Source organism: Miscanthus floridulus, chromosome 3 (genome assembly GCF_019320115.1).
Source record: "Miscanthus floridulus cultivar M001 chromosome 3, ASM1932011v1, whole genome shotgun sequence".
NCBI classification, from domain to species: Eukaryota; Viridiplantae; Streptophyta; class Magnoliopsida; order Poales; family Poaceae; genus Miscanthus; species Miscanthus floridulus.
Genome location: NC_089582.1, coordinates 112,471,402 through 112,540,702, shown reverse-complemented (window position 1 = coordinate 112,540,702; position 69,301 = coordinate 112,471,402). Strand labels below are relative to the sequence as shown.

The 69,301-nt window shown below is 45.6% G+C and overlaps 6 protein-coding genes and 1 long non-coding RNA gene across 14 annotated transcripts; 4 read left to right on the top strand and 3 right to left on the bottom strand.

Moving 5' to 3' along the window:
• The first annotated feature begins 25,293 nt into the window (after positions 1-25,293).
• Positions 25,294-27,526, top strand: LOC136542103 (protein Iojap, chloroplastic-like). The gene is made up of 5 exons (XM_066534391.1): positions 25,294-25,624; positions 25,700-25,832; positions 26,122-26,260; positions 26,355-26,443; positions 26,990-27,526. The coding sequence occupies exons 1-5, from the start codon at positions 25,412-25,414 to the stop codon at positions 27,100-27,102; spliced, it is 687 nt and encodes a 228-aa protein (XP_066390488.1). The 5' UTR covers positions 25,294-25,411; the 3' UTR covers positions 27,103-27,526.
• Positions 27,527-27,753: 227 nt separating this feature from the next.
• LOC136542102 (uncharacterized) lies at positions 27,754-28,773 on the top strand. The gene has a single exon (XM_066534390.1). It carries the CDS (start codon positions 27,873-27,875, stop codon positions 28,770-28,772), a length of 900 nt encoding a protein of 299 aa, XP_066390487.1. The 5' UTR covers positions 27,754-27,872; the 3' UTR covers position 28,773.
• Positions 28,774-29,064: 291 nt separating this feature from the next.
• Positions 29,065-31,926, top strand: LOC136542100 (tetraketide alpha-pyrone reductase 1-like). Of its 4 annotated transcripts, none has more exons than XM_066534389.1 (8): positions 29,065-29,188; positions 29,605-29,697; positions 29,814-30,009; positions 30,125-30,297; positions 30,502-30,690; positions 30,802-30,964; positions 31,084-31,276; positions 31,356-31,926. In XM_066534389.1, the coding sequence occupies exons 3-8, from the start codon at positions 29,889-29,891 to the stop codon at positions 31,504-31,506; spliced, it is 990 nt and encodes a 329-aa protein (XP_066390486.1). In that variant the 5' UTR covers positions 29,065-29,188; positions 29,605-29,697; positions 29,814-29,888; the 3' UTR covers positions 31,507-31,926. The 4 variants fall into 4 exon arrangements, with proteins under 4 accessions (XP_066390486.1, XP_066390483.1, XP_066390484.1 ...); XM_066534386.1 differs by having other exon boundaries at positions 29,605-29,718; XM_066534387.1 differs by lacking the exon at positions 29,065-29,188 and having other exon boundaries at positions 29,558-29,697.
• A 372-nt stretch (positions 31,927-32,298) lies between these two features.
• Positions 32,299-37,103, bottom strand: LOC136546516 (uncharacterized). Its single transcript, XM_066538494.1, has 12 exons — positions 36,487-37,103; positions 36,166-36,311; positions 35,458-35,518; positions 35,253-35,366; positions 34,614-34,745; positions 34,426-34,527; positions 33,955-34,337; positions 33,472-33,571; positions 33,306-33,365; positions 33,125-33,211; positions 32,886-33,014; positions 32,299-32,800 (listed from the first exon to the last, which is right to left on the bottom strand). The coding sequence occupies exons 2-12, from the start codon at positions 36,273-36,275 to the stop codon at positions 32,498-32,500; spliced, it is 1,581 nt and encodes a 526-aa protein (XP_066394591.1). The 5' UTR covers positions 36,276-36,311; positions 36,487-37,103; the 3' UTR covers positions 32,299-32,497.
• A 5,095-nt stretch (positions 37,104-42,198) lies between these two features.
• LOC136546515 (uncharacterized) lies at positions 42,199-45,971 on the top strand. 5 transcript variants are annotated; one of them, XR_010781380.1, is made up of 4 exons: positions 42,199-42,754; positions 43,227-43,676; positions 43,765-43,835; positions 44,181-45,971. It is a non-coding gene; the product is annotated as an uncharacterized lncRNA (long non-coding RNA). The 5 variants fall into 5 exon arrangements; XR_010781379.1 differs by having other exon boundaries at positions 43,757-43,835; XR_010781377.1 differs by having other exon boundaries at positions 43,765-45,971.
• A 3,886-nt stretch (positions 45,972-49,857) lies between these two features.
• Positions 49,858-51,034, bottom strand: LOC136546514 (uncharacterized). Its single transcript, XM_066538493.1, has one exon. It carries the CDS (start codon positions 51,013-51,015, stop codon positions 50,134-50,136), a length of 882 nt encoding a protein of 293 aa, XP_066394590.1. The 5' UTR covers positions 51,016-51,034; the 3' UTR covers positions 49,858-50,133.
• Positions 51,035-54,426: 3,392 nt separating this feature from the next.
• LOC136546513 (uncharacterized) lies at positions 54,427-55,482 on the bottom strand. The gene has a single exon (XM_066538492.1). The coding sequence runs from the start codon at positions 55,400-55,402 to the stop codon at positions 54,716-54,718; it is 687 nt and encodes a 228-aa protein (XP_066394589.1). The 5' UTR covers positions 55,403-55,482; the 3' UTR covers positions 54,427-54,715.
• Between the last annotated feature and the right edge of the window lie 13,819 nt (positions 55,483-69,301).

The following is a 69,301-nucleotide window of genomic DNA, read 5'->3' as shown; positions in this document are numbered from 1 at the left end:
TAGTAAATTCCTAACATTATTAGGTGTTCACTATAATTTTTGTAGCTCCATAATAATTAGCTTGCTAAGGTAACTAAATGAGCCATAGTTCAAAAATATATGTTTAAGTAATAAAATGTTGAAACACCTTGGGATTTTAAAACTAGAATATTTTCTAGGAAACAACGTCTTATTCGACAACGTGGATATGTAGGCTAGTATGTTAGTCATTAAAGCTAGCTCATTAGCTTGCGGAGCGTAATTGTATTTAGAGTTGTAGTTGCCATTGATTATTTACATCTCTACGTTGCATCCACGTATATCATAATAGGAACAACGATGGATCATAGAGTCGACTGAGGTAGCAGAAAAGATGGTGCCTTGATGATCATGTCACCATAATGGAATGCTAAGTTTTGGTTATATCTTACCTAGGCAAGCCCTGGTGCATAACCCCTATTATTCTACACTTTATCTTATGCTTGTGCATTAAGTTTTGAGTTGAATGAAAACCACTTGCATATATATCATTATCCTATGAGTCCTACTAGTATGTCAGGATCATGTAGATTGATATGCTATAGGACCCAGTAGAAGTCAAGTGATTACCTATCACTCACGAGAGATAGGAAAGATATTATTGTTGTTATTATATTACTATCACATGGAATATATATGAATAATAATTGGGGACTGGGTGGAATGGTACTTTGAATCTAGACTTGGTTAGGCATTTGAGCGAGGCTCGGATTGCACTTGTTCCGCCTATGTTGGTTGAGGACCGTCTGTTGCTGTGGATGGTAGTCAGGTCACAGACTTATTATCCTGAGCACATACTTGCTTATGGGAGCGGGAAGGCTCGTTGCTCTTTTGTCATGGGTTCCAGCTCTTTCCGAACCGACTGATTGGAGGCGGGGATGGTGGAGGTCTAAGCACCACACTGAGTCTAGGACTCAGAAGTGGGGGCTTGGAGTCCAAGTTTGGATGGGGACCTGGACCCCTTGACAGGAGAGTGGTGGGTTAGTCTTGCTTGTGCCTAGGGTACAAGTGGGGCATGTGTTTCGGGGTACCCAGCTAGGATTCCTCGGTTCATGAATCACCATGTGATACGGAACGACTTGGCTATGGTCTAGCACCATAGTAAGAACTAGAACTCGAAAGGTGATAAAATGATTCTGATTGCTTACCACCTGCTTGAAAGTAGCATATGTGCTTACATAGAATGGTTAATTAATGAACTAATAATGACTGCTAATAAAATTGAATATAAGGACGCACGTTTAGTAATGCTTCCGCAGATGCAATAACCCACAAGCCAAATAAGCCTTGCATATCCTTAGAGTCTTTTATTTTCCTCCTGTTGGGTAAGTCTTGCTGAGTACAATCAAGTACTCAGGGTTTTATTCCCCTGTTGCAGGTGATCGGAGGATACTTAGAGATGACACTTGTGTGGGGAAACCTCCCGGTGGGCTCAGCGGGGATTCCTTTCATGCTACGACTGTAGTGTTTATTTATAACCCTCACGAAAGGTTTTTATAAGAAAAAGATGTAAAAATTGTTAGCATTAAATGTCTGCTATGTTAATACTCCACCATGTCATTAAATTAATCCTGCTTCCTGTCGATGTTTTACCACCGATAGCCTACCACGGGGGTACCCGGGGCAGTATGTTCGGGCTTCGGCGTATGCCGAACTCGATGGTTAACGCAAGACACAGTCGATTTATCCTAGTTCAGGCCCTCGATCGTAGATCGAGTAATAACCTTATGTCCAGTCGGCGTTAGCCTTTGCGTTGGATTGATTGTCAAGTGTTGTGTTGTACAATGGTCCTCTCGTCTCAGGAGTCCTGCCCTCCTTTATATAGTCAGGAGGCCAGAGTCCTAGTCCGTTTACAATGAGATTTCCTAGTAGGATTACTTAATAGCTATACTACTAAGATTACATGGGGAGAATCCTAGTTGGACTAGATATTCTCTCTCCCTTGCGGGGTATCCTGTGGGTCCCGCATCGACAAGCCCCCGAGCACTTCATGGTTGAGCTCCGAAAGTCTCGCTTTGCTTCTTCAAGTCTTGTTGAGTAGGAACAAAATGTCATCCGAGTACTTTCTGGAGTGAAACCTTGTAGCGCTTCTTAGGATCTTCGAGTGGTGAGTGCTTTTTGAAGAAAAAGTACATCCACCTGGTTGTAGCCCCCGAGCCTCTCGCTATTTGGAACAAGGAGCTGGAGGATCTTGTCTTGAAGTTGCTTTGATTGTTCGTTGAAGTTTTATGAAAAAGAACTCGAATATGGCTCATTCCGGGTCCTTTTTGTCGTAGTGTCTTGAAGTGATCTGCGTTGAGGAAGTCTTTTGGTGACGTGCGCTTTTTCGAAGAAAAAGTGCACTCACTGAGTGTAGCCCCCAAGCCTCTTGCTATTTGGAACAAAAAGTTGGAGGGTCTTGATTCTTGTCTTCAAAAAATTCTGTGGCTATGTATCCTGCTTTCTCCGAGTTCTTCTCTTTTAGAAAAGAAGTCGGATGAAGAGTCTTGATGTGTTGTCATCGTTGTAGTCTTGAGCTTCTTGTATTCTTGGTCCTTTGTCTTTGGTTCCGAGCCTCCAGGGGGTAGTTGAAATGAAAGGCCGAGCTCCCTAGCTTAGTGTTGATTAAGCTATGATGTTGGCCGAGGCCCCGAGCGTATATCCGTGTTGTTTTGTTTGGGAAGAACTCGGATGCGAGGTCTTGGCGTATTCTTTGATAGTCTGCTGTTGTCAGATGTAGTTGTATGGTGATGGTTGAGTGTAAATGCCTTTTGTTCACGGGTTGTACTGTGCTGGTATATTCTTCCGAATATGCCCGTCTTCGAGTACTGCCTCTTTTCGCCTGAGTCGTCTATTATTGTGTCCTGTCTTTTCACTATGTCCTTTGTTAGGCTTATTTCGTTGGTACTCCTAGTCCATGTGCGCCGATCCTTTGGTCTATAAATACTGTCCTGGAGTGCTTGTTTTCATTTATTGGATACTCTGTTGAAGCCTTGGTGGTCATGAACATGGTAGTTTGTGAAGTAGAGCAGCCCCCGGGCATGTTTTGTAGTTTCTGTGTGTCTTGTCGTAGCTGGAGGAAGTCTTGTGATAGGGATTAGAGGTAGGCTAATCCCACGACAGCATTGTGCCAGGATGTACGTGGTGGTAGTTGGAGGAAGTCTTGTGATGTGGGCTTCGTTCCTTCATCCGGCAGTTCTGGGTTGATCCTCGTCGCCTGTCTTGAGACCGTCTGGTGCAGATCAACACCATATCCAGCATCACATTGGTCTTGGGTAGACAGATGCCCGCCGGCCTTCTCTGCTCCATGTTGCCCTGCCGTGCTGCCGATTTCCGCCTTGGATGCACTGCGTTCGTCCTTTGAAGAAAATAGTGTAGCTAATGGCGGTCTGTCCTTCCGTGTAGCAATTTGGGACACGTAGTTGTTCTAGAGCCTAGTCATGTCCGTGTTCCTCTTTGCTACTTTGCTTTTCGTGGTGCCGAGTTCGTTGGGTCTTGTAAGATTTGTAATCTTCTATTTTTGAAGTCACTTGTAATGTAACGAATCTTGTCTTCTGAGTTGTCTTTGACTTTTCTATTGTGATCCCTATCGTTCATGAGACTACCGAGTTCTTTCTTACATAACCGTGTTCTTTTGTTCCTCGTGAGGTAGCCCTTTTTTTCTTCTTGGTTCAACGAGTTGTTCTTGTGGCTATCTGATAACCCTGTTGTGGTGCTGCGCGGATAAGTCTGAAATCTGCCCGTTGGTTTGTACCGTTGTGTGGATTCGTGCCCTCCGTCATTTTAGCTGCGTCGGTAAATGGACCGTTGCGTTCCCACGCTGTGCTTTAACGGGCCTTATGGGCCGTTTGTATCACTGAGAAATCTATTTAAAGACCTTTTATCTTCCTTTCCCTTGTCGCCCAGCTCTTGCCTTTAAACCCTAGTTCTCAGAAACCCGCCGCCGTCATTGTCGTCATCGCCCGAGCACCATTATTCTAGCTTCATCCTCCTTAGCGCCTTTGTTGCTTCTGCCAGTTCATGGGAAAGAAGAAGACCGCAAGCAAGTCTCAGGCGACCTTCGTGGACGAGGAGTCATCCCTGTCTTTGATTGAAAACCAGGAGTTCGTGGCCATGAGGGCAGCTCAGAAGGTTTGGCCGGCTCCAACAACCAGCGAAGACCAGCTGTGCGAGCTCGTTAGTGATGGCTTGATCCAAAGCAAAGTCATCGCTGAATGGAGAGTTCCGGGCGAGCATCGGGTTCCGGCCCCAGGTCCTGGTGAGATTGTCCTTTTTGTTTCTTTTGTCCACGCTGGACTTTGTCTTCCTGCTTCCGTCTTCCTTCATCAGTTTCTTAGGTATTTCGGGGTTAGTCTGAACCATCTAACCCCCAATGCCGTTCTCCATCTTTCTGTTTTTGTTCACCTTTGTGAAGCCTTCCTTGGGATCCCTCATTCTCTATCTCTTTTTCGCTTTTTCTTTCACCTGAAACCTCAACCCCGCCGCGAGGAAACCAGTGCCCTCGGCGGTTGCGGGATTCAGTTTCGCCAGGGTCTCAAAATCAAGTTTTTTGATTATGACCTGGTCGATTTTGTCAAAGATTGGCGTGCCGAGTGGTTTTACGCTGCCAATTTGATCCCTTCTCTTGTCGTTCACTCCGGATCCGGTCCTGTGGTGAATGACCGATGGGACAAGAAGCTTGAGTCACCTACTGAGATTCAAGCGATCCAGTCACTCCTTGATAGGATTAGCATGCTGAAACAGCAGGGTTTGACCGGCTTTGGTATTGTTTCAAGTTTCCTTCGTCGCCGGGTTCAGCCCTTGAAAGAGCGGGAACATCTCGGCTTTGAGTATTCTAGGGCCGAGGATCCTTCACGCATGGTCCCAGCTCTTGAGCTGACCGGTGAGGAGGTACTCGAGCGCCTTCAGAAGATGCTGAAAGGAGTGAGCGTCATTCCTCCTGCCATCTCTGAGTTCTCGGCCATCAACCCACCCCCAGCTGTGAGTTGTCTATCTTTTTTTGTTTGAGTTCTTTATGTACTCTTGCTGCGTCCGTTCTTGCTTAGCTTTTCCTTGTCTCGGTGTTTTGTCTTTTTTCGCAGGAGCTTGGGTGGAACTTTGTTGATCCGATCCCCCTTGATGTTCTCCCTGCTGTGGCGGAGACTAGGGATCGTCTAGCTGGTACTTCTGCAATTAGTAAGTCTCAAACTTTTACAGCCCTTCCTGGGGTTTCTTTCAGATTTGTTGATGTATATGAAGAGTATGTTCCTCGTCTAGTCCCTCGCGGTCCTCGCAGTGTCCCGAAGAGGGGGCGAATAGATGGGTCTTCATCTGGCTTGCCTGTTTCCAAGAAGCCTCGCAAACCAAGTACTCCCTCAGGTACTCCAGTTGTTGCTAGCATGCTCTTAGGTGAGCACATTTAGTACTCTTTGTTCTTTTATTTTCATGTTTCTCTCTTGAATCGAGTACTTTTCATCTCTTTTTCAGCAGGTGCTCTGGTTTCGTTGGCTGAGGAAGAAGAGGATGATGAAGTCCCCCTCATCATGCGGCAGTGAGTTGTTTTTCATATTCTTGTCGCATTGAATTTTTCCTCTTTGTTTTTAATTTTAGTGTTGAACTTTTTTGAAGTAATCGGAGGTCGGGTGTGAGTTCTTCCGAGGCTCTCGCGCCGACTTCTTCCGAAGCTCCGGGGTCGAGTTCTTTGGTTGCCTCTGCCCCAAGCTGTACTGCTCCTCCGGTGCGGAGTTCTTCCACGGCTCCAGCTCCGGCTTCTTCCGCGGCTCCGTTGTCGGCTGTCCCGCTCCCGTCGCCGGGTGGCGGGGACGTCTTCGCCGTCGTGGTTCCCCCTGCGAGGCCTTCTCTTGGCTTCGCAAAGAAAAAAGTAGTCGGGTGAGTAGATTCTTGCTTTATCTTTTTGGCTTTTATCTTCCTTCCTCTGGTTCTTATTGGTGCTTCCTTTTATCACTTTTCAGTGTTTCGTCTTCTCTAATTTCTTCATCGACTTCTTCTCTGCCTCCCGCTGTGCCAACGAGTTTTGAGCCTCGAGACTCACAACATTCTATTGATGAAGTCGCGGCGGGGGCTTCAGAGCTACCTGGCGGAGTCGCGGACTTGGTCGCTCCGGAGGTAACTGTGGCCGTCGCGCCGGGTCCTTCTGGGGGTTTGGCTCCGGCTTCCCTGGAGGTTGCTCTGGTCGCTCCTCCTTCGCCCCAGCCGGCTTCTCTTTCCCCTTCTTTTGCCTCTGGTGGCCCCTCCCTGTCCGATGACGTGGTGCAACAGTTCGATGCCACTCATCGGTTATCGGAGCTGACCGCAGCCTGGGGGAGCTTGTCGACCCTCGCGACTTCTTTTGGTGAAAAGCTCTAGGTAAGTTTTACTGCCACTTCTCTTTTGCATGCTTGTTTTTCTTCTATCCTTACGCCTTGTTTCTCTTTGCCTCTTTCTGCTCAGTCTTTTTCTCGTGATCATTCTGGCTTCTTTTTCTCATCTAAAAATGAGAGGAAGTTGTCTTCGGAGGTGGACGCTCTGAAAGCCGATCTTGACCTCCTCCGGGCTAAGTTGGAGATGGAGCGTCAAATGCACCAAAAGGAGGAGAAAGCCCTTCGCGCTCGGGTTGTGGAGACGGAGAAACAGAGAGATGCTGCGGTGGAGTCTACGAAGAATGAAAGCAAAGGTGCCGCGGGTTCTGCCTGTTTCTTCTTGTATTTTGACTTCTTTTTCTGCTGACTTGTTCTTGGGTGTACTGTCTAGCTCTCCCAGTTGAGAAGCAGAAGCTCTCGGAGAGTATTGATGAAATGAGGGCCCTTGTCCGTTCTAGTCATAATAGAGCTGAGGAGGTAATTACTCATGCTGAGGAAGAACTCGCCCTTGCTAAGCTAATTAGGCGCGGAGCTGACAGAGATCTTGTGCAGGCCCAAAAAACTATTGAAAACTTGTCCAGGAAGCTGGCGACGGCCACTGAGAATTGGAATGCTTTGTGGAAATCTTTTTGTTTAGTGGCCGATGTCCTCCGGACCTCGGCGGATGACGGGCAATCTTGGGCGCAGTTCATTCCCCGGATTCCGACTCGTTTCCAAGAGTTCGCGAAGAGGTGTGCCCAAGTATGTACCAAAAATGTGCTGGCCCAGGTCCGGGTCCTTGCTCCAGAGGCGCCTCTCTCCAAGATAGCAGAAGAAGCTGAAAGCCAAGAATATCTTGACGCCGTTGAAAAGATGGAGCCTGAGGTCGAAGATCTAGCCAGTAGGGTTATAGATGGTCTAAATATTGACATTTCCCTTTCTGATGACAACGCCTGACTCGATTGAGCATCCCCTTGTAATATTACACTCCTTTTTAAATGAAGATTCTTTATTTTTGTTGATGTATTCTTCGCTTGGGTGCGGTTGAAGTTATTTGGCTTGCTGAGTACTTTGTCTTGTTCCCGTCTCTGCTCCGTAAAACAATTCTGTGCGTTATTCTGACGAGGCCCCTTGATTTGTCAGGTGCTTTCCTTTTCTTCCTCCCTTGTGATTCGTCGAGTGCTTTGTCCGTGCTATGACTTGTTAGATGTAGATCTTTGTGTTAACAACCTTTCGCCTGCGCTATGTAAAACGACTCGGTATAGAATGTTGCCTCGACAAACTTCGGTGTCCGAGTGCTTTCTTGAGTGGCGCTTGTGCTTTTGTGAGGAAAAAGTATTCCTATCTGGATGTAGCCCTCGAGCCTCTTGCTTTTCGGAACGAAGTGCTGGAGGATCTTTTGAAGTTAAATTTCGGTCGACTCAGCCAATTTGCTTTTTGTTAGCTTTTAGCTACCCTCATCAGCAAGTTATAGCGTTTTTTCAGCTATTTTGCTCTTGGCCGGGATGCTTAGGCAAGTTTTCAGCCATTTTGCTTTTTTGTTTCGGGTGTTAGCTTTTTAGCTACCCTCATCGGCGGGCTCAAGCGTTTTTTTAGCTATTTTGCTCTCGGCCAGGATGCTCAGGCATGTTTTCAGCCATTTTGCTTTTTTGTTTCGGGTGTTAGCTTTTAGCTACCCTCATCGGCGGGCTCAAGCGTTTTTTCAGCTATTTTGCTCTCGGCCGGGATGCTCAGGCATGTTTTCAGCCATTTTGCTTTTTTGTTTCGGGTGTTAGCTTTTAGCTACCCTCATCGGCGGGCTCAAGCATCTTTTCAGCTATTTTGCTCTCAGCCGGGATGCTCAGGCATGTTTTCAGCCATTTTGCTTTTTGTTTTGGGTGTTAGCTTTTAGCTACCCTCATCGGCGGGCTCAAGCATCTTTTCAGCTATTTTGCTCTCGGCCGGGATGCTCAGGCATGTTTTCAGCCATTTTGCTTTTTGTTTCGGGTGTTAGCTTTTAGCTACCCTCATCGGCGGGCTCAAGCGTCTTTTCAGCTATTTTGCTCTCGGCCGGAATGCTCAGGCATGTTTTTAGCCATTTTGCTTTTTGTTTCGGGTGTTAGCTTTTAGCTACCCTCATCGGCGGGCTCAAGCGTCTTTTCAGCTATTTTACTCTCGGCCGGAATGCTCAGGCATGTTTTCAGCCATTTTGCTTTTTCGTGAAAACAACTCGTTGGAGTTCATGACAAGACATGCTGTGGATGAATATCATCTTTATTGATCATGAGTATAAACTAATACATATGTTGTTGAAGAGTATTGTCTTTCGTTGATTGTAGGTCCCTTGTGGCTTGCATATCTGTTTTTTCTTGAGTTGTTTTTACGCGTAGAATCTTCTTAGCTGGCTGATGTGCCATGTATTGCTGACTTCTTTTTCATCTTCGGTCATCAACTTGTATGTGCCTGGTCCGGTGACTTTTGTGACAATGAACGGGCCTTCCCATGGACTGAGTAGCTTATGTCGTCCATCAGTCTTTTGTATCCTTCTTAGTACTAAGTCTCCAACTTGTAGTGATCGCGGTTGGGTACTCTTGTTGTAGTGCCGTCTTAAGCCTTGTAGGTATCTGGCTGATTGGAGGGTAGCGTTTATTCTGACTTCTTCTGAGCTGTCGAGTTCTAATCTTCTTATGTGTTCTGCTTCTCCTTCATCATATTGTTCTATTTTTGGGGAAGTCCAGATCAAGTCGGTGGGTAGTACGGCCTCTGACCCATAAACTAGGAAGAAGGGTGAGTGGCCTGTTGCTCTGCTTATTTGAGTTCATAGCCCCCATACTACTTTCGGTAATTCTTCAATCCATTGGGACCCATAGTCCACTAGTTCTTCGTATAACCTTGGTTTTAATCCGGCTAGTATGAGTCCGTTAGCCCTTTCTACTTGTCCGTTGGCTTCTGGATGTGCAACAGACGCATAGTCTATACTGAAACCACAGTCTTGTGCCCAGCTCTTGAATTCCGTAGCTGTGAAGGGGGAGCCTAGATCTGTGATGATTCGATTGGGCATGCCGAAGCGGTGCATAATGTCTTGGATGAACTCGACTGCTTTGGTTGCGCTGTACTTCGCGAGTGGTTTGTATTCAATCCACTTGGTGAATTTGTCGATTGCTACGAAGATGTACTCGAAGCCGCCTTTTGCTTTTTTCAGGGGTCCTACTTGATCTAGCCCCCAGTAGGAAAAAGGCCAAGCGGGTGGGATGTAGATAAGATTGTGAGCTGGTATATGGGCTTGTCTTGCAAACATTTGGCAACCTTTGCATTTTCTGACAAGCTCTTCGGCGTCTTTCAAAGCGGTTGGCCAGTAGAATCCGGTGCGAAATGCTTTGCCAACCAGTGTCCTTGAGGTGGCATGATTTCCACAGCAACCTGAGTGTATTTCATTTAGGATTTCTTTGCCTTCTTCAAATGAGACACATTTTAGTAATACTCCTGATGATGCTGCTCTTCTATAGAGTTTATTCCCTACTAAAACGTAGTTTTTGCTTCTGCGAACAACTTGTGTGGCCTCTGCTTTATCTGTTGGCAGTTTATTTTCTTTGATATAGTCAATGAAATCTTGGGTCCATGAAGTGTTGATTATCAAGATCTGAATGCCTTTAGCCTGAATTTCATGTGTTGTTTCACCGGGTTGTTTGATAGAGGGAACTGATAGCTCTTCTATGAATACGCCGAGTGGAACCTTTGCTCTGTCTGATCCGAGCTTGGCAAGGACATCTGCTGCAATGTTAGAATCGCGTAGGACGTGTAAAATTTCTAATCCTTGGAAGTGTTTTTCAAGTTTCCGTATTTCAGCACAATAAGCACCCATGTTTTCTTTGGTGCAGTCCCAATCTTTGTTGACTTGGTTGATGACCACTGCTGAATCGCCGTATACGAGTAATCTTTTTATTCCGAGGGTAATCGCGACTCATAGCCCGTGGATGAGGGCTTCGTATTCTGCTTCATTATTTGTAGCTTGCCATAATATCTGAAGGACGTACTTGAGTTGTTTTCCTTCTGGAGAAATGAGGAGAACGCCTGCACTGGCCCCGCCTAGTTTGAGTGATCCGTCAAAGTACATTTTCCAGTGGTCGAGGATTGTATCTGATAAGGGCTGTTGAATCTCTGTCCATTCGGCCACGAAATCGGCGAGGGCTTGAGATTTGATTGCTTTCCGTGGGGTGAAATTGATATCAAGAGCTCCAATTTCAACTGCCCATTTGGATATGCGCCCTGTGGCGTCTTTATTGTGTAGGATGTCTCCGAGTGGAAAATCTATCACTACGGTAATCTTGTGGCTTTCGAAATAGTGGCGAAGCTTCCATGAGGTAATGAGTAGAGCGTAGAGTAGTTTTTGTACGTGTGGGTACCGGATTTTGGATTCTGACAGTACTTCGCTGATGTAGTATACTGGACATTGCACTTTATACACGTGCCCTTGTTCTTCTCTTTCTATGACTATTGCTGTACTGATTATGGTGGGAGTTGCCGCGATATATAGCATCATATCTTCATCTTTCTTTGGAGGTGTCAGGATAGGCGATGAAGTGAGGTATTCTTTAAGTTTTTTGAAAGCTTCGTCGGCTTCTATTGTCCACTTGAACTTGTCTGTCTTCTTTAGTAGTTTAAAGAAAGGTAACCCCTTTTCGCCGAGTCTTGATATGAAACGGTTGAGGGCCGCCATGCATCCTGTTAGTTTCTGCACATCTTTGACACTTCTAGGTGGGCCCATTTCTGTTATAGCTCGAATTTGCCTGGTGCTGGCTTCGATCCCGCGCTGACTAACCAAAAATCCGAGTAGTTGTCCTGAGGGAACTCCAAATACACATTTATTTGGGTTCAATTTCCATCTCCATTTCTTCAAGTTTTCGAAGGTTTGCTTTAAATCTTCAATTAGAGTGTCTGGGTTCTTTGTTTTCACCACCACATCGTCCACGTATGCTTCCACATTTTCACCTATTTGATTCCCAAGGCAAGTCTGGATAGCTCTTTGGTACGTGGCGCCGGCGTTCTTTAGTCCAAACGACATGGTCTTGTAGTAGTAGGCACCAAACGGGGTGATGAAAGATGTCTTGCTCTGGTCTTCTTCTTTTAGTGCGATCTAGTGATACCCTGAATAGCAATCAAGAAAAGATAATAATGCAGATCCTGCTGTCGAGTCAACTATTTGGTCAATGCGTGGTAGCCCGAATGGATCTTTTGGGCAATGTTTGTTGAGATCTGTGTAATCGACGCACATACGCCACTCGTTTGTGTTTTTCTTCTGTACAAGGACCGGGTTGGCTAGCCAATCTGGATGAAGGATTTCCTTGATGAATCCGGCTGCCATCAGTTTTGTTATTTCCTTTTTAATTGCTGCCTTCTTGTCGGGTGAGAATCATCGTAACCGTTGTTTTACAGGTTTGGAGCTTTCGTTAACATCAATTCTGTGCTCAGCCAACTCCCTTGGGACTCCTGGCATGTCGGCTGGCTTCCAAGCGAAGATATCTTTGTTGTCCTGAAGAAAGTTGGTGAGCGCGAGTTCCTATTTTGCCGAGAGGTGAGCACTGATAGTTGCTGTCTTGGAGGTGTCGCCTGTGCCTAAGTCGATTTGCTTGACGTCGGCTTCTTTTGGTGGTGCGATGATACTGGGTTTTTTAGCCGGTATTTCTAATTCTTCTTGGCTTGTTTCTGCAGCGATTGCGGCTATTTCTTTTCTTCCATTGTCAGCTTGTGCTTTAGCTGCAATTTGGATCGCCTGAACGTCGCAGTCAAAAGCGTGCTTTAAATTGCTTCGAAGAGAAAGGATACCGTGGGGTCTTGGCATCTTAAGCAGTAAGTACGGATAATGTGGTATTGCCATGAATTTGGCCAGTGCTGGACGTCCTAGGATTGCATGATATGATGAATCGAAGTCGGCGACTTTGAATTTGATAAACTCTGTTCGATAGTTTGAAGGAGTTCCAAAGGTAATAGGTAAAGTAATTTGTTCGAGTGGCATGGCTGCTTTGCCGGGTACTATTCTGTAAAAAGGTGTGCTTGTTGGTGTAATCATCCCGGCGAGTTGTAGTCCCATTTTCCTTAGAGTTTCTGAAAAGATGATGTTAAGCCCAGCTCCTCCATCGATTAGTACTTTGGTGACGGTCATACCAGCTATAGTCGGATCCAGAACCAATGGATAATGGCCTGCGTTTCCCACGCTAGTCCATTGGTCTTCTCTGGTGAATTGGATAGGATACTGTGACCAATTGAGGTATCTTGGTGTAGCCGGTTCTGCTGTCATAATGGTCCGCAGTGCTAGTTTTTCTTGATGTTTGCTTTTGCAATCCGGAGCCCCTGAGAAAATCACTGCTACTGTTCCCCTAGGTTTTTGGAATCCTTTGTCCTCGTGGTTGTCTTCTTCTCTTTTCTGATTGTCCTCTTTGGTGTCTTCCTTACTATCTTTTCTTGTGTATCGATCTTTGAAAGTATAGCAATTTCTGATGGTGTGCCTCCCACTAGGGTGCAATGGGCAACGTATGTTTTCAATGTCATCATATCTTCTGGGTTTGGTAAACTTCTTTGATTTGTCGGCCATTGCCACAGTATTGTCTGGTCTACGTTTTCTTTCTTGATGTCTGCTATTTCGATGATTTTGCTTGTCCGAGTTGTCCTGGTTGTTTCTGTCCGAGAACCTTTCTCATGTTTTTTCTTCTGCAGTAATCATCTTTTCTACTGTTTATCTGAATTCTTCATTGTTTCTCGGATTTTCTTTGCAGAAGTCTTGAAATTGCCACCTAGCCATGATTCCGTGAGAGAAAGCTTCAATTACTTCTCGTTCGGTTATGTCATGCACTTGAGCTCGTAGTTCGCCGAATCGTCGATAGTAATTTCTGAGACTTTCACCTCCCTTTTGCTTAAGTCCTTTTAATTCTGCATGGGTGATTGGATGTGTAATGATTCCTGCAAAATTCTCACAAAAAGCTCTTTGCAAATCCTCCCAATTTCTGATAGATCCTGGGTTCAGTTTGTCGAACCATTGGAGAGGCATGGCTTCTAGTGCCATAGGAAAGAACAGGGTTTTGATATCATCGTCTCCTCTGGCTAGTTCAATTGATTGTGAATATATTCTGAGCCATTGCCTTGGTTTAGTTTTGCCATCATACTTGGAGTGGTTAGACGGTTTGAATTTGTGAGGTAATCGTACCAATGCAAGCCTGTTCGCGAAACAGGGGAATCTGTCGTGTGTCTTGGTTTCTTTGAATTCGGATTCGGCACCTTCTTCTGGCCAACTGTCGTTCTGACGGGAATAATCTTGCGAGATTGTCTGGGTAGGTACCCTACTCCTAGTCTTCCTTGGTTGTTCAAATTGGTGGCCTTGATTATGTTCCTTCCTACTTCCTTCGTCATGGCTTCCACCCGGCCCAAGTCTTTCAAAAGCGGATTTTCTTTGATTTTGATCTTCTTGCCTGTGGGTTGTTGATCTGGCGGGTAGTCTTGATCGAGCTCTCTCTTCATGCGTTTTCAGGATCGTCGATCGGAGCAAGTCCTGGAGCTGTTCATACTTCTCACTGGGATGTGAAGTTTTTCCGAGTTCTTCTAATGCTTCTCGAATCTTATCGTAAGGTGTATTCGCCGTGCGTCTCCCCTCGACTTCTCGTTGCGATTTTCTTTTGTCGTACTCAGCCAATTCTGACTCGTATCTGATCCAAGCTTCCCTGCGCTGCCTAGCACGGTGTTGACGCCCTTGCTTCAACTTGTTTTTTCTTTCTCTAGCTTGTTTCTAACTATCTGTTTCTCCGTCGTAGCCTTGGGCAAAAGGTGATATGTTGGATTCTGATTCATCTGATGATCTGACATCGGGTGCTTCTGGGGGATTTAATGGTGACCGCGGTCGTTGAACCATGAGCACTTCTCGCGCATGAGTCGTTCTGTTATTGGCGTTAGTTTTCATGCTGTCGGAGTTGCTAATAACTTTAGTGGATGCCTCGGTGTCGTAGATCGAGTCTCCTTCTTGGTAGGGTAGAATTGCTGTCGTCGTCGTGCCAACTAGTTGGGTACCGCTGTCCTCAGGAACAGAACCTGGCCAGTGGATGATGCAGTCTTGGGATGTTATTGTTAGCACGAGACCCTCCTGAGCTCCTGTCAGTGGTATCCCGCATCTTGGATTGAAAGATCTTTCGAAATGTCCCTGATAGGATTTTGCCATGTTGTCGAGCCCAAATGGAAAAGAACTCGACTTCTTGGAAGAACTCTGAGGGTAATCCGAGTTGTTTTGGGTTGTGCTCTGGAATCTTGCCAAAAAAGAACTCGGTTTCTTGAAAGCACTCGGATAAAACTTCGCCTTGATGTTTGAATTCGAATCGGATACGAGTGGCCGTGAAATCTAATTTGAACCGGATACTGTGAGCTGTGCGAATCTTCTGGTGAGCTGATCCGTTGTAGTTGGTGAAATATGAAATTCTTTATGATGATCTGGATCTTTGAGGAGATGGCCCTGAAGCTTGCCGTTGTTGTCTGCCTCGTAGATCCATGAGCCGAAGATGAAAGTTGATCCCATCGGGAAGATTATGTTGTTGAGGTCCATCGAGTTCTCGGATGCAAAGTCACCGAAATCCCCTACCTGGCGCGCCAGCTGTCGATGTTTTACCACCGATAGCCTGCCACGGGGGTACCCGGGGCAGTATGTTCGGGCTTCGGCGTATGCCGAACTCGATGGTTAACGCAAGACACAGTCGATTTATCCTAGTTTAGGCCCTCGATCGTAGATCGAGTAATAACCTTACGTCCAGTCGGCGTTAGCCTTTGCGTTGGATTGATTGTCAAGTGTTGTGTTGTACAATGGTCCTCTCGTCTCAGGAGTCCTGCCCTCCTTTATATAGTCAGGAGGCCAGAGTCCTAGTCCGTTTACAATGAGATTTCCTAGTTGGATTACTTAATAGCTATACTACTAAGATTACATGGGGAGAATCCTAGTTGGACTAGATATTCTCTCTCCCTTGCGGGGTATCCTATGGGTCCCGCATCGACACTTCCTTTGTAACTCTGACAACATTGTTATATTCTGCTATTATAATAAATTGAGGTAATATTCTGGTACTGTAATAAAGTGATGTAAGAAATGACTTAAGAATGTTGTAAGCTTTATTCTCTCATTTATGATCCTCATGGAAAAATATGGATTTTTGAGTTTTCCCTTGGGGTGTGCTCGATGGGACTGTGTAGTTTAGTGTCTTCTCTTGAGTACTTAGTGTCTAATGGAAGACAAGTACTCCTGGAAGGCATTGGATTAGGTGGTTCTGCCACATCTACTTGCCTATATCTCTCATCATGATTTCAAGCTATATTAAATAGATGTGAAGAGTGCATTTCTCAATGGCCCCCTATCCGAGTTGGTGTATATAGAGCAACCACCGGGCTTTGAAGACCCCAAGTATCCCAACCATGTCTACAAGCTTGACAAGGCACTCTATAGGCTCAAACAAGCCCCTAGAGCTTGGTATGATTGCTTGATGGATTTCCTACTCAAATAAGGGTTTGAGATAGGAAAGGTCGATGCTACCTTATTCACTCATAAAGTCAATAATGATATCTTTATTTGCTAAATATATGTCGATAACATAATATTTAGTAGTACTAATGTGGCTTTTTGTAAGGAATTTAGTAGGATTATGACAAATAGGTTTGAAATGTCCATGATGGGAGAGTTGAAGTTCTTTCTTGGATTTCAAATCAAGCAACTCAAGGATGGCACATTCATAAGTCAAACCAAGTACACCAACGACATGTTGAAGAAATTTGACATGGACAAGGCCAAGCCCATCAAGTCACCTATGCTAACCAATGGACATCTTGACCTTGATCAAGGAGGAAAGGACGTCGATCAAAAGGTATGTCGCTCCATGATTGGATCCCTCCTTTACCTTTGTGCATCTAGGCCCGATATTATGCTTAGTGTGTGCATGTGTGCAATATTTCAAGCTAATCCAAAAGAATGTCATTTGATGGCTGTTAAGAGAATTTTTTGGTATTTAGTGCACACTCCTAATCTTGGATTGTGGTATCCCAAGGGCTCCACTTTTGAGTTACTTGGCTATTCCGATTTGGACTACACCGGGTATAAAGTAAATCAAAAGAGCACTACCGGGACTTGCCAATTTATTGGTAGGTCTTTGGTGTCTTGGAGCTCTAAGAAGCAAAACTCCATTGCTTTATCCACCACTGAGGCCGAGTATGTGGCGGTCAGAGTATGTTGTGCCCAACTACTTTAGATGAAGCAAACTCTCAAAGACTTTGGTTGTGAGCTAACCAAGATTCTCCTTTTATGTGACAACGAGAGTGTCATTAAGTTGGCAAACAACCCTGTCAACCACTCTTGAACAAAGCACATAGACATTTAGCATCACTTTTTGAGAGACCACGAAGCCAAAGGAGATATCATAATTCATCATGTGAGCACCAAATATGAACTAGCCAATATCTTCACAAAGCCCCTAGATGAGTCAAGATTTTGTGCTTTGAGGAGTGAGCTAAATATCATTGATTCTCGTAACGTGGCTTGATGTCTTGCACATACAATTATTTGATCTAGGTAGGAGAAAAAAGACTTGTGAAAACATTGTGTGAAATTTCAAAATCTATTTTATAATGTTCATGTGTGACTATTGCTTTATGATGCATGTTTGAAACCTAGTCACACTTGAAAATGGTAATGTCAATTCAAGTTAGGGAGTTTTTTAGTTTTCCTGTGTCGAAAGTCCAGGCTTAGGCCAAAACTCCCGATGTGGATCTGGACCGCACCGTTTTGAACGTCTATTTTAACTGCACTCGCGCCCCTATTGACCTAGGGTTAAAATGTTTTAACCCTAGCCTAGCCCATTTCACCATGCCCACTCTCCCACCCGACCTTGCTCACTTCTATCGCTCTCTCTCCCGTGCCACCACCGCCCGACCTTATGCCACCGCATTGTGCCCCTGCTAGGGGCTCTAGCTCCAGCTCTGGCTCTGGCTGCCCCTAGGCTCTAGCCCTTCCTCTTCACCGAGAGCTATGGCCGTCTATGTCGTTCCCCCCTCCTTCCCCAACTGGATTTCATCTTCGGCGCCTCAAAGGTCCATGGTGGTGTGGAAGTTGTGGATTTGACAGAGAAGGTTGTTCCTGCCGAGTATTTGTTCGTGGATGCCATTATCACTGTGGATTTTGTTCTCCCTCTCCTTTCCTTGCTCAAGGTACTCTTGTCAATGCCCTAACCCTAAAATGTTAATGTACCTTGATGTTTGTCTCTGTTCTTCTTCCCTCACTTCTCCTCTACCTCCCTTACCTAGATGTGTACCTAGATCTAGAGCCCCATGCCTAGGATGGCACCCATGGTCATCGAAACTCCAGGTGTCTACCGAAAGTCCCGACCGTCGGAAGTCTCGGCTTCCACCGAAACTACTGACGGCCGGGAGTCCCAGCTCATGCCGACACTTTTGATGCCGTGGATGCCCTCCCATGCATGTTTCTCCACCTCTATGTGCTCATTCCCCTCTGTCCTTCTTGGTTCTTAGTCTTGCTTTGTGTCTTTCATAGCCATGGACGATGGCAGTCCCTAGAGGTGCCAAGAGAAGAGATCCAAGCGCAATCGAGATCACGCCGCTGCCCCCAAGCCATCTAGCCGCACCAAGGCAGCTTATCCCCATGATGGAGCTGGTGGTTCATGTGCTTGGGCTGCTACACGTGGCCGTAGTGGTCAAGGATCATCTGCTGCTGCTCCTTCTCAGCTAGCTCAAGCCTTTGTTGGAGATGATTCGATTATGGATGATGAAGAAGAAGCCCTCGAGCGAGTAGGTCGCACCATCGCTGCTGAGGTTACAAGTACACCCTATTGAGGCCCTAGTTTTGTCAATCAACTTGTTACTTTTTAGGGTCCTCTGCCAGTCCCGTGGGAGCCCTAGCTTGCTCCTAATCCTTGTGGTGGCTTCACCCCTCCTCTGCCAGTTGCCTACTATCGAGTACCATAAAACGGGGTACCCCAAATGTTTATCGAAAGAATCACTTAAGCCCTGTCAAAGACAAAGCCAAAAGGTAAACCATCGGTTGACCTCTGACATTGTCTGAGCCCACTGGCTCTCTGCCTCGCACGAGGCCTCGCACAGGAGGCCTCGACGGCCTACCAAATCTCCGCCTCACGCGAGGCATCACACGGGAGGCCTCGATGAGGGACCAATTCTCTGTCTCGCCCGAGGCCCCACGCATAAAGCCTCGGATGAGATGTCGATTCTCTGTCTTGCTCGAAGCTGGCTCAGCAACAACCCATCACTTTCGCTCGACCAGTCTCCCCAACAGCGCGTCGCGTCCCATTAATGCACCAACTACTCCCGCGATATCAGCCAAATGATGGCTCAACACTATAGAGTGGCCGATGAGACAAGAAGTCGCATCAACGCCATACTGACCAGGATAGGGTGCGGCGGGGATTACCAGCCACTGTGCTCTAGTGCTGTGCCCATGATCAGTGCCTGCACTACACTGTGCCACCTAACCCCTGCCCTAGAAACAACGCGGCATGGGGAGTCAAGTCTGAGTCACCATAGCCTCGGAATCAGTGTATGAGACCAACTATTCCCTCCAAGCCTCGGCAATCTACTTCAGGGTCTCGGCAACCTCAGGATTCACGTCTGCCGAGCCTCCCACGATGGCTCGGCCTTGGCACCAACTGAGCCTCGGCTTCTCACACAGTCAACACATAGTGACCAGCATGCCAACTGCCACGCCCGCTTTGAGATAACACTGGAGCTCCCACGACGCACAAGATCGGATGTGACCGACACGTCACCCCAGTACTTCAAGGATGAGACCACTCCATCGCCCACGCCGCCACAGTAACAGGCTACAGGGCTCGGACATGCCGCCTCCGTTCGCACGACGCCGTGTAGCTAGCGCATGTATCACCCTTGTCCTCCCTTCCACTATAAAAGGGAGGGACTAGGGCTGTTTCTAGGATCGAACACTTACGATTAGGCCTATGCCCACGTGATGAACTCACGCATAAACGCATGGACGAACACATGAGTTTCCCCGCTGCTTGAGATCAACATCTCAAGCAATCCATGCCGCTCCACACAGAGATCTAGGATAAGCTCCCTCTCTCGCCCTACTTGTAACCCCCTACTACGAGCATTTCGGTGCAAGGAATACAAGACCGAACTCTCAGACTGGACGTAGAGCACCCATTGCCTAAACTAGTATAAACCTTGTGTCTCTTTGCATCACCATCCGGGATTGGGAACACGCAGTACAAATTTACTAGTTGGTTGAGGGCCCGCCGGTCCGAAATACCGACAACTACTATCATAGGGTCTAGGACATCAGGTTCATGCAAGGCCAAAATCTTTATGCTAAGGATGAGAAGGATCTCTGGCTTGAGTATCATTTCTGGCACCCTTTTCACTTTGACTTCTATCATTCCCTTCTCTATCAGAAGTTTTTGGGGAAGAGGGAGCCACTGGTCATTTAGATGAAGGTTATTGATGCTTATTCCCTTGGTCTATCCAAGGATCCAGAGCTAGTGCAGTTGGTTCATGATCTGCACAAAATGGGGCTTTCCTACTTGATGGAATTTAGGAAGCATTGGAATAACGAAATCATCTGTCGGTTTTATGCTTCCTATCACCACGAGAGAGGCTCTACCGGTGATGTTGACATCATCCATTGGACCACTGAGGGCAAGTACTACAAGGTGGATTTCATCACTTTATCTTGCCTTCTTAGTTTGAATGCATATGACCGCACTTCACCTAAGCTTACTGAGTATGAGGATGTGGCTTTGGAGGAGTACCATCACATGTATATTAATGTCTATCCTGTAGATGGATAGACAATGTATCTGAAGCCCTACTTCTATGTTCTGAACAACATCCTACGTCAGATCTTGTGTTCGAAGCCAGGTGACTCCACTTTTCTTCATGATGATTCTCAAAAGGTGCTTTAGTGCTTTGGAACAAGATTCATGATGTGACTGAGGATCCTGTGAGGCACTATCCGTATGCCCCCTATCTTATGCATGTGATTGAGCAAGTGTCAGGCATCTGGTTCCCCACAAATTCCAATCACAAGCTTCTCAAGATAACCAACAAGACATCTATTATAGCTCCAAGGGAACTGAAGAAGAAAGCTAATAAAGGCAAACACAAAGGTGCTTCGGGTTCTCGCTCTCTCCATGATGCTTCACCACTTGCTGCTTCTTGTGCTTCTAATGCTGAGCCACTCTCTTCCTCCTCTCCTGGTAAGAAGCCCAACAAGTTCAAGTTCCTCATGACCTACATGTTTGGACAGTGTTGTGCTAGTGCTCAATGCGAGCATGATATGCAAGAGATGCTCTATCATTTGGAACAGTGAGCTAGTATTCAGTCTTCACCACTATCGCCGTTTGTGCCTCCCCATGATCCTCTAGCGCTTTATGATGAGGCTTGCGCGGCCTACGAGGATGCTGCTGCTTCTTGCCCTCATGGCAAGAGCAAGGCTACTGAAGAAGATGAGGACTACATCAAGGACAACGACGACAACGATGATGATGGTGATGACGGTGACCACGATGATGATGAGGACTACGATGATGAGTAGTTGTTTCTCTCACGTGGCCTACCCCTTTTGGCACTTGTTGATAAAGGGGGAGTGTTAGGCTTTGATTATCATGTAATAAGTTAGTTGGCTTCTGATACTTTAAAACTTTTAGCTTGTATTATCTATGTCATGTGGTTGCACTATGTGATGGACATATATATATATATATATATGTGTGTGTGTGTGTGTGTGTGTGTGTGTGTGTGTGTGTGTGTGTGTGTGTGTGTGTGTGTGTGTGATGAATGGTTGTAGGACAAGACTATGCTTATCTAGTTATCTTATTAGCGGTTGTGCTTGTCTTTACTTGTGTTGATGGTTGTTATTTTTTATGGCCATGTGTTGTTCAAGTTTCACTTTGAGATCTTGGCCATCACATTCTCTTTTACTTGGTGTGTGAATATAACATGTCATATTGCATATCTTTTGCACGGATATATACTTGTTCACATACACTTGTTGCACCCCACGAATTACAAAATTTAGGGGAAGCTTTTATGTCTTGATATATGCAAATGATGGATAAATGATCATAATTGAAATTCAAATTCATTGCATATATTAAGGGGGAGCTCTCTATAAATTTTGGGGTTCAAAAGCTTTAAATTCTTTCACTCTTATAAAAGCCTAAGTTGGTTGTCATCAATTACAAAAAGGGGGAGATTGAAAGTGTATTTGCCCCCTATGTGGGTTTTGGTGTATTGATGACATCCAATTTAGGGACTAATGTGATCTTAATGAGATATGTCATAGTTATTTAGTCCCATGAAAGGTTCAAAGAGTTGATAAAGATGAAATGGTATCCCTAAATTTCTTCAAGTACAAATGGTGGATGAACTCAAAACGCTCTTCAAGTTTGAATTTCATGCTTTTGAATTTAGGTTTGTCGCACTATTAAGAGGGATGCAAATTTAGGTGGTCTGAGGAAGATAGAGTGCTCAAGTATAAAAATAAAATGAAAAGAGAGACATTCTAGCACTTCACGAGCACATAGAATATGTTTTAGAGACTTTTGGTGTCGGAAGTCCCGACGTAAGTCGGAACTCTCGATTGTCGAAAGTTTTGACTTAGGTCAGAAGTCCCAACGTCTAGTCACTTACCCTATACGGTGACTGTGGTCATCAGAAGTCCTGACATCAGTCAGAAGTCCTGACTCAGGTCGAGAGTCCCGACACCTGGACACTTGGCTGGCATGCTGACCTCGCTCGTCGGAAGTCCCGACGTACGTCAGGAGTTTCGACCGTCGAAAGTCTCAACGTACGTCGGGAGTTTCGACGTTGACATGCTCGTAGTGACTTTGACCTAGTTATGAACAGTGTTTTCTATATATGTCGAAAGTCTCGAGATCTGTGTCGGAACTTTCGACGTAGATCTGAATGGTTAGATTTCTACTATGAGTATAAATAGATCTCTCCTCTCTTCTAACTGTTACTCATTCATTGCAACCTACTGATGGCCAAAATAGCTCCCAAACATTCAAGGCTCTCCTCTCCTCTCTCCTTTGCTCGTAACTTCGATTCCCCCAAGGATTTGAGTGATAGGAGAGTGGATTAAGTGAGAAAATCACTTTGGCAAGCTTGAGCACTTGATTTCTTCATTAACCCGGTTGGTTTTGCGTCTATTACTCATGGGGCTTTGCCCCTAGCCGGCTAGGCGTCGCCTAAGAGCTTTTATCTTGTGGAAGAGCCTTGAAAAGTTTGTATTACCCTTGATTTCTTAGTGGAAATCTCAAGTGACCTTTGTGGTTGCTTTGAGAGAGGCAAGGAGGTGAAAGAGACTCTGACCTTTGTGGTCACCTCAACAACGAGGACGTAGGAGCTCCTTTGTGGGGTTGCCGAACCTCGAGTTAAATCCTTGTGTCCCGCGTGCTTGTTGTTGTTGTGTTTGCTAGAGATTACTTGTATTTATTTGTCTCTCTCTCCCGAACTTTATTTTAGGGTTTGGACTCATCTACGATTTGGAGGCATTTCGGCGTCAAAGGAGTGACCCAACATCTACATCAAACCACTTGGAAGTGGGGTTGTAAGATTATTTATCTGCAAAGTTAAATTTGGCACTGCTTTTGTAGTTCACGTAGGCGTCGGGACTTCTGACAGTTTTGTGTCGGAACTTCTGGCGACGTCGGGAGTTTCGACCCAAACTGTCGAGACTTCTGACAGTGGCTGACAAATTTAAACTTAGCATTTGTAGTAAATTTGTAGATACGTCTATTCACCCCTCCTCCCCTCTAGGCATTGTTAGATCATTTCACCCACCTGCTCCCCTTCATGTTTCTCCATTCCGTCAAATATCCATGGCCCACCTGCTCCTCTTCATGTTTCTCCATTTCCCTATTTTTTTTCTTTTTGCATTTGTTCATTTTGTCTCAATATATATAGGTTGCATGTCGACAAATACGAGAAAACAATACACCAATATACTATAACTTGCTGTGTAAAGTGTAATATTTTGTATGTCGATGAATATGACAATAATGAATATATTATAATATGATGTGTGAAAGTGTAATATTTTAATGTGTTAGTATTTTTAAAAAATATAAATAGCTACATAGTTCACATGGCACAACTGATCACAACACCTTACATGAATTAAATGTTGCAAGTAGCCTATGAAACAATGAAATGAAAGTGTGCAAAGATAGAGCCTGTTTCGTTCACAGTTATCAATATTGTCATGTCTTAGAAACAATGAGATGAAACCTTCCATTGAGACTGGCCTTTAGGGGCTGCTGCCTGTTAGTTTCGTAGTATTTTCTTCCATCCAACCGGGCCCCCTCGACTGGGCCACGTCACCCCTATTTCACGTAGATACGACCCTTATCCGGGCAGCCGCGTCCTTTTTTTGCAAAACAACCTCCAGTTTGTTAGAAAATAAGCCGCGCTGACGCCCCTCCCTAACAGCAAACACGTTCACTTTTGTTACGTACTAGTACATTGCGCATGTCCTTGCGCATGTCGAATATTAGAACAATTATCATATACAGATATAGAATTTATGTTGGCAAGAAATCAGAGCATACACGTGTAGAAAAACTACAGAAATTGGCTCAAGCTTTTCCATGTAATAGATAAAGTTAGATTCAAGTTTCCCTCATGTACACATGAATCAACGAAGAGCCGCTTGAATGACAACTACAAGAACATTAACTCATCATCCATCATTAATATGGTGCTTAATTTTTATACAACTGAAAAGGTACCTAAATGGAAAAGGAAGTTTCAACTTTTGTCAATGGTAAACATATGAAATCAGCACATATTAAGACTATATAAGCAAGACTTTCTCTCCGTAAAAGTAGGAATATTTGTCATTATCATCATCAGCAGCAGCATAGTTAGGAAGGCGCCAACATGGCATGGGCACAGGCCACCTGGAATAATAGTTCAGTAGATATATAACTGTTACCAGCTATGAATGAATTAGTTAGATATGCATCAGTGGAACTGTTACCAGCTATGAATGAATTAGTTAGATCAGGATACCCACCTGTTTAACTTAGCCGAGACATCCCTGTGAAGCATAGCATTAAATATTTTATACTTCACTCAACCTTCTTCAGCAAACTTCGTAGAATGTTCAGAAAAATAACATATGTGATATGTACTTACCTTTTTTCCTCAAATGATTCTGAAATCTTGCAAATGTCCTGCCATAACAGGATATGCACTGACCTTTTTTCCCAACAGTCTTTTTAGTCAAAAAAAATTCAACAATCTTGTTCTCATCACCCGAATTTCTAATCAAGCTCGCTGATGTCAAAATAATTGTAGATCCATTCCACCCAATAAAAAAACCCATGCATGCAAAAAAAACCTTTTTTTCTCCTGCACCAGATTCTGGTTATCAGCTACTTCCTCCATTCCAAATTATAAGACGTTTTGACATTCTAGATTTATAGTTTTTATTATGTATCAAGACATAATATATATCTAAATGCATAACGAAAACTATGAATTTAGAAAAGCCAAAACGTGTTATAATTTGGAACGGAGGAAGTAGTTGTGATAAAAAAGAGAGATGAAATACCCCCTCTATCCAAAAAAGAATGCAATTATAGAAAGCATGTCAGTCAAACTAGTCTAGCTTTGACCAAGTTTATAGTAAATATAATATTAGCATTTATGTCTTAAAATAAGTTTATTATAAAAATATATTCTATAACTAATCCAATAATACTTATTTTGTCTTATAAGCGTTAGTATATTTTCATATAATTTTAATCAAAGTTAAAACTATTTAACCTTTCGAAATATGATAATTGCATTTTCCGTGGATGAAGTGAGCAGTAAATGGCAACGTGGCTCACCGGAGAAAGGATGCCCTTGCGCGAATCCCAAGCACACCTGCTAGCCTCGCATGACCGTTTAAATTGGAAACGAAATGGTGAAAAAGAAAAAGTCTGGCCTATCCTCTTCAACCAGTGTGCTGCTTGCTTATCTCGTTCCGTCGTTCACTCGACCCGTTCTCCGCGCTACTTCTCGTCCTCCTGCCGCGGAAGATTTTGCAGCGGGAGCTACTTGCTAGCATGGCAGGTGCAGGCGCCGCAGTCCCGAGCCAGGGCCTCGCCTGCGCGCCCCCGGCCGCCGTCATTCTGAACCCGCGGGCGCTGCGCGCTTCCCCAGGCAGCGGCGGCCACAGGAGCAGCCCCCAGCAGCCACTGAGGAGCAGTAGCGACCTGCCACCGACGCCCACCGTCGCCTGCCGAGCTCGCTCTCGGTCTTCTTCCTCGTCTAATGTGGTGAGTGCCGAGCTCCCTTCTCTTGGGATGTCTTTTAGCGGTTGCTCTGATTCCTCACTCTGGTTCATCGCTTAGAACTTTGGGCGAGGGGACGATGCGGACAAGTTGCTCGAGGATTTGCTCAAACAGCACGGCGAGGTGGTGTACAGCTCCGGTGGACCTCCGTCTCCCACCGTTGAGGCCGACGACGATGCCGAGTGCTTGTCCTGTATGTGCCTCCCCGCTCTCCCTCGTTCCTTCAACTCCTCAAGGTCCAAGCCATACCACGAATCAGGCTTGCCATGAAAAGTTTTTTGTGCTGTAACAATGGTTTGGTGCTGAAGTGTACACGATTTCCCAATCGCACCCCTGCATAGTGTATCTGCTGTATTGCACTGGTGCAAAATTTTAACACATACTAGTCACTGCAGATTGTTGAAACAGTACTTTCTTTCTTTCTTTTCTGCATTTTATCTTTCACTGTTAATCTTAGAACCGACTGTATACTTTCTTTGCAGTTGCTGTCTCGTTGGCTAAAGCTGCAAGTGAGATAAAGGCTACTGATATCCGTGTACTTTGCGTGAAGCGGCTTGTCTATTGGACTAGATTCTTCATCATTCTCACTGCCTTCTCAAATGCTCAGATAGATGCTATCAGGTATACGCTGAGATATTCTCTTGCTGAACATCAAGATTATATAACTAGTGCACTTAATTTCAGCTGACAAAGAGTTTGTGTTTTTACCTTGTAGTTCCAAAATGAGAGATATTGGCGAGAAGCAGTTTAGCATAGTTGCATCTGGTGATACGAAACCGAATTCTTGGACATTACTGGATTTTGGCAAGTCTCTATTTTCCGTATTGTGTTTTATCTATTAGGTTTACTCATTTCAGGTTGTCAACTTCTACCAGAAGATCCAACTATTTGCTTTCTAAGCAAAAAGAACCATTATCCATATTATGTCTTAAGTCGAACATGAATTAGCTCATGGTAGTATCAAACGACCCCTAGTTTCATTGTTTCAGAAAAAGGTTCATATATGGATGTTCAGTTTAAGAAAACAATGTTCATGTGAGGTTTCTGTTTGATGGGAAAAATATTCAAAAACCAACTGATTAGGATAGGGGTAGTTTTGCAATTCAGTTGCAAACTTGGCATGATGCAAGTCTCCTTGTTCTGTTCATTTCTTGCATACTCGGTGCAATGAAATTCTCACTTGCATCGTTCAGTTCTTTATAATCACATTTCTGAACCGTCCTTGTGTACTAGCTTAAATGGGTTAGTGGCTTAGTGCCTTTTTCTAAAACAGGATGAATTCCTATTGGATGCCCAATTGAATGGTTCAAAGCTTTTCGTGGACCTAGCTAACGATTCACACTTGTGCAGGTGATGTTGTAGTCCATATATTCCTTCCGCAGCAGCGAGCATTCTACAACCTGGAAGAGTTCTATGGCAACGCCACACCCATCGAACTCCCATTTGACACCCAATGGCAGTGATTGTTGATTGTTATATCTGAGCCAGCACTAGGAAGCGTCCCAATCAAGCCAACTTACTGCTTGCTTTACTGAGATTTTCATGAAGCCAGATGACAATTGTTACCACAAATTCGACATCGGCCCTGTTCGGCTGGCTGGAATGCTAATGCTGATTTATTGTGAGAGAAAAATACTGTTATTTTGCTGAAACGATATGACTGATAAGTTCAAGCGAACAGTGCCGTCATCTCACTGGTCATCAAATGTGGTCAGCTGCCCAGAGAAAAGAAACCTGTGGTGCGAGGTCGCATCTGACAAAATGCTACCTTCAACCGGCACTGCTCCGAGCCTCCGATGCAGTGCAAAATGGCACCTTGATGCAAAATTTCTTAATTTCTATTGTCATGCTCTGTATATCTGTGTGAACTAGCCTAATAATGTTGGCAACCACACTTGGCTTCCCATGACCGGGAGGATCATTGTGTCGATCTAGAAAATGTTCACTCGCTCCTGGCTCGCTGATATTAACACCATCTGACAGCTTGTGAATTGTGATGCTCACTACTGGCTTACGCAAGGCTGCCGCTGCACTGAACAAGCTGTGACCTAACAGATGTAATTAGTCTACAAATCTGAAATTATTGACTTAATTATCCACCGTGTTCGCGACTTCTGAATTCTCGTCTCTGCAGTCACCTGAACCGTAAACGAACAGTTCAGCTTTCGCGCGAAAGCAGTGGAAAGTGGATAATCTTCTCTGCATTCCGTGCAGCGCCTTGCCGTGGAAGGAAATGGCGCAGGCCCTCCCCGAGACCCCGTCGCTCGCCGGCCGCCGAGTGGCGTTCACGACGCCGCAGACGGGCGGCGGCGGCGCCTACGGCGGCCGCTTGGGCGCGCTCCTGAGGCAGCGCGGCGCGCATCCGGTCCCCGTGCCCACCATCGCCGTCCACCCGCACGACCCCGACCGCCTCCGCCCCTTCCTCCTGCCCGGCACCCTGGACCCCTTCGCCGCACTCGCGTTCACCTCCCGCTCCGGCATCTCCGCCTTCGCCCGCGCCCTCTCCTCGTCCTCCCACCACCCCCTCTCCGACGCCTCCGCGCTCCCCTTCACCGTCGCGGCGCTGGGCAGCGACGCGGACCTCCTGGACCACGCGTTCCTCTCGCGCCTCTGCGGCGCCGCCGCCGGGACGAGGGTATCCGTGCTCGTCCCCGACGTGCCCACCCCGGCCGGCCTCGTGGAGGCGCTGGGCCGCGGGTCCGGCCGCCGCGTGCTCTGCCCCGTCCCTGACGTCGTCGGCCTCCGCGAGCCTCCCGTCGTGCCGGACTTCCTCGCGGGGCTCGAGGCGGCCGGGTGGGTAGCCGTGCGCGCGCCGGCGTACACCACGTGCTGGGCCGGGCCGGGCTGCGCGGAGGCGCTGGTGGATCCGGACGCTGCGCCGCTCGACGCCGTCGTGTTCACGAGCACGGCCGAGGTGGAGGGGCTGCTCAAGGGGCTGGAATCCGCGGGGTGGACCTGGGCGCAGCTGACGGCGCGTTGGCCCGGCATGGTCGTGGCCGCGCACGGGCCGGTCACCGCCGGTGGCGCGAGGAGCCTCGGCGTTGAGGTGGACATCGTGAGCGCCAGGTTCAGCAGCTTCCATGGGGTTGTCGATGCTCTTGCCGCGACATTTTCTTCCGAGAAGATAGTGTAGTTGAATTTCTCATTGCTACAACATGAAGAATTGGAAACAGCCTCAATTCGTCCGTTTCATGAATCATGAATGTTCCGAGCTAGCTGAAAGGATCGTCTGATGACACTCTACTTGTCTCGATCATGCCATGCTGCGCATACGCTCACACCACATGGAAACGCCGCTCGTTGGGAACAGGCTACATGGCACGTCATTGTTCATCTGTTGAAGCAGGCAGAGAGACGCCGAACGGCATTGCCTACTGACTAGTACTGTCTCCGTAACGAAACGTCGAGCTGGGCTGCTGTCGGATACAGTCAATGAACCACGGCAATGTCTGTGCACCTGTACAGCGTGTTGCATTGCAGCAGTCAAGAACTCAAGATGGACATGGTTCACCTTCACCTGCAGTCACTCGCGCCAAATTACCATCAGGAGTATAACATTTTTTACGGGATCTAGCATGTTTTATTTTCAGTAATTTATCTGAGTTATTTTATTTTCATCTCATGACAAATGCATGTAGAGCAATGAGGGCTTTTCAATTGGTTGCCAGTAGTTCAGTCAGTCGAACTGTTTATCTTTAGTTTCTTTTTTCCCATCATGTCATCAGCGACTCAGCGTAAAATTATGTGGCAATGGGATTGGTTCGTGGAATCAATCATACCTTAGGAGTTTCATTCTGCTATCTTTTCAATTTCTGTTTTGAACTTATGCAATTCGGCTCCTTTTACAATGATAAAAGGCTGATCACCTTGGAGTTAAGTAATCCTACATTTGTGCATTTTTGCTATACCTCTAGCCCACTGCATTTTTTTATCTCATCGCTTTCTTTCTTTCTTTTTACTGTCAGAAAACAAGGGAATGGATAGAGAAAATTGGCAAGAGCCTGCAAACTGATTGTAAATCACACGACTTTGTTTTGCACCAACTTATCACCTAGAATGTAATGCCTCCAGAATCTATTGTAAATCTACCTTCAACCAACCCAGCTTGTATCTGTCAATTGTGATCACCAAAATTGTGTTGATATGATGTACCTGCTTGCTCTTTCTTCTCTAGAATATTCCTGTTGATGCTTATAAGAGAAGGTTGGTTTGGATCGGAGCTCAGCATCACTTGCCACTGTCTGAGAACATGGTGAGCTCAAACAAGGGCAAAGTATGTGTAACTGGGGCTTCAGGCTTTGTTGCCTCTTGGCTTATCAGACGGCTTCTCGAGTCTGGATATCATGTGGTAGGGACTGTCAGAGACCCAGGTATTTATGAATATATATCGTTACTTTTGTAATTAATCCTCTTTACTACATTAGTTCTTGTATATCATTTTTTGTATAATGAACTGTTCTTTTTTTTTTTTTGGTAACTTATAAGGAAATCACCAAAAGACGGCACACCTTTGGAAGTTACCTGGTGCCAAAGAGAGGCTGCAAATTGTGCGAGCTGATCTGTTGGAAGAAGGGAGCTTTGACAAAGCCGTGATGGACTGTGATGGCGTCTTCCACACTGCATCCCCTGTCCTCGCTAAATCTGATTCTAGTAGCAAGGCATGCTGCATTTGCTTTAAACAGTCCACTCTTTCATCAGTCATTACCATCATGCTACATATGCATCTGAATCATCCTACTATGTCAAGTTGCTACTTTATTGTGGCTTTAGAAGTTAAAATCATTGTTCAAATTCTAGTTTCCTTCTATGGAAATGCATCTGCCCTGAAGTTAAACTGTTTTCATGTGATATTCATGTTGCAGGAGGAAACACTCATTCCAGCAGTAAACGGTACTCTGAATGTGCTAAGATCATGCAAGAAGAACCCATTTCTGAAAAGGGTTGTTCTTACATCTTCATCATCTGCTGTGAGGATTAGGGATGATGATCAGCCTAATATCTCACTGGATGAAACAACATGGAGCTCTGTGCCGCTCTGTGAAAAGATACAGGTGATATATGGAACAGTCTACTCCCTACCTTTTTTTTTTCTGCATTACCATATGATCGATCTCAAACCGTGATCTGAAAAAAATGTTATCATCCTTTTTATTCATCCAAAGCTATGGTATGCCCTAGCGAAGGTATTTGCAGAGAAAGCGGCATGGGAATTTGCCAAGGAGAACAACATTGACCTTGTGACTGTTCTTCCATCATTCGTGATCGGGCCTAGCTTATCCCATGAACTATGTGTTACCGCTTCAGATGTCCTAGGCTTATTCCAAGGTATTCATTCATGTTCCTTGTCGCATCACCATTTAGCTCTGTTTTTTCATGTGTCATGTTAAACACAAGAGGTATACTCAGCTACTCAAGTGAGTCCTAACGAAATGTCCTTTCTTCAGGTGACACGACAAGGTTCAGTTCTTACGGAAGAATGGGATACGTTCACATCGACGATGTTGCCAGCAGCCATATCCTGGTGTACGAGGCCCCCGAGGCCACTGGGAGATACCTGTGCAGCTCGGTGGTGCTGGACAACGACGAGCTGGTCTCCTTGCTCGCAAAACGATACCCGATATTCCCCATACCCCGGAGGTTAGTCGTTTGGATACCTGCCATTGACAGGTGAAACCAAAGCTAAATCTCTGACTGAAATGCTGTAATTCCTCTGCAGACTGAACAGCCCTTATGGCAAGCAGTCGTACCAGCTGAACACGTCGAAGCTGCAGGGGCTGGGCTTCAAGTTCAGAGGAGTGCAGGAGATGTTCGACGACTGTGTCCAGTCGCTCAAAGACCAGGGTCACCTGCTGGAGTGCCCCCTGTGATGAAGATTGAGGGAGAAAGAGGTCTTGTCTTGTCCCCGACAAGACAAGAACAGGCCATAGCCAAACACAGTTGGGTCGCGTCCAGAACTCGCTTGCTCCCTGTCAATTTGTTTCAATAATTCCATGTCATGAGCAGCGTCCTTGCGTGAACTGCTGCTGTCAGTTCATCGCTCACGGAATCTTATAGGGAAAAAAAGGGTCATCGCTCACGGGTTCTACGACTACATGAATAAAATGTCACGCTCGCCATTTGCTTTACCATTTTTTGTTCGTTTTGCGAACTTCCATTTGCTGTACTTGTGGTTGTCGCCATGTCGGTGACGACTGATAATGGTGATCGGAGGCACCGGTGGAAGCAATCAACTGAGACTGCAACCCGCACGGCCGCGCAGATCATTCTTCGCTGAAGTGCAAGGCAAATACCGAACGCCGTGTGCCAGTTTGGATCTTAGCAGCCGGAAACATAGAACATGGCCACGTTCCACCTTCTGGAAACGTCGTTCCGGGAACGTCCCCGTTCCGATTCGAAAAGATTTATGCTCTCACGTTATAAAATAACATACCTTATGAGAACTAAAATAACATACCTTATGAGAACATGGCTAACGTCGTTCCGGGAACGTCCCTGTTCCGATTCGAAAACATTTATGTTCTCACGTTATAAAATAACATACCTTATGGTAACATGGCTACTAAGGTTCGGATGGACAAATGGCTCCACGATCTGAATCATTGGATGATAATCCTTACGAATTATTCCCACTAATTTCACTGGATGGCAATCCCAAATTCCCCAATGCAAAGCCACAAAAGAAAATGCACAGTATTTCAAGCCACAAAGAAAATGTACAGTATTTCAAGCCACAATTCCTAGCTCAAAAGTCAAAACCACTCACGAATCAAGACCACACCTGTATTTACATGCACACCCAACAAGACCCCGCTACTTACACTTTGTAACTTGTCACGACACGACGCATGTGGCGCCTAGTCAGTCAGCCAGGTCCCTATGTACAACGTATCTGAAGGACGACTTGTACGGCATCCACTCGACGCACTTGTCGACCCTCCGCCGGATGCCGTGCTGCTGGAGCTGCTTCTGCTGCGCGTCCGACATGCTCTCGCACACCAGCTCCACCAGGTGCCGCAGCTCCAGCGCGGCGTCCCTGGCGTAGTAGTGCAGCACCTTGGGCAGCAGCATCGCCTGCTTCCGCACCACCACGCCGCCCTGGATGAACTCCGTCCGCGCCGCCTCCAGCTGCTGGTGTATCTTCTTCGCCGTGTACAGCCGGACCTGCGATGCAACAAGAGAAGGCTGCTTATTATGCTATCTTGCCATAGGCTCTGAATAATGGTACTAGTATGATCAAAGAGCTTACAGGTGGGTCTGAAAATGCTCCGGTCGAGAGGGCGAAATGCGCAACTGGTTCTGGATGGTGGAGAGCATAGGGGTGCCTTGCCGTCCCTGCACTGGATCTTTTCGTCGGTGTGAATAGCACGCGGACCCACTGAAATAATGTAATTCACGTTAGTTTGTTTGCTCTGTGTATATTTCCTCATGACACCGCCTGCGTTTTTTGTTGTCAAGGGAAATGCCATGTTTTGCAAATGTAAGTACCAATGATGGACGATGGGATTGGCATCCAAGAATTGAGTTCTGAATAGTCTGGGCATTTACAGATTGGCCACAAACATTATACGCAGCCTGGTGAAAGATTTTGCAAATTCGTCTCAGTAAAATTCGTTAAAATGGTCAGATACATTTGTGTGTAAGCAGAGGTAGAAATGAAATGCCGTACCTTCAGAATCATGTCCGTGCTCTTCATGCGTTTGTCATGTAGACCATAGGCCAGAAAAGCCTGTCATGTCACAAGGCAGTAATGCAGGTTAAGGATGAATTCTGAGTTATGGGTTAACCATGGGACATAGGAAAGTTGAGATTGAAATTTCAGCATAGGGCAATACATGCATGACTAGAGCATTGTGGATGTTAATCCAAAAGCAGAGCTGCTCCTCATGTGTCATCTTCATTGGGTCAACTTTTTCGAGGCGCTGTATCAAAGACCTGGGACACAGCATGAATAAATATAAAAATCAGTGCCCGAAGATTTTTTTGTCTTAATTAACTATGGTATCCCACTCAATAATAGATTAATAGTAAATACTAACTCTGTCCTAAAAATGATGCAATTCTAGTTCAGTCTTCAGTCAAACTATCTAAGGTTTGACTAAGTTTGTAGAAAAAATTATCAATATTTATAACACAAAATAGGTGTATTATGAAAATATATTCCATGACGAATCTAATAATACTTATTGGGTATTATAGATATTGATATTTTTTTTACATAAACTTGGTCAAACTCAAGATAGTTTGACTTGGTACTACTGGACTGAAGGAGCAGTTCAAAGGGAAATTTCACTGGTTTTCTTGTTTCCTTTGGTTACCTGATAGTCTCAAGCATTTTTGAGGCATAATCAAACTTGTCAGCATCAATGCGTATCCTCGGGATGACAATCATGCCTATGTTTTGTTCACAAGTCTCTTTCTGAAGTCCACACGGGCGTGGGCTATCAAAGTTGTACCGAGGGCTCCAACTATCATTACGGCGCCTCGGAGAAAAAGTACTTGAAGATGAAACAGAAAGACTTGGTGAGGCCATGCATTCTGCGCCTTGCGGTTCCGTGATTGAAAGTTTGCAGTAGACAGCAGCAATGCAGCCTAAGATGTCCTCCGATAATTTGCATGAGATCTTAGGCACATATTCAGAAATAGAAGCACTCAAGAAGTTGACAAGGCTGGAATGCCTTGCGCCTGATTTTGATACCTCCTGCAACATATGAGGTGATAGATGTTATTCAACTAGAAAGATCGTGCTACTAGCATGAAAGAATGAAACAAATGATATGTGCACTGACAGAATTTGAGACGGTGGGCAAGTTGAACGCTGCAGAGTGCTTTATGTCCCTCAAACGGAGTGCGCCCTCGTCGATGTTTTTCAGAATTTCTTGATCCACCTGCTGCTAGTGATAGCAATATTAGGATATTGGATATTTAGATTTCACACCATCTCATCTCATCTCATCTAATACGGGGAGTTAGGTACCTCACTTGTGAAGCTGCAGGATTCAGATACATATTGATCAAACGCTCTTCTATAGAGGGAAAGCAGATGCAGTTCCTTGCGTATGACTTCCTGCTCGAGAGCTGCAATCTCCCCAACTAAATCTGCAACAGACTGCGGAAAGGCAAGATCAGAACTAAAAATGCAGCATGATAGTCTGACTGGTGAACAAGTTGATGGAATATATTTTCTCAATTCAGAGTTTTCAGTGTGATGAACATGTTCGTGTTTAGATTTTGAACCGTTTTTTTTCTCGAATACGCAAAAATATTTGCGCATCTTTGGATTAAGATCGAGAAAAGTGAAAGTTACAATGACGCGCCACGGACATAGCACACTGGGGGGTTAGTGTTATACAATCGGCTCTGCCCTCCCTAGCCTAAGGAGATTATGGGCTATTACTCGCTAATTATACTACCTAGCCATCATCGTCGATTAGACGCGCTGGCTTGGGCAGCGCAGATTTTAAACCTTTACCCTGAATAAAAAGATACACAACTCTATGAATGAACAGTAGCCTACAACATATGCATTTTCATATTTCATCTGCTTTGAGATAAATTTGAGATAAATATACTGTTCTCGACAGTTCAAATCAATTTTGTAGGAGTTGCTACAAACCTTTGAGGTAGCCTTTTGGGTTCGTTCTGATGCTTTTCTACAGTAATGGCCTGGCAATTGCTCTGGCAAGTTCAGAGAGTATCTTCTGTTGAACATCTTATCTCTATGTGTGGCCTGCATGATACAAGGTCATTACAATAAGTAAACTGGATAAATGTCTTGCAGAAAAAATATATATACAGCAAGATGGGTCCAGTTTACTCACAGGCTTGCAATAGGAGAACCGTGGTGACATGTCCAATGCGCCTTCCTGTGGCTTCAGAATGCTAAAATGACAACCAGTAAATGATTAGAACAATTTTCCATTTTGCTATGTTGGCACAAATCAATTGAAAGGCTTGTCAACACCCTAGGCCTTGCTGACATCAGAAATTTTCTACACGCAAGCTTTGCCAAAAACTATTTTTACAGTATTGCAAGTTTAAACCATACTGGCACCATTGTCAACCATTTTCTTGAAGATGGACTTCGGACAGTGGGCTACACTACAGTGTACTGTACTTGTGGCCTAAAGGAATTCAATGTGGTGTGAAGAGGACGGTTGGATTGTAGTACAGCAAGAAGTTAATAGGCTGCTGAACTGAAATAATGCAAGATTGCTGTGTATGCACGGTACGGACGATGGATTGGACAGTGCTTAAACACGGTTCAGAATTGGTAGAGGACTAGAGGTAGCTGTCTACTTGTGTCCTTTCTCCAGGTTCCCTGTGCTCGCTGCTCGCCTATATATCTAGCGCTTGCGAATTACTCCTCCTCTGTGGTTTCCTTAACTTGACACTGAAGCTGCGTGCTCTTTCTCAACATGTGCAGCATCGAGTAATCATGACGAATCGCACAGGTTACAGGAGAAAAATTTTCATTCAGGATTCACCGTTTCAGGGCATGCGAGGGGAAAGTACAGTACAGCTCTAACCTCCGTGAAGAGTACCGACGCTGGAGACTGCAAGACGACTGAACCGACCTCGGCGTGCCGGCGCAGGACGCCGTCTCCGAGAGCACCCCTGACCTCGACTCCCTCTCCATCGCCGATTGAGAGGCTCGTCTCCCCTCACCTAGAACCTGCGGCCAGGCGGCAGCCATCAATCAATCCGTGACCAAGAGCAGCATGCGCAATGGAAGTAAGCAATCACCACAGCGATGCATCTGATCAATCTCTCAGCGATCGATCTTATCGGTTGGATTAGCATTACTGTAGCGGGAAGAGTTTCTGACAGCAGGAGCAGGGTCGCCATACCTTGAGCTGTTCCTGCCGAGAAGAGTGAGCTGTCCATGTACGGAGAAACAAAGGCGCCGTGGCTCGGCTTTGTCCGGGGGCTGGAGGAGCTCAACTGCTCCGGGCTCCGGTGGTTGTCGAAAGAACCGCAGAGCTTACGCGCTCACGCATGCAGAGGAAAAGGCCAAGGCTTTGTTTCTTGGATATCAATGACAGAGCAGAATCAGTAGCCAAGAACAACGGAGGAGATGATGACAGGCTAGTTGATGCCCACAATGGCGCTCGTATAAGAACGAGGCGGATGAGAGGTAGGAGGAGGTAGTGGTGGGGGAGAAGGAGAATAGCCCGGGAGGCGAAAGAGGCATAGGAAAGCTGGCGCGGTAGACGCCGCCGCCAAAACAAATGGGAATGGAAAAGATGGCCAGGAAAAGCAGGGGCTTAAAAGGGAGGGAGGAGAGGAGGAAGAAAGAGGAATCAATCGGACAGTGGGCATCAATCCTCGTTGTCCCACCGCTGTTAATTCTTTAACCGAAGGAACAGGGAAAGGCTAGCGGCTGCGACTCCATTCCCCAAACCACACCACTGCAATCTAATCAGCACTAGTAGCAGTAGATGATAGTCTGGCTGGATTAGTAGCAGCGTCACAAGCATCAAATCTTTTTTATTCTGTGGCAAAGGAGATGTGTGAGGATGACTGAATGAGTGGAGTATTATTAGCTGGGGGAGCAGGGAGGGCAGGTGGGAATAATCCGGGGATTTGGTTACTGGCTGGGAAGTAACGTTGTCAGGGTTCAGGACCAAGAAGATCACCATTCTTGGTCAATCACCATCAACAAATTTGGTTATTATGCTAATGGATTGATGCTTTTATTTTAGTGGCAGGAGTGCAGGACGACAGTCCATTTATAACGCGCGATCGTAAAACCGGGAGGTCAACCGCATTTTACATGGGGAACTGGATGGACACCTGAACGAACTTCTGAGACTCATCAGCATTTGGCTCTCCCGTTCAGTACTCTCTGTGTATGTTGGTTCTCTTGTTTGTGGAGCTGGAACCAAACCAAAAGAAAGAATTTGGTTGCTTAAGATCTACTGCGTGAAATGCAACATGTTCGATTCTTTGACACTGCAAAGAGGGGCAAACAGTTGCACCTTTCTGTGGAGCAGAAGCAACGCGCGCGCGGTTGAGGGAGCCCTGAGCCCCTGACGGACGGATGGTCAAACCGAACCGACGGTGCCTTGCACCAAGAGCAGTCCATCCAAGGCGGCGTACCACGCTGGTCGGCTGGTGGTGGCGCCTTGCATGCACGCTTGCTCCTTCCCGTGACCCTGGGCTGTACAAAAAAGCAGAAGAGTTCGGCCTCTGAACTCTGCTCTGATGCAACATCTCATCTCCTTGTCCTGCTGCTGCAGGCCTGTGATCTTCGCAATAATGCAGAAAAACCCAGCACAGTTGTAAAGGAGGATTTCATCACCCACCGAGACGAGCACCGGGTCACTGTCGCCTACCACGACGAGCCAAGCCCGGAGATCCGGCATGCGGACAAACAGCGGCATGCGATTCTGCGCTGTGCCTCATAAACAAGCCACCCCACCACTGCCACTGCCACCACCACCACCACTGTATCGCATGCGTGGCAACTCGCAACGCATCAGATGCATCACATTTGTAGTACTATGGCTGCAGGCCATCATCATTCATCGTTGATTTAATAATGGTGAAAGGATCGGTTTGCGGCCGAAGATCAGAGTGACGAGGATGGGGCCGAGATCCGAGATGGGGTCGAAGCTCTACGGGCGAATCCGCGCTTATTTTTTATGCCCGCGGACCGCGAGTAAACAAACACGGCGAAGCAAAGCAGGAACGAAGAAGCATCTTCGTTCGACGACGAGCGACGAGCGGCACGGCATGGCATGGCCGCATCCCCCCGACGCGGCGAGGCCGGGCGCGGATCGGATAAACAAATGCCTGCCCTGCCCAGTGCCCAGGACCAGGAACGGGCCCGGCGCGCGCGCGTGCACCGCCCCCCGTGCGCCCCATGTCTGCCGACGCGCGCGCGCGGGCGCAGCGAAGCGGTGTGGCGCGAGACGGCCAGACGGGACCGGGGCGACGCCCGGCCGAGCCTCCCGTCTCATGCATTCCCCGCTCGCGCCGTGAGTGGAACGACGTCGGCGTGGGCGACCCACGTCGGCGTCGAGGGCAGGGGTTGGTGGCCACCCGCCCACCTACCTGCTGCTGAGTTACGTGTGCGGGATGGCCCTGCCCCTGCGTCTGCATGGCAATGGCTGCCTACTGTAGGGCTGTAGGCTGTTGGCTGTTGGCTTGGCTCACTGCCTGCTTGGTACCGGTACGGATGATTAAGAAGCGCGTGATCAGCCGCGCGGCGCACCACGATGATCGATGAGCCGGCGTTACGTCGTTGCGGGACGTACACGTGTGGCTCCTGGAGAGGGCGGATCCGGCCACCTCACTGCCCATGCGTGCGTGCGGCCCGCGGCCGTGTGTCGGTGGCGAGGCGATCCAGCTGCCGGCGGGATCGGAGACCCAATCCGCCCATTCATTCATTGGCCCGGCCGCGCCGCGCTAGGTGGCGGACGGTCGGATTCCGATGATCGGATCCAAGGAACCCAACAAAAGCGGGGAACCTTTGCGAGCTCGAGGAAACTTCATGGCGCCCGCGCGCAGCCGTCCCGACAGGCCGACACCGATAGGATGGCGGGACCACCGGACCAGCGTCCTTTCCCCCTGTACGGGTACAGTACTTAGGTGGTTATTTGTCACATCGAATATTTAAAGAACATTAAATATAGATTAATTATAAAATCAATTACATAGACGGAGTCTAATTTACGATATGATTTTTTAAGCCTAATTAATCTGTCATTAGCATATATTTACGGTAGCACCACGTTGTCAAATTATCGACTAATTAGGCTTAAAAGATCCATCCCGTAAATTAGTTGTAAGTTATATAATTAATTTTGTAATTAGTCTATATTTAATATTCTATATATGTGTCTAAATATTCGATGTGACAGGAATTTTATGCGCCTACATAAACCAAACGTTGATCCGTCCTTTCCTCCTACAGCTAGGCGTCGACGGTGTCGGCACTAAGCACCCCCTTGGCCGGAGTCTTGTTCAAGGGTTGTTTGTTCTGCATATATTGCTTGGAACTCACCGTCTCATGTGGTCATATCTCAGAGCACTTGGCATCGATACACAATACGAAGCGATCTCAGTGTAGGTGATTAATTAGTGCCCTAAGATTACTATCGATTTGTTTTTTCAATTTTATAAGAGAGTGTTTAGATCACAGAGCTAGAAATTATAGGGTACTAGGTTAAACATGGACTAATCATGAGCTAATAAAAGCTAATAGTCTTTAACCATCAATTAACCCTATTAGTTCTTATTAGCCTATGCTTAGCCCTCCTATTTGACATTTAAAATTCACAATTTATTTTAAGCCACGTACTCCCTCTGTCCCGTGGAGAGTGTCATTCTCATTTTCCGAGAGGTTAATTATTTTTAATTCTAACCAAATACTCCCTCCGTCCCAAATTATAAGTCATTCCAAAAATCTTGGAGAGTCAAAGTATCTTAAGTTTGATCAAATTTATATAATAAGATAATAAGATTTATGATGTAAAATAAGTATCATTAGATTCTTCATTAATTATATTTTCATAGTATATCTATTTGATGCCATAAATATTTGTAATTTTTTCTATAATTTTGGTCAAACTTGAGATGCTTTGACTCTCCAAAATTCTTGAAATGACTTATAATTTAGAACGGAGGGAGTATGTAGAAGATATTATTAATATTATGGTGTGCAATAAGTATCATTAAATTAACCGATGAATACATCTTTATAATAAACTTATATGATTTTTTCTATTTATCTGTTGACAAATTTTTTATACTAAATCTGTCAGATTCCTATACGTTTGATTGTGCTTTAGGATTTGTGCTACAACTGTCTACTGGGCCGCGTTTATAAAAAATCTGACAGATTTAACCACATAAAATCTATCGACGGATAACTAGACACTCTCTTAATAATATTTTCTACAAAGTTAGTTAAACTCAAAAAAGTTTTATCTACTTAAAACCTCTTATACATGTGACTTTCTTTTGAGACGGAGGTAGTATATGCAAACAACGTACCGTAGTTACTCATTCCTCCATTTCCAGTGGTCTAAAGATTGTGATCCTGACATTCATGCAGTAATTGGTATCTAGATGTCAACGGGGAATTCCCCATCGGGGAGTGCCTCCCCATCCCCGCCCCCGTGGGGAAGAAAATTCCCCATCCCCATCCCCATCAAGTGCCACGGGGGAGACTTTCTCCCCATCCCCATCCCCGCAGGGAATTAATCCCCGGGGGATTCCCATGGACCGCAGGTATTTTATCGTCATCTACAAAGTTTCCACCCAAACTTTATTTAAGTAGCACATATATGTTCTATAGCATTTTCGCTTAATAGAAATTTGTTTAAAACCCTAAGTGATATAACGGGACTATGAAATGTAACTTTCGTTTCGCGTTTCCGTTGATCGTTTCGACAGGAGCTAGGGTTGCAACATTGCTTATATATCACAGGTATTGGGCCTTGTCAGTATATGGGCCTCTGGAATCGGGTCACCATGAGGAGCGGGGACGGGGGCCTGCATACCATCCCCGCCCCCGTGATCTCCGACGGGGATAACTTCAGCCCCATTTAATCCCCGTGGGAATAGAATTCATACCATCTCCGTCCCTTAATGGGTGAATTCTCCGCGGAGATTCGGGGAACGGCCCTGTTGACATCTATAAATTGGTAGTGTCTCCGCCTCTCCGGTTAGGAAGGGAAATAAAACAATTGTCGCCGTGGGCCAAATTAGAATAATTGTCGGTAGATCAACCCTTTCTTTACTACAACAGTAACCCACATTTGCCAACACATTGGTTGCAACAGAAGATGCATCTGTAGCTAATGGGCCGAATACCCACTAGGATGCGCTTTTTTTTCTATATATTATTATAATTATAATCCCATACCTCCTCAGCCCAACCCATTCTTCCGCGTTAGCACGGTTTTGCATACTCAGTTTTTCCGATGCCTCTAAACCCAGGGGGAATTTTCTGTGCCTTTAAAAAAGATCGTAATGCTCTGTGAGTCTCTAGAAAAATTCAGCAGTTTCTCAGCGTCACTGCTCCAATTTTTTTGTACCCTCCACGCCACTGTCGTCAGTTTAGACTCTAACACCGTCAAACGGCAGGTGTGAAAAGTCGAAAATACCATTAAGCTTAAATATATCATTAATTTTTTTTGAGCATCTTAATGACTTCAAATAAAAAAACTCAAAACTAAAAAGTTGTAAATATCGTCGAGATCTATAATTTTTATATAAAAATTATTTTTATTTAATTTCGCAAAAAATATATGATTTGATATGATTAATATATCTTAGAAAAATCATATATTTTTTGTGGAATTAAATAAAAATAATTTTTATATAAAAATTATAGATCTCGATGAGATCTACACTTTTTTAGTTTTAAGTTTTTTTATTTAAAGTCGTTAAGATGTTCAAAAAAAATTAATGACATTTATATTTAAAGATATTTTTGACTTTTTACATCTGTAATTTAACGTTAGAGCCCAGATGCCAGTGACACGGACGGCACGAAAACAAGTTAAAGCATTGGCGCCCTGAACTTTTTACGGAGCTGCGTTGCGATCTTTTTTTCAATGCCACACAACGAATTCCCCACTAAACCTAGCGGCGGCGCAGCTGCAGGAATCGTGTTTCCCTCCCATATGCGGCGCCAGATGTGATCCCCTGCGGTGATGGAGCACTGGCACCGGTGATCCAGTGAAGATTCTATCGTCGGCTTGCATCCTCACCTTCGAAATCGGTAGTAGCAACTTGCTTCCTCACCATCAGGGGCGGGCTACCGCGGACCGTTCCTCCGTGAGTGGCGCGACTCGCCAGCGCCGCCAACCGAGAGATAAGAGCACCCGCGCCGCCGCGCCGTCATCCAGGGGCCACGCCGGGCGGTAGGCCCCAGGCTGCTACGGCCTAGGGCTCCAAGTCCAGGATGCAGCCTTGCCGCCGCCGACAGCTGCCCAGGAAGACCGACCACTACCCGTCTCCCCGCACCGCCGCGGTGGCGCTCCCCGCAGACCCGACCCAGGTGCCTCGCTGCCACCCCCAGCGACAAGACCGCAACAGCGAGTGAGAGCCCGCGTCCGTCCATGGAGCAGGAGCAGTCTCGAGCAGATCCCCATCCGACCGGTATTTTTCGCCTGTCACTTTCTCAGCTCTGAAGTCCTATACATTCAACGATTCAATTGAATAACCATGTCATTTTGTGTGATCCGTCAAATTGTTATATCAAATATGAAGTATATCAAATGTTTGTTCAATTCCATAGTTGATTGGGGTTAATTTTACAGTTGTTGACTGAATCTATATCACTAAGGATTAGGATAGGGGGTTCGTCTAAATAAATGCTATTTGTCATTATCAATTTCTGTGGTGGCGAAATTAATTATATGAATATGGCGTTATTAGCTTGTTCTGATGACTAGATTATTTCTTCAGTTTACTAATTAACAGGTAGGCGGAAATTCAATTATGCTGACTGACGGATGTCCATATTTCTGCTATCAAGTGTCAATATTCTATATCTGTTCTTAAAATTCCTGACTTTTTTTTTTCTTTTTTGTTAACTGATTTATGACTTTATTTTCTGATATCCATTCAGGTGGAATGGTCGAAACAAGCATGAGAAAACGTCAGGGACCATAAAGAGTTGCTTCTCCATAGTAGAGAATCAGTGACATATTGCCCTGTATCAATCGAAGTGTGTATGCGCATCACAATTTTCTGTGCTACCTGTGAAAGGATATTTTTCTGAAGCAGAAACATCAGAACTGAATCGATTCAGTTCAGTGAAAGAATAACAAGTTGTTTGTCTCTCTTGCAGTTCGGTCTGGCTTAGCAGTCTTTTTAGTTCATTCCTAACTCATTGCTGCTAGTTGACTTCATTTCTGCTAGTTGTTTCTGAATTGACATTTTTCTCATCTCAGTCTTTTTCAGCAGCTTGTGTCCATCTGTTCCTTCTTTGTTTCTATCTGTACATCAGTGACAGCCATCAGTCTATGCCTTCCCTGGTTTTCAGATAGCAGCAGCAGCACTTCGACAAGGTAAGCAGGTAAGCTCCCTGCTGTTCCTATCTTAGTGTTCTAATCTTTGCTTGCACATCAAGATAATTTGCACATGTTCATTAAGCAGGTAAGCAGATAATTTGCACATGTTCATTAAGCTCCCTGGTTTTCAGATAGCAACAGCAGCACTTCGACAAAGTATGCAGGTAAGCTGGTAATCTTTGCTTGTAATAGTGTGTATAATTCTTTGTTAATTCCATCTTGCTGATAGTTTGCATTTGTAGCCTTGCCTTATTTTCTTTTCTCATTAATTAGTGTTTGTGGTCAACTTTTAGTAAGAGCTATTTCTGTAAGTTTATCTAGATTTTTTTTGCTTTGGTTCCTGCTCATCTTTTTTGTCCTGTTGTTTAAGTACAAGTCGTGTGCAAATTAGACTTCTTTACTTGCATAAGTGGCACTGATTCACTGAAATAATGGACATGAACATTAGATGTCATTGCATGAACTGTCCTGTCGACAATATTTTGACATTTTACACTCTGCTCAATAAGATTCTACAACCTGTGTGTCGGGGACCAATACCAGAATACCCAAAGAGAAGGAGCTAATAATCATCAACATTGATTCGTCCGAGCAGTCAAGAGCGCGACTACAGCTCCAACCGATCTCCAGGTGCGCAAACTCCGCCTCGCCCGACCCCTTGGGGGTTGGCTCCGCCTCGCCCGGCACCAAGGCCGCGGGCTCCGCCTCGCACGACCCCTGAGGGGTGGCTCCGCCTCGCCTGACACCAAGGCCGCGGGCTCTGCCTCGTCCGACCCCTAAGGTTGGCTTCGCCTCGTCCGACACCGAGACCGTGGGCTCCGCCTCGCCCGACACCGAGGTCGCGGGCTCCGTCTCGTCCGACCCCTGAGGTTGGTTCCGTCTCGCCCCGCCTCTACGGAGGAACTCCACCTCGCCCGACCCCGAGGCCGGAGGCTTTGTCTCGCTTGACGGAGACTCATACTGCCGCCGACCACTCCAGGTCCAAGCGTATGGGCCTGGGTCAAAGCTCTGACACCAGAGAGGTGACCGACACATCCCGATATAACCCGTGGCCGTGACGGGACATACCTGAGGATTCACATCAGGAACAGCGTCAGGCGAACCGGTGCTGTTCTGCCTAACCCTCGTACGAACACTGACAGGCGTGTCAGTTCGTCAAGACCTCCGCCGGGACGGAGTGGAGCACCACGACCGGGAGACGACGCCTACGCATGGCGCCAGTGACGGACAGGGCCGTGACGTGAAGCTGTCCCTGTTGACGTCTACAGGGTCGGTTGGACCCGCATAGAAGAGAAGAAGGACCCGACAATCCTGGGGGACTTCTTCTCCTTCTGATCCTCATTTTTTTCCTTCGCTGTAACCCCTGCTTTCCCTCCTATAAAAGGGAAAGCGGGCATCCCATTAGGGGGCATCGAACAAACGATCGCAACACATCGTATCGAACCATTGGACTCGAATCCGATCGATCCACCAAACCCCGAACACGTAGCCAAGCAACGATCGAGCTCTCGGCACCCATTCGTTCCTTCTATCAGAGATTTGGGACATGTTCCTCTCTCGATCGTTTATAACCTCTACTACGAACTTTCAGTGCTATTAACATGAGCAGCACCAACGAAATGGACATAAGGATATTCTGCCCAAACCAGTATAAACCTCGTATCCTCTTAGCACACCATCCGAGCCAGACGCGCAATATTAGAAATTTACTAGTCGGTGGCAACTTGAAACACCGACACTGTGCTTTCCTACAAAATTTTGGAACCTATAGAAGTGATTGAACTACATTCTACAATTCACATGATATCAGAATAACGTGTTCTATATACCTTGAATTATATGTTCAGATATATTGATGCTTTAAGAAATTAGCAGTGATACATTTGTATACTTGTACTTACAAGATCATCACCCTGTTCGTTTGGGCTTGTTTGGTTTATAAGCCGTCCTTTTTCAGCCAACGAACAGTATTTTTTTCTCACACCAAATCAGCCAACAGTACTTTCAGTCATAGTTTATCAGTCAAACAAGCCCAAGCGAATAGGGTGGATGTTTGTTTTTTCTTATTCAAGGTTAGTGTTCAGATGAGTAAAGTTGGCTAAGTTTCATCAACAAGAGTTTTATGTGAAGATTATGCCAGACAAAATTGGAGCTTTATATTTCAGTTTTAGAACGTGAAATTATCTGATAGAGACAAGATTGGAGCCTTTTCTTTGGGCTGTATTGACAAGATTGCTTGTCAAAGCACAAATCTTTGTATGGATGGTACTCATTGTAATGTAACAATTTGATTTTTAATATATGGCTAAGTATTGGTATTTCTTTTGTGTGAGATGGTCTCTAATTTTCTATATTTGTTCAATGATAGTTTATTCCTAGGTACGTAAATAAATGTTGCAGCAATCCAAATCTTTATGAGAAGTCATCGGTCCGCGTTTGGTACAAACAAATATATGTGTTGCTATAGCCTATCCGTCGTAAACTTGCAACGATTATTTGTAGGTATTATCAACGTATATATAAGTGTTACAATAGATCTCTGCAACGTCACTTTAGGCAACGCATATTAGATGTGTTGGTATCGACTCTGTCAACACATATATGGACTTTTAGCAAAATTTATATGCGTTGCAAAAGGGTGTCGTTTTGCAGTTGGTCCCCTTTCAGCGACGGTAAACTGTTGTAATCGTTGCGATCGGTAGGACGATACTATCAGTAGTACGTAGGACAGTGGGCGTACTGCGACAGAGGAGAAGGTATGCACTCCGTGTCCGTGATTAAGAAGCCTGCCGAGCTTGATTTGCAACACGCCAAGGCGACATTGCTACGTGCTCCGATGGGCATGGATCGTGCAGTAGCTACTAACTGCTCTCTCTCTCTCTCTCACTGCCAAAGAAGAAAAACGTTGGCAGACAGGTCAAGGACACAAGGCACAACTAACCCACCGGTTTTGTTTCTAATAAGACATCTCCATCGTTCATGCCTCGAACCGTACGTGTCCATCGATGTGGACTATTACTATTATTGATCTGATGAACTAATACGTAGTACGATGGAAGACGTAGGCCTGGTTCCTGCAGTCGCTCCTAATATTTCTGTCACATCAAATATTTGGACACATGTATACAGTATTAAATATAGATTAATTACAAAACTAATTGCACAACTTGCGACTAATTTACGAGATGAATCTTTTAAACCTAATTAGTCCGTGATTTGACAACGTGGTGCTACAGTAAACATTTGCTAATGCCAGATTAATTAGGCTTAAAAAATCGTCTCGCAAATTAGCCTCCATCTATGTAATTGATTTTGTAATTAATCTATATTTAATGCTCTTTATCAGTATCTAAACATTCGATGTGACATAAATTTTAGGAGCGACTAAAGAACCAAACACCCCCGTAGTTTGGTGGGCTAATTGTTCAAGCGGCGACTACTCTGCAAGTCTGGTTCGACTGTTGAGCCAGCAAAATCCGAAGTGACTAGTTATGTTCTTCGGTAGCGTTCCTTCAGTCTCCAGCATATATATGCATATGCACGTTTCACCTAACCTACGATTACGATGCAATCAACAAATACCAGTTGACTTGAACAGATATATATGGATCACCTCACTATCCACTGACGCCACCCCAACAAGAAGCTTGAGACGCCGCCAATGCATTTAATTAAAGGGATGTCAACCTGCCTCTACGCTAGTTAAGCTTGTTAGTCTCGGTCCAGTATCTATTACTGTACTATAGAGCTACCTGAAACGATCGCTTCAGTGTTCAGTGTAGCGCCATCCAAGCAACAATGGCGATCTAGCTTGCAGTGTGTGGATCGTCGGAGAAATGAATTCGGACGTCAGGACGTAGCTGGAAGCCTGAAACGATCCTACGCGCACGGCGCACGCATGCCTGAACTTGCGCAGTATTCAGAAATCGATATGGCGTCTCAAGGGCAACGGGAAAAAAGAACAGGCAGTTGAGCAAATGATCAGAATAAAGCACGTGAACACTTCACACATCTTTACTCTGCTTTACGGCCGAACACCGCGGCGCACGGTGAGCCTTTTCTCGGCCGTTGCGTGGATATATGCGCGCTCTGCCTATGCACGGCTGGTGAATGGCGATGGAAGCAAGGAATCTTGCACGTACTTCTCGAAACATGCATGTTTCCACCTGCCGCGAAAGGTAGCGCTGAAAACGTTGTGAATCTACTCTGCCTGGTGTCTTTTTATGAAAGTCCATTTACAGCGTATTCGAGCTACGAGCACATGCACCCAACGGCCAAAGGCGTGGTGAGTGAGGGACGGGCGAAGAAGTGTCCTCGCAGACGCAAATGGGCGAACGAGGGATGTCCCGGCCCAGCAATTTACTAGAAAGTGTATGTAGGCTTAGTTATCTTGGGCCCTGCTACTGTCGGCCCAAATGCCCTCGGCGAATTCCCAGTCCCGTGTGACTGTTTTTTTTTTCTTTCTTTTCGACACGAGGCGTCCCATTGGCATTAAGCCAACGAAAATATGTGAGGCCTTGTTTAGATACCCTCAAAATTCCAAGTTTTTTCACTCTCTCTCCATCACATCAATTTTTAGCCGTTTGCATGGAGCATTAAATGTAGGTAAAAAAATAACTAATTGCACAGTTTAGTTGGAAATCATGAGATGAATCTTTTGAGCTTAGTTGGTCCACGATTGGACAATATTTATCAAATAAGACGAAAGTGCTACTATTCATCGGGTTGAAATTTTTTTCAATCTAAACAAGGCCTGAGTTTGAAACAGAGTAGGAAAAGACTGCTACCAGCGCGGAAAAGACTGCTACCAGCGCTATATCAGTATTGATTGCAACCTGAAACTCTGTCTCAGAGTTCCGAGGAAATGCTACCGTAAGGCGTCTGATGGACCGCACAAAAGCCAAACGGCTTTTCACCCCGCCGTTCGCTTCCCCCGCATGTATATATTTTAAAAAAAACTTATCCCTTCATCTTTTCCTCTCCATCCTTATCTCTACCGCGCTCGGCGTCCTCTCCCACCGAAAGTCCCCAACGCCCGTAGATCCGATGGCCCTCTCCTCCACCCCTGCGAGATCCATAGAGCACGAGCGAGATCCACTTGCCTCTAGCGAGATCCATAGAGGTGGCACGACAGTGTTGCAGGGGAGTGGACGGCTCTCCCCCACTCTGGCGTGGCGCCCTCCCCACCCCTGGCGGCACCCCTCTCACCCTGCCGATCGAGCTCCCCCAACCCCGGCAGCCATGGCGCTCCTCGCACCCCATCTCCCACCGTCGCTACCCGAGCCAAGCCCGGTATTGGTGGCGGTGGTGCTCGTGCACAGCCGCTCGCCGCCGGCTCCCACCCCATCGGCCGGAATCGAGACCGGTCCAGGCCTCTGTACCCTATGTTGCAAATATATGTTTCAATTGTTTCAGAGGTTTTAGATGTATGTTACAATTGTTTCAAATGGATATTGCAAAAGTAGATTGAGGGATGTTGCACATGTTGCATATATTATAAGTGTTTCAAAGGCATCTTACAAGTGTTTATTCAAAATATTTTATCTGTTTTTATAAATATGTTGCAAGCTTTTTGATTTGGAGGTTGCATATGTTTTCACAAATATGTTGCATCAATATGTGCCCAAATGTTTCGTCTGTTTTAATCTTCTGTTACAACAAGTGTTTCATATTGCAAGTTGCAAGTGGTCTATCTGAATGTTGCATATGTTTACCCACATATGTTGCAAGTGTATGTTCTAGATGTTTCATCTGTTTCAATCCTATGTTGCATTCAAGTGTTTCATGTTGCACGTGTTTCATGCTGTTCAGAGAGTCAGGAGACGTCAGGGAATGAGGGCACGACGAGCTGATGGCCGGCAGACGTGGCACATGGCGATCTGGGGGCCGGCAGTCGGGGGCACGACGGGACAGGGGTGCGTCTGCGGGGGTGGGGCGAACGGATGGGGATGGGGGCGGGTCAGGCGTGCGGAGGGTGGGGGGTGTTCATCCCTATCGGACGTCCGTGTGTTAGCATTAGCGCATCTTTTTTTTTAAAAAAAATCACCGGAGGGGTGAGAGTTCTACTTGAACGATCTTCCGTTGATATCGGTAAGCCAGGAGATGAAGAGTGCTAGGCAGCTGCAAGTTTTGGGGTCATGCCCCTAAGACTATCTCCAACAACAACACCCAAAATACAAAGACACATTCAACGTTTGGGTAGCGCTACAGTCAAAGAGTTCAATACCCATTCGACATCCTCTCCAACAACAGAACCCAAAAGAGAATACTTTCTGCAAATGGGTTTCCAAGAGAGAGGATACTCATATTTAGGTTGTGCCTCTCAGACAACCCAAAATGAGTCTTCCGTATAGGTACTCTGTTGGAGAGTGATTTTGGGTTCTCTAAAATGGAATAGGGGAGCAGTAAACTAGCTAAATTGCCAGCTAACCATGATCAAACTATTCCTGATCAATGGATGGATCACTCGCTAGCTGCTTCCACGATCACGCTTAGCCTCTGCACGGGTGCAAGATCACGGGCGACACCCTTGTAGCCAACTCCGTTCCTCGCCTTCCCCACCGTCTCGCCGCCGCCGCCACGCGCCGCCTTGCGCGCGTCCTTGTACCCACCTCGCACGGGGAAACTCTTCCATTCGCCGTGCGCGTCTGCGCTCACGACGACGACGAGCGGCGCGACTCGTCCCGTGGCCTGCCACCGCTGCTGCCTGTTGGTGCTGGCCTCGCTTCTGCCCAGCGATGACGACGGCACGCTGCCGGCTGCCGCGGCCACGTCCGCGGCGGCGACGACCGGCGCTGTCCCAAGAGCCGCGCAGGCCTTGACGGCGAGCGCGGCCATGTCCTGGGCGGACAGCGGCCGGCCGAGCATGGACGTTGGCAGGGCGAAGTAGAGCTGCCCGGGACGGAGCACGTCGTGCGCGGCCAGCGCGGTGATGGGCGCGTCGAAGTCCAGCGCGTCGGAGCAGCAGAGGAAGCGCGGCGACGACGGCGGCGGCGCTCCGCCCCCGCCGGCGGTGGCGGTGGTGGACAGGGCCTCGTGCGCCGTGACGGGCGCCGCGAACTGCGCCATGGAGCCGTCGAGGTCCACGACCTTGGCCGTGAGCGCGTGCACGGACACGGACACGGACTCCGCCGCCGTTGACGTCGCCGCGGCACCAGAGCGGGAGACGCAGGAACCCATTGATCTTCTTCTTCTCTTGCGATCTCTATTTCTGTGTGTCGGAGACGGAGAGGAATAGAGGATGTATATATGGTGAATTCGTGAATCGTGATGGAGCGGAGTCGAAACGGATACGGGAGGTGCTTGGAGTCTTGGAGAGTGGAGCGCGAGGCACGACATCGACATCTGCTCAGGCGATGCGATGACCGGATGACGTACGTGAGCTCGTCACCGCGCGAGCGAGGACAAAGGACTGATAGGAGCACTGCAGCTCTCAGCTGGAGAGGTCAAGTCAAAGTGTAGCCAGGGACGACGATAGATCTTCCGGCGGCACTTGCGTCCTCTTTCTCCGAGCAGTACGGCCGCGGGAAAGGAAAGGACGAATTGGCAGGTGAATGGAAGGAGCTCGGCTCGCTGACTGTATGAAAGTGAAAGGTACAGGTCGTGTGCGGTGGTGCGGCTTCGAATCGTCACGGCTAGCGTCACGAGACTTCGAGTTTGAGACGTTCGGACTTCGGAGGTCGAGGCTCCGTGCGTGCTCGCGGACTACAAACACATTAACGGTTTCTGACTTCGTCCTCTCACGGAAGATGAGACAAGGACAAGGTCTACTGAACCTAGCAGCACGACATGTATGTTGACATGTTGCATTGTATTAACTTCAATAAACTAAATGTATGGCTTTGAAAGGCCCCGTTCGGCTCGCTGAAACTTGACTGAATTGGCTGAAAAATATTATTCTGGCTGAATTGTTGTGAGAGAAAAACACGGTTCTGGCTGAAAAAATAAGCTGAATAGTGCGGATTATAAGGTAAGCTGAACGGGGTCTATTTGTATGAGATAACTGGTTTATGTATTGTAGATGAATAGGCTAGGCTATAAAAATATTTTTGTGCACAGGTTCGTCTAGAGAAATTTCGCTCTCCCACAGGTGAGATTCTTTGGGAGCTACTCGTGCAAAACAAAATTCAGTGCAGAGATAACCTCAAGAAGAAAACAATCGTGGGGGGATGCGTGGTGCGAGCTCTGCGGAGCAGGGGAGGAATATGTGGTTAATATAGTAGGGGGGGACTTTTCTTCCTCGTCGTTCCGCTAAAAAAAATATGTGTGCCGTTACACTAAGTAAAACACTAGTGGGTAACCTCGTGCTTCGCGCGGGCTGCAAGCTGACCATTTTCACGCTATAGAACAGATTTAGGTCCTCTTTGGCAGCGCTCTTCGGCCCTGCCACTGTTCACGCACTGTAGCCAGAGCCGAAAAAACGAGCTCCGCCGGCTCCATGAACAGTGCTCCATGAGCAGTGAGACAAAAAAAAGTAGGAGAGAGAAAAACGACTTCAGTGAACAGGAAAATGAGTCTTGCATGCAGGTGGCTACTATTGATCAACAATGTCGATCACCACGTTTAAAGACTTTTATACATTTATAGATGTCTCAGCTTAAAATAATGCACCACGGCAGAAAAGCACTGTTTGCTGAAAAATCAGACTGAAAAGTACTATTCGCTGATGTGTTATGAGAGAAAAACACTGTACCATGGCTGATAAGCCAGGCTGATAAGTTCAAGCGAACATGTCATGTTGAACATCCTGTTCGGCTATACTACTTTCAGCTTATTCTCTCTCACAGAACACTATTGAATCAGCCGAAATAAGTTCCAAAAGTGATCAGCCAAACACCCTTTAGAAGATACCTAGTAAATTCCTTTTGCCTCTAAACACTGGTACATAGACAATTCGTAAAGGTGGTAGAATTTGATCTTTATTAGAGGTGGTTTCATCAAGCGGTGTGAAAAGGTAAAATAGCACATTTACACTAACATCACTTTAAACACCGATAGTGCTGCCGAAAGGCGGGAGGTTTTAAGATAACCACCTTTGAAAATGTTTTTTCTCACCAAGTCATCTATTTCACCATATTTGAACTATTACTTATTTGCAGACAATTTCATGTACGTTACACAAACAACTATTAGGAAAATTCAAGTCGGATTTGGATTTCCGTATGTCCTTAACTTCACCTAAGATCGGGTCTACATTTATAGGGTTACCGCTATAAATATCGAATGCCCTTACCCATAAGCATGCACACTTACCTCTATGAATACATACATGTGCTAAATGCCTAAATCCCTATAGTTATCTATGGAAGACTAGATCTGGAAAACGTGAGATTGATGAGGTTTATAACAAGCATCTTGCTATTGGTGAGAGTGACACCTACAACTGGAAGAAATACATCGGTATCAAACCTGGGGCTTGATAGTAGGTAGCCTCCGCTGACCACTGCTGAAGCTATTGCTTTATAATTTGACCGGCATCAGAAGAAGTCTTCAATGTGGAATGGTCATCCATGTTTCTGGATCTCTTATCATTCACGAATGCTCGAGGCGTCCAGTAATATAATATAGGGTAAAGTTCAATTCACACCCTTCAATTTTCACCAAAGTCCAGATTTCAACCTCGAACTTCAAAACCGGATAACTTTGACCCTCCAGCTCTCGAAAAAGTTCAAACTTTGGGCGGTTTCGTGGGTAAACAGTAACTTTTGATATTTTCGAGAGGCGTCAAAATTTTATATTATTTTTTCGAGCATCTTATCGTCCTTAAATGAAAAACTCAAAACTACAAAGTTGTAGATCCCATCGAGGTCTACAATTTACATATAAAAATTATCTTCATCCGACATTGTATTGAAGGGTTTTCTATTTTTTGAAATTTGAGTCTCATCACGCGACAAAATATGATGCTGAAATTTTATATTATTTTTTCGAGCATCTTAACGTCCTCAAATGAAAAAACTCAAAACCACAAAGTTGTAGATCTCATCGAGGTCTACAATTTACATATAACAATTATGTTCATCCGACATCGTATTGAAGGGTTTTCTATTTTTTGAAATTTGAGTCTCGTCACGCGACAAAACAGTTTTGTCACGTGATGAGACTCAAATTTCAAAAAATAGAAAACCCTTCAATACGATGTCGGATGAAGATAATTTTTATATGTAAATTATAGACCTCGATGAGATCTACAACTTTGTCGTTTTGAGTTTTTTCATTTGAGGACGTTAAGATGCTCAAAAAAATAATATAAAATTTCAGCACCATATTTTGTCGCGTGATGAGACTCAAATTTCAAAAAATATAAAACCCTTCAATATGATGTCGGATGAAGATAATTTTTATATATAAATTATAGACCTCGATGAGATCTACAACTTTGTAGTTTTGAGTTTTTTCATTTAAGGACGTTAAGATGCTCGAAAAAATAATATAAAATTTTGACACCTCCCAAAAATACCAAAAGTTACTGTTCATCCACGAAACCGTCCAGAAGGTTGAAAGTTGAACTTTTTCAAGAGTTGGAGGGCCAAAGTTATCCGGTTTTGAAGTTCGAGGTTGAAATCCGGACTTTGGTGAAAATTGGAGAGTGTAAATTGGACTTTACCCTATAATATAATAGTACAGTAGTTTCGTTTCTTCAAAAAAGTTAGTGCAGTAGTATCCACCTAACCGTCCTAACGGGAGCGCGAGTGCAACACAGCAGCGTGGACGAATTCAAGTGACGACTGAATATAATGGCGAACTTGCCTTGCACTACATCAACGAGGTGCATTGTAAACTTGTAATTTTCACGTTGTTGATCCATGGGTCTCCATAACCCAAATTACCATGCATGTTACACACAAACGAATGGGAGTGTAGCCTGTACGCTGTACGCACTATGTACATTGACGTTCATGTTGGCTTTGATCTCCTCCTATCTTGAAACGGAGGAGCCAGGCATTGCCTGGCCCGTGATCAAAGCTTGATCCATCGGTACGGTTGTGGCACCGACCATGCAGTGCACCAAGGATAAAAACAGCTGAGCCGATATACGGATGGATCACTCGCCGTCTTCCGCGATAGCGCTTAACCTCTGCACGGCGGCACGATGGCGAGAACCGCCTGTTCTGTAACCAGCAGCTCCCTTTCTTGTCCCCCCCACCGTGCGTTCACCGTCCTGAACCGCCGGACGCGCCGCGTACCCACCATCAGGCGGGCTCCCTTTGCTCACGGCGACCAGAAGCGGAGCCACTCGCGCCGTCGCCTGCCGCCGCCGCCGCCGCCGCTTGCCCGCCGCCGTCGTCCCGCCCTGTTTATCGCGCCGCGGCGACAAGCCCGCCTCGGCCGCGAGCGCCGTGGCGGCCCTGACGGCGAGCGCGGCCATGTCCTTGGCGGCCAGCGGGCGGCGCAGCGTGGAGGCGGGGAGCACGAAGTAGAGCTGCCCGGGCTGGAGCGCCTCGCCCGCGGCCAGCGCGCGCGGGGGCGCGTCGTAGCCCAGCTCGTCGCCGCTGCAGAGGAAGACTCGCGGCGGCGTCGATGAGACGCGGTGGTGGCGCTGGCGCCCGCCGTCGCCGTCGCCGTCGCCCGGTGCCAGCGCCTCGCGCGCCGTGACCGGCCCCGCCAGCTGCGCCATGGAGCCGTCCAGGTTCACTACCTTGACCGTGGCCGCCGCGGTTCGCTGGGAGTGGGACGCCTCTGCTGTTGACGGCGCCGGCGGCGAGCGCGAGAGCGAGACGCAGGCGCCCATTTCTTGCTCGTGGTGTGTTTGTCTTGTTTCTGTGGATCGATCCGTCTGGCTAGGTGGGTTGGTTGGTCTCGGGGTCTTGGTCGCGCCGGTTCGGGCAAGTGCTGCTGCACGAGTGGTGGTGGTGGTTTTATAGGGACACTGATTCGCGTGGTCGAGCGATGACGCAGGCCAATTCGTCACGCTGTGTCGCTGTCGGTGTCGATGGCGACAGGGAGATCTTGTACAGCACTCCATGCCCACAGGCCGCAGCTGAGTTTGGTCCGTCAAAGCGGCCACTGATGCACCGTGCTCGTGCGGTCTTGCCCCCCTGCCGTAGTTGCTAGTAGGACGATTGGGACAGGAGCAGCAGGACAGCAGGTTCGCCCGCCAAATGCCCAAATGGCGGCTTGGTACCGATCGTTATGTGGTGACAGCGACGGACCTGTCATCCACCCGATCTCCACCACCGTTCGCGTTCAGTGTCACGCCTGACGCATTCGCTGGGAGTGCCGCGTGCACGTGCATGTGCGGCGGCTATACATTCAATATTCTATCTGCTCAATTCAATCGTCACGGCTCGCGGCAGCAGACGCCCGGGTCAACCCCTCAGAGTGACGAGATACACGTACAAGTACGAGGACGATGAGCGTCCTGTTTGATGGGCTTATCTGGCTGATAAGCCATGACTAAAAGTACTATCGGCTGATTTGGTGTGAGAGAAAAATATTGTTGGTTGACTAAAAAAATATGACTTATAAGCCAAACAAGCTTAAACGAATAGGGTGGAGGACAAGATGGAGCAACCAGACCGTGCTGACGAGTGACGAGCACGAAAATTTGTGGTGGTTCAACAATTTTCCTCTGTCGGGAACAAGGGAGCCGTGCAGAGCCTCATGGCGGTTCGTTCAGATGGGCTTAGAAGGCCTTACATATCTTAACTAGAAAACAAAGGGCGGCGTTGCCATGCGGCTGTGTGGAGTGTCCGTAGTTGTGAAGCTAGTTTTGATAATGCATTTCAACATTATTATCTAACTAATAATATGTTATTAGATCAGAATAAAATCAAGAGATCATGGATCACTCCTGCAAAGCCTGTCATCACTCATCAGCATAAAAGAAGGGTCAAATGACGCAGAGGAAACATGACGTAATTGTAAGTGCAATCAAGCCCTATTGTGGGTTTTGGCATTGATGACCACCAAATTAGAGAACTAATGAGGTTTATCGAGATGACAAGCAGGGAATCAAAGTATGAGGATGATGTACAGGTTACAAGTGTCCAAATTACGAAAGGTGGCTAGACCCAGCTCAAAAAGGTTTAAATTCATTTTTGTTTTGAATTTGAGTTTAGGGAAAGCCGTACTATTAAGAGTGATCTTAGGACAGTTGGTCAACTGTTGAACCAGATGCTCAAATTCACAGATCTACATCATCTCACCTAGTCAAAACAGCCATCCAAATTTCAGATTATGTTACCTGTTTTGGCTAGGGCGGCAGTGCCGCCCTGTTAAGAGCGACAGTGCCGCCCTTAACCGACCGTTGGACTCGGGGGGGGGGGTATTTATACCCCTCAGGCTCGGCCCACAACGGTTATCTTCCTCACTGAGTCACTCTGCTCGAAAAATAGACAGAACCAAAGCTCATCCCTCTCGACCATTGTTGCTCCTCCATCCCTCAAGCAAATCCTTGATTTCAACCATCAAAACTTGAGAGAAAAGGCAGCAAAACTCGATTGGAGAGTAGATCCACTGATTCCCAAAGTCTAAGAGCATTTGGTTCACGTTTGGCCGATGGTTCTAGGGTTTATTACTCTTGGAGCTTGCTCCTAGCCGGCTAGGAGTCGCCCTTGTGCTTGCCAACTTGTGTGGCAGCCTTGGGAGGTTTGTAACCTCATTTGAAAGCTAAAAAATCATCCCTCACTTCAAGAGTTCACTCTCTTGATTTGAGAACGAGGGTAAGGCAAGCCTTTGTGGCAAGCTCAAGCCTTTTGTGGCTTCCTCAACAACGTGAACTTAGGCAAATCTTAGTGGTGAGCTGAACCACGGGATAAATCTTGTGTCTTGCGTGCTTCATCTTGATTATATTTGCTGTTTACTTTGTTGCGTTAGGGTTTAGTTGCTCGATTTACATTTGTGTGAAGTTTCTGTGGTATCTAGTCTTCGAACTGGATCTTGAAGTTATATTGCAGGAATAAGCAGCTAGTGAGGTCAGGTTCTTATCTGTTAAATCTCAACTGTGTTAGATTAATTTCTGCAGAGCGGCAGTACCGCCCTGTAAGGCCGGCAGTGCCGCCCTCTGTTCTAACAGAGTTTTTGAGTTAAATTTTTACAGGCCTATTCACCCCCCTCTAGGCCTTCTTTATCTTCCTGTAGATCCTACAAGTGGTATCAGAGCAAGGTTGCTTCGCATACGCTTCACCGCGTGAAGTATGGAAGAAGGAGAAGGTTCGAAGAACATTCGCGTTGTGGACGCAAGTGGTGTACACATTGAGGATGTCGGCAGCAGCAGCGAGCTGTCCATGTCCACAGCAAGTGATGCCACCATCAAAGAACCCAAGACCACTGATGCCGAAAGAAGAAAGGCAAGAAAAGAAAGAAAAGCCACAAAGATATCGACAAGAGAAGCTAGAGAAAAGAAGAAGGAAGAGCAGCGTCTCAAAGACAAGAAGAGAAAAGAAGAAAGAAGAATCACAAGAGAGGCAAGAGCTAAGAGAAGGGCATCAAAAACTCAAGAGCAAGAGAAGAATGAGTATGATGCATCATCTAGTGAGCTCTCTAGTAGCTCGGATGATGGAGATGATGTATTATACCATGCTTCAAAAGATAGCAAGGAGGTGAAGAGCAAGGACAAAAAGAAGGATAACAAGGACAAGGGCAGCAACAACAACAAGAACAAATATGCCGTCGTATCCTTTAATTATTCTTATTTGTTTAACCATAACAAAAGATCCTTTGTCAATGTACCTGCGGGAAAGTTGCCTTATTTTGATGGGACAAACTTTGCCAAGTGGAATCACTTGATGAGTGCCTATCTTGTAGGTCTTCACCCCGGTCTTTGGGAGATTGTGGTGAATGGATTGCAGCCACCAAAAGATCCCGAAGCATCAACAAATGAAGAGCTAGCTACTGTCCATCTCAATGGCCAAGCCACAAGTATTCTCCTTTGTGCCTTGGATGGAAATAAGTACAACCGAGTGATGAATGTCAATGTTGCAAAATAGATTTGGGACACTTTGCATCTAGCACATGAAGGTGTAGATAAAGTGAGGAAAGCAAAGATTGATTTGTTGATGGCCAAGCTCAATAGGTTTGTGATTATAGATGAAGAGGGGTCACAAGAGATGTTTGATAGATTGATGACCTTGGTGGGCAAGATTAGAGGATATGGGTGTGATGAGCTTGATGATCACAAGGTTGTGAAGGTTATGTTAGAGGCCTACTCACCAAGAAATGAAACCGTAGTTACCTTGATTAGGGATAAGAAGAAGTTTGAGCACTTCACACCTAATGATGTGCTTAGAAGATTGTTGACATTTGACATGCAAAGAGAAGAAGCTAATGAGAGGAGAAGACTTGGTGAGTTACAAGTCAAGCTAGAAGGCATGAAAATCAAGGAAGTAGCTCTCAAGGCCAATAAATCAAGCAATCAAGGCATCTCCAACAAGGTAAAGGGCAGCAAGCAAGCATCAACAAGTCAACCCAAGGAAATCAAGTCAACTCCATAAAATGATGATCCAAGTTCATCCTCAAGTGAAGATAAAGATGATAGGGCTGATTATATAAAGATTGATGACATGGCTTTGTTCATGAAGAGCTATCACAAGGGGTTGAAAAAGAATGGGTATAAAATAGTGCAAAGAAGGTTCCCAATAAGAAGAAGAGAACTTGCTACAATTGTGGCAGCACGGAGCACTTCATTGCTAAGTGTCCTTATGACAAGAAAGAGAACAAATATAAGAAGGACAACAATGAGGGCAAGCATGAGCACAAAAAGAGATACAAGCAAATGGGAGAGGCACACATTGAGCATGAATGGGACTCAACTAAAGAGTCAAGTGAAGAGGATGTGAAGATTGCAACCGTGGCTATTCAAAAGTCATCCACTACATCAAGGCTCTTCAACAACATGTCTGATGATGATGACCACCACTCCACTCATGTTTGTCTTATGGCAAAGGGTGAGAAGGTAAATCGAAAAGCTAAATCTCCTCCACCTCCTAGTGACATCTCTAGTAGTGAATTTAGTGATTCTAGTGATGATGATACTAGTGATGTTGAGAAATATGTTAAGTTGACCAAAAAGTTAGATTCTAAAACCAAGCTTTTTATCATGAATCTAATGGAGGAACTAGAAAGTGTCAAAGTTGAACTAGCCGATAGAGATGATTATCTTGAGGAAACCGAAAAGATGTATATTGGCTACAAGGAAGCTCTTGAGTTAGAGAGAAGTGAGGTGGACTCTTTGAACAAGGCCTTGGCCGAGGAACAAAGAGAACATGCTCTCACAAAGAAAGCAAATATTGCACTCAATGATAAGTATTGTGTCTTAGTTGAAAAGCACAACAAACTTGAGAAGCAATATAACCTTCTATGCGAGAGTACCCCACTTCCCTCCAACACAAATGACTTTTCTATTTCCTCCACTAGCCAAGGGTGTGGAAAATGCTATAATCTTGACTTAAAAGTTTATTCCACTAACCTTGCAAACTTGGAGGTCATGAAAAAGGAGATTGCTAGGCTCAATGCTATGTTAGGAAAAAGGGGCATGGAAGGTAAGAAACCTGCTAGTGGCAAAGGCGAAAAACCAATGAAGCCACAATACAAAGATGGAAGAAATCCACGCATCAAAGATGGGCTTGGGCATACTCATGGAGGTAAAACCAATGGAAGAAAGGTAATAAATGGATATGAGTGTGTTCAGTTCATGAGCAAAGGGTAGGAAGGTACAGATAGGTCTGCACAGAAGGTGGCACAAGGCCAGCCCAGAGCAGCACCGTGGCCTATGAGCGGCAGTGCCGCTATGAAGGGCGGCAGTGCCGCTCCCCACAGAAAAGGAAAGACCACCTCCTACTCCTCTGCTCATGACAAGCCCAAGAAGAAGGTGTCACTTCTAGAGCAGGTTGTTCAGAAACCAAAGAAATCTATCTAGGTCACTCCAAATTGATATGCTTATCAACCAAAAGCAAAATCACCTCCTCAATGTTTGGATTCTAACTTTGTTTTGTAGCACAACAGCAAGGGGGAGGTGTTTGCCAAGTTTATTGGCAATAGTCAAAATGTTTATCATAATGCTTCTATTTGGGTTCCTAAAGTTCTTGTGACTAACATGCTAGGCCCCAAGAATATTTGGGGACCTAAGACTAGGAACTAAACTTGTGTTGCAGGAATACTCCTCCGGTGGGTTAAGTTGGGTGCTTGACAGTGGATGTACAAATTATATGACCGGAGAAAGGGGTATGTTCTCATCATATTCCCCAACTACAAATTCAGATGAAAATATCATATTTGGTGATAATTCAAAAGAGGGTGTGATTGGACTTAGTAAAGTAGCTATTACACTTGATCATTCAATTATAAATGTCTTACATGTTGATTTTTTGAAGTACAATCTGTTGTCCGTCTCTCAATTATGTGAGATGGGCTACAATTGTCTCTTCATGGATAAGGGTGTGGAAGTCTCTAAGAGGGAGGATTCCTCAATTGTCTTTATGGGTCACCTCAAGAACAAGCTTTACTTAGTTGATTTCAGCAAAAATAAAGCTAAACTTGAGACCTATTTAGTAACAAAATCTAACATGGGTTAGCTATGGCATCGCCGACTGGCTTATGTCGGGATGAGGAACTTGGCCAAACTCCTAAAAGACAACCACATTCTTGGACTAACCAATATTCAATTTGAGAAAGATAGGATTTGTAGTGCTTGCCAAGCCGGAAAGCAAGTAGGTGTACCACACCCACCAAAGAGCATCATGACTACCACACAACCACTGGAGTTGATTCACATGGATCTCTTTGGACTGGTCACCTACATAAGCATCAGGGGTAACAAATATGGTCTAGTTATTGTTGATGATTATTCCTGTTTCACTTGGGTGTTCTTTATTTATAATAAGTCCCAGGTTCAAGAAAAAGTTAAAATATTTGTGAGAAGGTCACAAAGGGAGTTCGGCCTTCCTATCAAGAAGATAAGAAGTGACAATGGGACCGAATTCAAGAACACTCTAGTTGAAGAGTTTTTTGATGACGAGGGCATCAAGCATGAGTTTTCAACTCTGTACACCCCTCAACAAAATGGTGTAGTAGAGAGGAAGAACCGTACACTTCTTGATATGGCAAGGACAATGCTAGATGAATACAAGACGTCGGATCTCTTTTGGAGTGACGCCATCAACACCACTTGTCATGCCATCAACCATCTCTACTTACACAAAAAACTCAAGAAGACCTCATATGAGCTTCTAACCGGTAACAAACCAAAAGTGTCATACTTTAGAGTGTTTGGGTGCAAGTGTTTTATACTCAAAAAAAGACCCAAAACCTCCAAATTTGCACCTAAAGTTGATGAAGGAATTCTTCTTGGCTATGGATCAAATGAGCATGCCTATCGTGTCTTCAACAAAACCATGGGAAGAGTTGAAGTCACGATAGATGTGACATTTGATGAATCTAATGGCTCTCAAGTGGAGCAAGTTGATTCAAGTGTTGTAGGAAAGAAGGATCCACCATGTGAGGCAATCAAGCAAGTGGCTATCGGCGACATTAGGCCACAAGAAGATCGAGCCACTGATGATGAGGATCCCTAGGCAATTGCTGCACAAATTTCCGCTGACGTACTTCATCGACAAGGGCAGCACTCACCTGCTGAACATCAGTAGGGCGACAGTGCCGCCCCATCCACCACAGCAACAGCTGCTTCAACTCCTACTCCACCACTTCAAGGGCTCAACCTAGAACCTATTTTCGAACAAGAAGAGACTAAAGGTCTAGAAGAAGAACAAGGAGGTGTTGAGCATCCAAGGCTATGTCAAACTATACAACGGGATCACCCTGTTGACAACATTCTTGAGAGCATTCGAAAGGGGATAACAACTCGCTCACACTTAGCAAATTTTTGTCAATATTACTCGTTTGTTTCCTCTTTGGAACCCCTCAAGGTAGAACAAGCACTTGGAGATCCGGATTGGGTCATGGCCATGCAAGAAGAGCTTAACAACTTCGAGAGAAACCAAGTGTGGAACTTGGTGGAAAGGCCCAATACCAATGTCATTGGTACCAAGTGGGTCTTCTGCAACAAGCAAGATGAAAATGGTGTGGTGACATGGAACAAGGCAAGATTGATGGCCCAAGGCTTCACTCAAGTAGAGGGCTTGGACTTTGAAGAAACATATGCACCAGTGGCAAGACTTAAAGCAATTCGAATGCTTCTAGCCTTTGCTGCCCATCATAACTTCAAGCTGTACCAAATGGATGTCAAGAGTGCATTCCTCAATGGCCCAATACAAGAGTTGGTATATGTGGAGCAACCACCAGGGTTTGAAGATCCCAAGTTCCTAAACTATGTCTATAAACTCCAAAAGGCGCTCTATGGGTTTAAGCAAGCACCAAGAGCATGGTATGAATGCCTTAAGGAATTCTTGCTCAAACAAGGCTTTGAAATAGGCAAAGCCGACCCTACACTCTTTACTCACAAAGTTGGAAATGATATATTTGTGTGCCAAATATATGTCAATGACATAATATTTGGTAGTACTAATCATGTGTATTGTGATGAGTTTAGTAGGACTATGACTAAGAGATTTGAGATGTCCATGATGGGTGAGATGAAGTTCTTCCTTGGATTTCAAATCAAGCAAATGAAGGAAGGAACATTCATTAGCCAAACCAAGTACACCCATGATATGCTTAACAAGTTCGACATGGTAAATGCCAAGCCTACCAAAACTCCCATGCCAACTAATGGACATCTTGATCTAAACGAAGAAGGGAAAGCCATCGACATCAAGGTATATCGTTCCATGATTGGCTCTTTACTTTACTTATGTGCATCTAGACCGAACATAATGCTTAGTGTGTGCATGTGTGCTAGATTTCAAGCTAACTCGAAAGAGTGTCATTTAGTGGCTGTTAAGAGAATCTTGAGATATTTAGTATACACTCCTAACCTTGGCTTGTGGTATCCTAAAGGCTCCAAGTTTAATCTACTTGGCTATTCGGATTTCGATTATGCCGGTTGCAAGGTAGATAGAAAAAGCACTTCAGAGACATGTCAATTCCTTGGACGGTCCCTAGTGTCTTGGAGTTCTAAGAAGCAAAATTGTGTAGCTCTTTCCACCGCTGAGGCCGAGTATGTTTTAGCCGGTGCATGTTGTGCCCAACTACTTTGGATGAAGCAAACCCTTCTTGATTTCGGATGTCAATTTACCAAAATTCCACTCTTGTGTGACAATGAAAGTGCCATAAAGCTTGCAAATAATCCCGTAAGCCACTCAAGAACCAAACACATAGACATCCGACATCATTTCTTGAGAGACCACGAGACCAAAGGAGATGTCGAAATTCGCCATGTGAGCACCGAAAAACAACTAGCCGATATCTTCACTAAGCCTCTCGATGAGTCGAGATTTTGTGCTTTGCATAGTGAGCTAAATATACTTGATTCTCGTAACATGGTTTGAAATATAGCACACCTCTGTTATGACAACCTAGCAATATAGGAAAATGATTTTAAAAGGATATTACATTGTGTTTCAAAATCACTTTAAAAAGGCCAACTAAGTGTCATGGCCATTGCCTGTATTGTTGATTGCTTACTGATCATGATATTTAGAGAATATATATCCATATCTGAGGTTAAGAAAGTTATAAAGTTTCAGCGTAATCCCAGCAAAATTGGCAGGGCGGCAATGCCGCCCATTATGGCCGGCAGTGCCGCGCTTTGAAAACTGAGCCGTTTTCAGCCAATTTTGGCTGGGTTGCGGGGCCCGTTTTCTTCTACTTATTCCTTCTCTGGCCCCCGACACAACTCTCTCCTTCTCTCCCAGCCGACGCCGATGCCTGTGCTTCTCTCTTTCTCTCTCACAAGCACGCGCCGCCGCTGTTCTTCGCGGACTGCCACCCCGGCAGTGCTGCCCCTACAGCCGGCTGAGACTCTTCTTCGCTGGTCACTGCAGGAGGCTCTTGGCCGAGCCGTTTCTTCTCTTCTCCCTCCACTCCAATGGTTTGGACACAAGGTGAAACCCTAACCCCTTCTCGATCTATGCAATGTGAAGCTTTTGGTCATGGATTTCTGTTTCTAGGGGGAGTATGAAGGATTTAGAAAGGTTTTTGATGGTTGAATCGAGTTGATTTTGGATTTCACTGATTGGATGATTTTGGGGAGAGCGGCAATACCGCCCTTGGGACCATTAATGGTATCCCTCGCAGATTCTAACTGCTATACTCAATTTCAAATAGCCGATGAAGTTCAGAATGGATTGAATTCACTTATCAAAAATTGTTCTAAAAGTTTTTCGTACTCAATCTTTCAAATCCATGGCTAGGGTTTCATGTGTTCTCTATTTAGACTATGATTATAAAATTGTGATGATGAATAGACACTGTTGGAAATAGGATTTAACCAGAACGAGAAAATTGAAGATGAAATAGTGAAGCTACTGAGGGCGGCAGTGCCGGCCTTAGGGGGCGACAGTGCCGCCCTACCATGCTGATTTCGAATCCAGCACAGCTTCTTGTGTCATCTTCAAAGTTCTTTTTCTTGTTAAAATCTACTTGCAGCTATGTCCAACTCATTATCTTTTACAGTTTCTTATCAAGTCTCATTTATATTGCATAGATGGACCGAGGTAAAAGGAAGGTGTTGGTAACCAAGCAAAAGGTCAAGACAGGCAGGGGACAGGCGAGCTATACTCCCAGAGATAGAGATCTTGATGAAGACCTTGCTGAAGAGGAAAACATTCAGAGGATGAGAAGAACTATTCGTGTGTGGCCTGATTCTCCTTTGCACATTTCAGAGTTCGATGGCAGCTATATGAGAAATAACACCGATAGGTTCAATCTCATTCCTCCCCAAAACAGTGATGATTATAGAGTTGTTGATTATTCCATGAGTTGGAAGAAGATAGGTGAAGCCAGAGAGATTGATCCCTACTCTTCTGATAGATCAAATGGTATTGATTATAGATTTTGGAATGCTTTCCAATCTGATTTTTATGCTACAGCCATTCTGTCTAAGTCCAAGGGCAAGATTAGCAAGATGCAGTACATTGACTTTGGTGACTTGGAGAGTAGGGATGGTCATCAGTTTGCTACAGCAATCAAGACCTGTGACCGCTTTGAGATGACAGACATCATGAGTTTCAGGTATGACTGGAATAGGGAGATTCTTGCTCAATTCCATGCTACTTACTATTGGAATAGGGAAGTGGATGAGCTTCATTGGATGACTGATGGGCGACATTATCGCATTGATTTTGTCATCTTTTGTCGTATTCTTGGTTTTGGACACATCCACAGGGCATATGAGAGGATACATAATGAGCGTCGTTTTGAGCCAATGGAAGAAAGTTTCATGTGGGAGGATCAAAATCTTACAGTTCCTGATTGGTCAAGAACAAAGCTCAAGAGTTTTTATTACATCATGAACAATCTTTTCAGGATCACTCTCAACCCTAAAGACAATGCAATAGATTTGAATGGCTATATCACTAATGTGTTGTCTAGGTTTCCCAACAGTGAGAAATTTAATGTTCCAAGGTTTATTTGGGTTGAGCTTGCATATGCCATGGATGATGGGAGGAGATCTTTGCCCTATGCTTCTTATCTCATGTTTATGATTGAGAGAGTGACTGGCATGTGGTTCCCTAAGGATTGTGAGCATACTATTTATAAGATCAAAAAGACCCATGGTGGTTTAGGAGGACTTGGCTCAGCTACTCAGCACACTAGTTCTGGAGGACTTGGAGATAGTGGGGCAGCAGGAGTTCATTCCTCTAGAGCTGAACACAGAGATATTTCTAAGCCATCCAGGGCTAGGGAACAAAAGAAGAAGTTAAAGTGGGGAAAGATGAGTGCATAGATGAAAGCAATTTTTACTCAGTGTACATATGCCTCACAGACTATTTATGAGGATCGAATGGAGAACAGAGAAGCAGTGAGGTATGCTAGGGAGATGGTAGGGCTGCCACCACTTCCACCAGTGCAGCCACCACCTAAGTTTCCTAACTTACCTCGTCTTTCTTCTTCTGATGAGGAGCAGGGTCAGGTAGATGAGCATCATGATGAGCAGCCAGAAGATCAGTAGTATGGGCACTCATATGAGCCATTCAGTCAGTACTATGGGTACCCATAGGGGCAGCATTTTGAGGAGCCCTCAAGGCAGGAGGACCATGGTGTAGAGATTCACCCTATAGAGTCCGATCCATAGGTTCAGGTAGCTTTGCTTCGCACTTATTCTAGGAGACCGCGTCCTTCGATGGATCAGCCAGGGCCTTCTACATCAGCTGGGGCAGTTCCTCCACGACGTTCAGCACGCTTCACTTCGCACACCCATGTCGCCGAACATGCCCGCGTCGACTCCGACAGTGATGAATGATCTCTCTTCTTTTTCTTCTCTTTTTGGTACTTGATGCCAAAGGGGGAGAAAATTAGAGGGGTCAATGTTTTTTCGATGCCATATGATTTTTCATGCTGCGCTTATGTTTAGATCCGATGAGAGTAGTTGTCAGGTTGTGAGTTTGAGAGTCGCTCAAAACTCTATTTTATGAAATTATGCTACTTTGTGACTTTATTTGCTTCGGATATGGACATGTATTCATGGTTACTGTTTTCAGCTCGTCATATTCTGAGATTAAATTGTTATATATATATATATATATGATCTGCTGTAGAAATCTGTTTGCTACCTGACTGACATAGTCAGGGCGGCAGTGCCGCCCTATTGGGCTGGCAGTGCCGCCCTCTGCTGTATCAGCCAGAATCTCATGTGCTTGAACTGATATAACCTGTCATATGCATCTTGTTTATTCCTGTGACACTTTGTTCAGCACCCCACAACAGGCATGGATTTAGGGGGAGGCTCCCTTCACACCTAAAATGTGAATCATGGCCTTTTAGGCCAGTTTGAGAATTCAAATCTCTATTCACAGATTTAGGGAGAGGCTCCTACATCCATGATTCAAAAATCTCAGTTTAAATTTTATATCATATGTAAGCTCTAATTGAGTTGTCATTAATTACCAAAAAGGGGGAGATTGTAAGTGCAATCAAGCCCTATTGTGGGTTTTGGCATTGATGACCACCAAATTAGAGAACTAATGAGGTTTATCGAGATGACAAATAGGGAATCAAAGTATGAGGATGATGTACAGGTTACAAGTGTCCAAATTATGAAAGATGGCTAGACCCAGCTCAAAAAGGTTTAAATTCATTTTTGTTTTGAATTTGAGTTTAGAAAAAGCCGTACTATTAAGAGGGATCTTAGGACAGTTGGTCAACTGTTGAACCAGATGCTCAAATTCATAGATCTACATCATCTCATCTAGTCAAAACAGTCATCCAAATTTCAGATCATGTTACCTGTTTTGGCTAGGGCAGCAGTGCTGCCCTGTTAAGAGCGGCAGTGCCGCCCTTAACCGACCGTTGGACTCGGAGGGGTATTTATACCCCTCAGGCCCAGCCCACAACGGTCATCTTCCTCACTGAGTCACTCTGCTCGAAAGATAGGGTATTTATACCCCTCAGGCCCGGCCCACAACGGTCATCTTCCTCACTGAGTCACTCTGCTCGAAAGATAGACAGAACCAAAGCTCATCCCTCTCCACCATTGTTGCTTCTCCATCTCTCAAGCAAATCCTTGATTCCAACCATCAAAACTTGAGAGAAAAGGCAGCAAAACTCGATTGGAGAGTAGATCCACTGATTCTCAAAGTCTAAGAGCATTTGGTTCACGCTTGGCCGACGGTTCTAGGGTTTATTAGTCTTTGAGCTTGCTTCTAGCCGGCTAGGAGTCGCCCTTGTGCTTGCCAACTTGTGTGGCAGCCTTGGGAGGTTTGTAACATCATTCAAAAGCTAAAAATCACCCCTCACTTCAAGAGTTCACTCTCTTGATTTGAGAACGAGGGTAAGGCAAGCCTTTGTGGCAAGCTCAAGCCTTTTGTGGCTTCCTCAACAACGTGAACTTAGGCAAACCTTAGTGGTGAGCTAAACCACGGGATAAATCTTGTGTCTTGCATGCTTCATCTTGATTATATTTGCTGTTTACTTTGTTGCGTTAGGGTTTAGTTGCTCGATTTACATTTGTGTGAAGTTTCTGTGGTATCCAGTCTTCGAACTGGATCTTGAAGTTATATTGCAGGAATAAGCAGCTAGTGGGGTCAGGTTCTTATCTGTTAAATCTCAACTGTTTTAGATTAATTTCTACAGAGCGGCAGTGCCGCCCTGTAAGGCCGACAGTGCCGCCCTCTGTTCTAACAGAGTTTTTAAGTTAAATTTTTACAGGCCTATTCACCCCCCCTCTAGGCCTTCTTTATCTTCCTGTAGATCCTACAGTAATTTCCTGCCAGAAGCTTTAATAGGGAATAAATAGCAGTAGCACAATTATAATTAATGCAGGAAAAGCACATGAGCTGAGTGCTACTGATGTTTTTGGCCTGAATATGCTTCTTTTGTTTTGGAAAGTTCTAACATTTAAAATAGCTGATTCCATTAATAAGCTTGCTTAAAAGTAACATATGGCGTTGCTGCGCACCTAAGTGGAGTGCCGACTTTTTTTATTTTGAATCTGGAAATATTGTGTGGCTTAGGCGAGGTAAGGTGAAATTGTAAGGAATCAAAGATAAAAGTTCAGTAAATAAAGAGTGAGGACCGAGTATCTAAGATTCTGAGGAAGATTTCTTGAGCAAGAAAAATAAAAAAATAGTAGGAG

Bases quoted from the DNA above. Each gene is read 5' to 3' on its own strand.
- LOC136542103 (XM_066534391.1), top strand. From the start codon at position 25,412: ATGGCAGGTGCAGGCGCCGCAGTCCCGAGCCAGGGCCTCGCCTGCGCG. The intron at 25,833-26,121 runs GTATGTGCCTCC...CTTTCTTTGCAG, and splicing joins CGATGCCGAGTGCTTGTCCT to TTGCTGTCTCGTTGGCTAAA. The intron at 26,261-26,354 runs GTATACGCTGAG...TTTACCTTGTAG, and splicing joins GCTCAGATAGATGCTATCAG to TTCCAAAATGAGAGATATTG.
- LOC136542102 (XM_066534390.1), top strand. From the start codon at position 27,873: ATGGCGCAGGCCCTCCCCGAGACCCCGTCGCTCGCCGGCCGCCGAGTG.
- LOC136542100 (XM_066534386.1), top strand. The intron at 30,010-30,124 runs GTATTTATGAAT...GTAACTTATAAG, and splicing joins AGGGACTGTCAGAGACCCAG to GAAATCACCAAAAGACGGCA. The intron at 31,277-31,355 runs GTTAGTCGTTTG...ATTCCTCTGCAG, and splicing joins ATATTCCCCATACCCCGGAG to ACTGAACAGCCCTTATGGCA.
- LOC136546516 (XM_066538494.1), bottom strand. From the start codon at position 36,275: ATGGAGAGGGAGTCGAGGTCAGGGGTGCTCTCGGAGACGGCGTCCTGC. The intron at 35,367-35,457 runs GTGAGTAAACTG...TGTATCATGCAG, and splicing joins GGTTCTCCTATTGCAAGCCT to GCCACACATAGAGATAAGAT. The intron at 33,015-33,124 runs GTACTTACATTT...ACATTATTTCAG, and splicing joins AATCCCATCGTCCATCATTG to TGGGTCCGCGTGCTATTCAC.
- LOC136546514 (XM_066538493.1), bottom strand. From the start codon at position 51,015: ATGTCGATGTCGTGCCTCGCGCTCCACTCTCCAAGACTCCAAGCACCT.
- LOC136546513 (XM_066538492.1), bottom strand. From the start codon at position 55,402: ATGGGCGCCTGCGTCTCGCTCTCGCGCTCGCCGCCGGCGCCGTCAACA.